Source organism: Nelumbo lutea, chromosome 4 (genome assembly GCF_056320005.1).
Source record: "Nelumbo lutea isolate HS-2025 chromosome 4, American lotus-T2T, whole genome shotgun sequence".
In the NCBI taxonomy this organism is placed as follows: domain Eukaryota; kingdom Viridiplantae; phylum Streptophyta; class Magnoliopsida; order Proteales; family Nelumbonaceae; genus Nelumbo; species Nelumbo lutea.
In genome coordinates, this window is record NC_142687.1 from 56,777,277 (window position 1) to 56,849,365 (window position 72,089).

General features: G+C 39.9%; 1 protein-coding gene across 10 annotated transcripts; it reads right to left on the bottom strand.

Moving 5' to 3' along the window:
• Positions 1 to 952: 952 nt before the first annotated feature.
• On the bottom strand, positions 953 to 54,778 carry LST8-1 (Transducin/WD40 repeat-like superfamily protein). 10 transcript variants are annotated; one of them, XM_088984309.1, is made up of 14 exons: positions 54,427 to 54,701; positions 53,973 to 54,138; positions 53,773 to 53,835; positions 53,474 to 53,597; positions 51,125 to 51,226; positions 50,920 to 51,032; positions 50,572 to 50,641; positions 40,977 to 41,054; positions 15,467 to 15,583; positions 15,285 to 15,379; positions 14,795 to 14,874; positions 14,613 to 14,672; positions 3,393 to 3,524; positions 953 to 1,768 (listed from the first exon to the last, which is right to left on the bottom strand). In XM_088984309.1, exons 4-13 carry the CDS (start codon positions 53,579 to 53,581, stop codon positions 3,397 to 3,399), a joined length of 951 nt encoding a protein of 316 aa, XP_088840435.1. In that variant the 5' UTR covers positions 53,582 to 53,597; positions 53,773 to 53,835; positions 53,973 to 54,138; positions 54,427 to 54,701; the 3' UTR covers positions 953 to 1,768; positions 3,393 to 3,396. The 10 variants fall into 10 exon arrangements, with proteins under 10 accessions (XP_088840435.1, XP_088840430.1, XP_088840434.1 ...); XM_088984304.1 differs by having other exon boundaries at positions 3,420 to 3,524; positions 54,427 to 54,699; XM_088984308.1 differs by having other exon boundaries at positions 53,973 to 54,141; positions 54,427 to 54,693.
• Positions 54,779 to 72,089: the final 17,311 nt, after the last annotated feature.

The window sequence follows — 72,089 nt, forward strand, 5'->3', positions numbered from 1 at the left end:
TGATAAATTCACTTACCTGGGTAAGTGTTTCCAAGAAGTAATTGCATTTACCCAGGTAAGTAATTTACCAAAAAGCAAACGAGGCCTCAATGTAAACTACCCCAATCCCACCCTTTTCTGCCAAACTCAACCCTCCTTCAGTCCTTTCCCAAAGGAATTGCAGGTTCACTCACTTCACCACCCCTGCCTTATCAGCCGAAGGTGAGTTCGGTTCCCTTGTTCTTCCTTGGAACGTTAAGGCTATGTTTGGTTTGAAAGAAAATGTATGGAAAAGAAAAGAAAGATATGAAAACCTCTACAAGATTTGTAAATGTTTCTCTACCTTTCCTTTCCTTTCCCTACTTTTTCCTTCAAGCCAAACACAAACTAAGAGATAGAATAGGTAATATTAATTCCATACCATATCTCCTTTTGGAAAGATTGTAGTGTCTTTTACTGTTAATTTGCTATCATAACATATGATTGGTTTTAGCAAATTATTTAGTTCATTAATAACTAGTGAATATGCAAAAAAAGAAATAAAACATGTGAATATTGCAATATCGACTTATTAAACAGAATTACAATAAACATGTATAAATGATGATGGTAGAGAACAGAGCTTTTTCAAGCCAGAAGTAATAGAAGTCGGTAACTAGATCACGCTAACATTCAAGAAAATTTTGGAAGGTCTGCAAAAAGGCCACTAAATAATTATCATATGAAAATGCTATTAAGTCGATGACGGAGGGATTTTGGAAACATCAAAACTCAAAACAGAAAGTGAAAGGACAATATAAGGATTACTACCTTGTTTAATGACATGAATCATGTACTTGATGAGTATAGTGGTGATTATTATGACGTCAATAGTGATTGAAAATTTGAAGTCAACAAAGACTAGCGACTACGTGTGTATGAATACTAATTGGTCTGCTTATAGCCGCCAACTTTTAATTTGTAATACACCGTGGAGATGAAATGTTAAACTTATCATTAAAATATTATGCTACTATTACACAATAATCATCATTTCATATTTAAAAAGGTAGAAATATTCAAAGAAAAGGCATGCATTCATCATTTGGAGGTTTCCTTACTGCACGAGTGGCCGACAGTTTGGACAGTTTTTCAGAAATTGAAAAAACGGGGTATTAAAAACCGGAATTGTTCTGGTTCCCCGGAACCAGTCCGACTGTCCTGTCCAGTCCGGTCCAAATATTGTTTTAAACCACTTGATTCATGGTGGGGCGATCATGGGCCATGCCCGAACCGAGCCATACCTATATATATTTGCAAGCTGGGACAAGCAGGGTAAGAACAAATAGCCCTAATCCACAGAGAGCAACTGGATGACTTTGACCTCCCATCCTATGTTGATAATACTTATAATGGTAATGGATCAACTCCAATATTGCTAAGGTTACCCTAATCCAACCATATTGATATTATTCTTGTTTTCTTTCGATACTCTTATGGTAAAGAACTCTGGTTTGTGTCAATATTTGCTCTAGACATCGAATGGCTAGCTCAGAAAATGTATTGAGCAAGACCACCTGATCGACGAGCAGCAGGTTTAGATATCTGACTTCCCATCCTATGATGGGATAAATTAGAGATCATAATGGACCGGAGTTCAGTATGGGTAAATATTACTCCGACCCCACCATTTTTTATGTTATCTCAAGTTCTCAACCCGAATCTGCCCTGAAATATAAAAATGAAGCAAAACCATTCTAGCTTGACATTGCAAATATTGTTGTCAGTCCACTCCGATGTAAGGTGAGATCTGGAGGAACAAAACAGTAAGGATTAAGACAATGGAAAAAAAGAGTAAACTTGAAAGAAAAGTAAACAAAAGAAGACCAATAACAGATGATACTTAGTCAAGGGGAGTTGAGTCGGGGTTTAAAGAATTGGTATTTTAATGAGTATCGGAAAGACAATTTAAGATGCATGCCAGGAAATGCATGGATGTCATGGAATGATTAGGATGCACCAGATCCACTAAAGAAACTCATATATCCTACAAATGGCGTCAATAAACCCTAGGTTCAAATGACAATAAATAAGGTATAAGCACGTAAGAAACACATCTATGTAAACTGTGAACTACCATGCAATACTTACTAAAGGTTGGGAAATGGTAGAAGAATTAAAATATTCATGTATACCTCAGAAAATCAATATAAATCTCATTAATACTTATAAATAAATGATAAATTAATTTTTCTTTCTTTTTCAATTTGATATAAATTAATTTTTCATTAAGGTGCTTTAAAATTTAAAACCCATTTGTTCTTAACATGTAATATATTCTAACAATGAAAACTCTAGTTTGTTCACATGACCTGGGTTAATAGAGTACAAATACACTAGATAGAAAGTTGGGAAGTTTAACATAAACAGGGTCACTGGGCTATGTTAGTAGGAATAAACTAAGAGTGATAATTAGAGTTAATCGTAGGGTGAGTCTGGCTGCCATGGCTGCATATATGTATAGTGAAGCTGTCAAGGCCATGCAGAGTGGGGATCCCCTTTTTTTGACAGCATAATATAAGTGCACACAACAAATACTCGGATAGGATGCTTCTTACCAGTTCTACATCAATTTAGTTCTCAATAAGCTGATTCATCTTCTGGAACAGGTTCTGATTTACAGGAGAAAAACAACCTAAAATTTGTCGGGACTTTGGAGAGAGTACTATGTGGTTTTTTCCTACCATGATGCTCTTGGCATTAAAGGTTCACAACTTTGCTTATAATATCTTCATAGGGTTCTCCTCTTAGTCTTATGGTGAAAATACAGGAGCTAAATTTGTATATTGTCCATCCTTGTTTTGTTTCTGGAACATGATATATATGATGGGTCTGGGTTTTGTTTGAGTTGTTTGAGAATGAATTTCGTGGGTTTATGGGTAGGGTACAAAGTCTAGGAACGACTTTATACCTGTTGCTATATTAAAAAACAAAAATTACTAATGTTAATTTGCTCAGATGCCAAGTCCGTAAGGTTATAGGCTGCTACTCTTAGTTTAGTTTTATGGTGAAAATAGAGGAACTGAATCTGTATATTGTGCATCCTTGTTTTGTTTCTGGAAAATGATATACATGGGTCTGGGTTTTGTATTCGTTGTTTGAGAAAGAATTTCCTGGGTTTATGGGTTGGGCACAAAGTCTAGGAATGATTTTATACCTGTTGCTATATTAAAAAAAAAAAAAAAACTTGTTAATGTTAATTTGCTCAGATGCCCAGTCTATAAGGTTATTCTTTGATAAGAAAAACCAAGCCAATGAAACTCATATCATATATGGACGGTTCCAACCTTTAAGCTCTATAAAAACATAGTTAACAACATTCCCCCATCTTTCAAAATATATATATGATTTAAAACAAAAGTTGCAGTTATTACAAGTTCAAGGTTGGGAAGGTTCTGCACCATCATGAAGGGCACAACAAACAGTAGCTTTATGATGCCCTTGATATGTCCTTATGGCTTCTCCATTTGCCATTGCCCAAAGTTTAGCTGTTGAATCAGAAGAAGCTGCAAAAGCAACAAAGTAAAATTAACTAAAAACATGGATGCTGGTGATCACAGTACCATGGATGTCAAGAAAACCAATTACTAATCCCAAGTGGCCCGTTCAGAAAATAAAGATGGTTTGTTCTTATGGTTGGGTTAGGACTTGGACTAATATCCATCTTGAAGCTAGCCCAAATAGTTTATGGGATCAATGCTGTGAGTATTTCCTTTTTCCTTTGTTTTTTGTTTGGGGGGGCAGGGAGGTTGGGGGAGAGGGAGCATTGGGGTAGAAGAAATTGCTCAAATTTGGAATAATTGGCAAGGCAAGTCAAAATTGCAACTAATAGAAGGGTATTTGTACCCATACCTTTTATTTCTGTATTACCCCTAGCTCATTAGATGTTTTTATTTTCATTCCTTGTTTACATATTTCCCCAAATTATTCAGTTCATCTTCAAATCTTATAATAGCCACTCTAATGGGATGTAAGTGAAATCTCATCTTTATTATGGCATGTGTTTTATACATTTGAGCATTACTCTAATTTGATATTGGTATCTTTCTCTGACAATGCAAGAGATTTGAAGCTTGTTAAAGTCTATTTAGTAAGGGTTTTTTTGGTCTTTATTTTTCTTCTTATGTAAATAGGGTCACATCTGTAATTTTACACGAGTTCAATCATGACAGAAGATTGGGTCAACAGGTTATAGAGATATACAATTCTGTCTCCTGTTCGAACCCTACCTTTTTTTTGATGAATAATAATAAGTTTATTGATTCATAAGCAAATTAGAGTGAGTTCATACATCATCCCAACGAGAGGCACGAGCTGCAGCCCCTCCTTGAAACTTACAAGTAAACTAGGAAAGAAAAACAAGAATCACAACTGAGCCCAAAATAATTCTTCCCTATTTACCCCTTGCTTAGCTAATACATCTGACAAGGTATTTGCTGATCTCCCCACCCACTGTACAGTGACCAACATATTCCTTGTCAACTAACTAAATTTCTTCATTTCATTCTTGTATCGCCACATAGCCTCTTCAGAATTTTTCAACCAACCCACCACCACTTTGGAATCCCCCTCGATTATTAGATGTTGTACCCCCAGCTGGTTTGCAAATTGGACCCCTTGTACAACAGCTAAAAGTTCTGCCCTGATGGAATTCCCAATTCCCAAAGGACCTGAGTAGAGCAACAAAATCTCTCCCTTCTCATTTCTCAAAGCACCCCTCACTCCGGATAATCCTGGATTACCCATGCTGCTTCCGTCAAAGTTCAACTTAATTGAACCTTCGGGTGGAGGAGACCAGCTTGTAATTGATTTGGCCTTTAAAGATAAACACCTTGCTACTACTGACCAATTTCTCCAAATGTCATTAAAGGAGAATTGATGAAAGATTTCCAAGGTCTTCAGCCAATGTATTGCCCTGTTTAACACAGTCTTTCAAATCTTGGCTGCTCCTTTCCTTATCTTGAAAAATTCTGAGATTCCTTTCCTCCCAAAGAGTCCAAGTCAAGGCAACACGACACATCTCCACATAATTCTCCCTATTTTTGTAGGCCAATAAAAGGTAGAATGGTTGAAGAGCATGTGAACTTCTGCTGGTAGACTCCAACTACCCCCGAACAACGAAAGTAGCCAAGCCCAAAGGTCTGCAGAAAAGGGACAAGATACTAATAAATGGTAACAATCCTCACCGTGAGCTCTACAGAGGATACACCATTTAGGAGAAATACAGAGAAAAGGTCTTCTCTTTTGTAGGTTGTCTAAAGTGTTTACTTTCCCATGGAAAACTTCCCAACAAAAAGCCATAATTTTTGGGGGAACTAGCTTACACCAAATTTCTTTTGACGGAAAGGGTTGGTGAGTAGGAAGTTGAGAGATGGACTTGATAAAAGAAGCACAAGTGAAGGTTCCATTGGGTCTAGGAGTCCAAACCCTCTTATCTGGCTTGGAGGGATCCAAACAAACTTGATTGAGACACCCAAGCAACAAAGAAAGAGAGTGTTCCCAAAGGTGAGACAAATTTTGAGACCACCTCTTTTTTGTACAAAGAAATAGAAAAAAAAAAAGAAAGGGAACAATCCTTTAACGGTGAGTCTCCTAACCAAATATCCTCCCAAAAAAGGATAGAGTTTCCAGAACAAACTTCATACCTGATAAAATTGAGGAATTGAGGAAGGGTGTTGTGAATAGCCTTCCAAGGTGCTACTAGGTTAGCTTGCCTCGATACACCAGCATCCCATCCATTCTCTGACCTCCCATGAATGCTTCCCACCACCTCATGCCACAATCTCTCTAGTGTTCCCATGAATGCTTCCCTAACAGAGTTTGATTCTTTCTAGTTACCCTCCCAATTCCCAAACCCCCCTCTTCTTTACTTCTGCAGACAATTTCCCAATTAACCAAATGATCCTTTCTCTCTTGTCCCGACTCCCATAAGAAGTCTCTCATCAACTTCTCTAGCTTCCTAGCTTCCCTAACTGGTATCCTAAAGACAGACAAATAATAGGTAGGTAAGTTAGCCAAGGTAGCTCTTATTAGGGTAATTGTTCCTCCTAAAGAGATATAGTTCCTCTTCCATGAGACTAATCTCTTCTCAAACTTTTCTTACACTGGGGTCCAAAATCTACTCTCCCTAGGATTTGCCCCTAAAGGAAGCCCTAAATATGACATAGACCAAGCAGAGGTGGAACACTCAAGACACTCTGCAATAGCCTCGACCTCCCCTACCTCCAAATTTATACCTGCTATGCAACTCTTTTCCAGATTTATTCTCAAATTAGAGACATTTTCAAATCCTTTTATTAGCTCCTTTAAGTTTGCTACCTTTTCACTAAGACCTCCTTCACAAAAAATCATTAGATCGTCTGCAAACTAAAGGTGGGTGATGGGGACTTGGTGTCTCCCTATTCTCCAACCCCTAATGGCATCTTCGCTGTCAGCCTTAGTAATGATCCTACTAATCACATCAGCTACTAAGGTAAAAAGGAAGAGTGAAAGTGGATCCCCTTGCCTAACACCCCTACAAGCTGGAAAAAAATCCTTCACCATACCATTTACTAGAATAGAGTAGTGACAAGTACTGATACACCCAAAGATCCAACTACACCACTTGTCCCCAAATCCACCATTTCGCATAACCTCTAATAGAAACTCCCAGTCCACCAAATCATAGGCCTTTTCAAGATCCAATTTACAAATGAATCCTTTCCTACTAGACCTTTTCATTTCCTCCACACACTCATTCGCAATTAAAATTTGATCTCTTATTTGTCGCCCTTGAATGAAAGCCCCCTGAGTTTTACTAATGATGGTAGGGAGGACTGTTTTGACCCTCAATGAGAGCACTTAAGCCAGAATTTTATAGATGCTTGTCACCAGACTAATAGGCCTATAATCTTTTGGGTGGTTGGCATCATTCTTCTTAGGTATCAAGGCCAAAAAGGTGGCATTAATTCCAAGGCTTATAGTGTGACTGTCTGCAAACTCCTTAAAGACTTTAGCTAGATCCTCTTTCAACACCTCCCAACTATCTTGATAAAAACCCATTGTAAAGCCATCTAGACCCGGAGCCTTGGATCTATCCATTAGAAAGACAGCTTTCTTAATCTCTTCTTCCTCGAAATCCCTTTCCAGCCACCTTGCCATTTCTTCATCAATTCTTGGCCAATCCACCCTTTCCATGACTGTTCTCTCACTCAAAGGCCTTCTATAAATCGATTTGAAGTGGTCCACAAATTTTCTGGCTATGTCATCCTGGTTGGTAATCACCTCCTCTCCTATCTCTAGCTTGGTCACAAAATTCTTTCTTCATCTCCCATTTGCCAAATCATGGAAGAATCTAGTGTTCCCATCGCCTTCCTTAATCCACTTGTGTCTAGATTTTTGTCTCCAACTGATTTCTTCCCTCAATAACACTTCTTCCAACTCCTTTTTTAATTGTCTCCTTAGCACTTTGTCCTCCTCGGTCAGCCCATTGTGAGATTCCTTTACATCCGAATTCTCTATTCGAGAGATTAGGCCCAATTTTTGCTCCTCAATTCTACCAAACTAATCTCTATTCCACTCTCTCAACCTTTTTAATTTCTTATGGAACTTGATCCCCTTCCATCTTACCCCCCTCTCCTCCTCACCCCACCACTCCTTCACTTTTTTCACAAAATCTGGATGGTTAAGCCACATATTTTCGAATCTAAAAGGTTTGGATCCTATAGGAAAAGACTCGGTTCCTATTTGGATAGGACAGTGATCGGAGGTGACCCTAGGTAATGCCCTAGCAACCAAGTTTTCCAAACTATTCTCTCAGGCAAGGTTAAAAAGGAATCTATCCAACTTCGAGCACAAAGGGGTTTCCTAAAGGTTGAACCATGTGTAACTGGCTTGCAACAGAGGTATTTGCTTTAGTTCACAATCTTCAATAAAACCATTAAATTTTCTCATGCTTGTTGAAATTACCTGTTGGGGATTACTGGTTTCATCAGAGAATCTAATGACGTTAAAATCCCCGCCCAGGCACCAAGGACCATCCCATAGCCCCTTGATTGCATATAGTTCCTCCCACATCTCATTCCTCTCTCTATGGGAATTAGGGCCATAAACATTGGTTAAGACCCATACACACCCATTTTCTACATTCTTGCACTTAATAGAAACTGAGAATCTGCCTATCAATTCTTCCACTACTTCCACCACATCCTCCCTCCACAGTGTTAAAATCTCCCCCGAAGCTCTCCAAGAAGGAGACGAGCTCCAACCTAAACCTCTAGACCTCCAAAAACTCCTAACCCATCTCCCATCTAATTCCATCAGTTTGGATTCTTGTAACAACACAATATCAGGTTTTTCCCTTCGGAGTAGGTCTTTGATCGCCCTTCTCTTCCTTGCACTCCCTAACCCTCTTACATTCCAGCTAATAATTTTCATCGATACAAAATAGCAAAGGAACCCAATAAGAGGCCATATTCTCCTCATTTTAGGCCCTTCCTCCTATCCCCTCTACCATTGAATTCTAAATCCCCCTCAATGTCTGAAATTAGCCTTTCCACTTCAGATCTTTTTTTCTCATTTGTTCCTCTTTCCCCCCCTTCCCAATTTCTCCATCCTTTCCAGGCAATGTTTGAGAAAGAATTTTACCCTTCTCACACTTATTTTGGCTACAACATCTTTCTACGAGTCCTTCCTTTTTATTTTGTTCCTCCATCATTGTACAGATCATCTCCCAAATTCTATCCGCCTCCCCCTTACTACTTCCTTCCAACACCCTCTCTCCTCCTTCCACTATCACCCTCTCTCTTGCATCAGAAACTCCTGGATGGGAAGCTGGGATATCTGTTACAGGCATAGCAAACAAGTCAGTACCTAAAACAGAATTGACACCCATACTTGAAAGAACGGGGGTAGGACTAGAATCACTGGAAATGACTTGCTGACAGTCGGCAAATGGTTTTAAAGCCGTTCCCCTTTTTGGACAAGGTTGTGAAGTAGACATGGTGAAAGAATCACTTCCTGATGACCTACCCACTTGGAAAACCTTTCTCTGTGTTTCCGACACTGGAATACCCGCATCCATCCTCACGACCGATTCTTGTCCCTCTCCACCAATATCCTATATATCATTAGACTCAGGGTCAGCTCCCTCGACAAAGGGAGGAGGAGTTTTCACAGCTTTAGAACCAATTTCTTCACCAATCCTAGTCTTTCCGCCACCTGCCTCTTTAGTCTCTTCCTCTAAAAACAACAAATCAGTATACAAACTTTCTGTTTCAAGAAGATCCTTGTTGCTTTTCGGAGACAAACTTCCTAGACTTAGCGTTTTGTCTCTATCAGAATCATCATTGCTGTTTTGTTCACTCAACCAATCTTCAAGTCCTGTTCTGTTCTCATCACTGGGCTTCAAGTATCTCGGGTTGCACCTATCTGGTGAGAGACGGTTCGCCAGGTTGGAAGGGACCCACTGTAGAGAGCCTCGAGACTGCGAGTCTTGAGACTTTTTTGCGCCTGATCTATTCGGTCGAGAGGAAGGGTTCGGGGTTGAAGAAGATAGACGCTTTATCTCGTCTATCAACTCATCCCTCCTCCCAGTCACGTGTTTACTTAACATGTCCCTCGGCCCATCTGTCTTATAATGGGCCTTGGGATCAAGACTATAGTAGCCCAACTCCTTTACTTGAGAAGCCTTCTCCGGCCCACCATAACTGGGATCCAGTCGATTGGGCTCTTCTTTTCGTCCCACGTGACCACTTAAAGAGTCACGCCCCCCTGTTTTAATGGTCGAACCAGCAACCTTCCTTGTCTGAAATTGTTGGTTCAGCCTTCTCCCTTTCAACACTAGAAGCCTTTTGTCTTTTTCCCCTGACACCACCTGCGCAAAGGATCTGCCATTTGTCATAACCTCTTCTTGCTTTCTCCAGGTTTGATTCCAACTGCCCCAAAACTTTTTGGCTTCCCAGAATTTGTAGGCCCTTTTTAGTGAAACATCCCTTCCCATTTGAATACCCAATCTCACAAGGCCACGTAGTGCTTCTTCTTCCTCCTCCCCTCCTACCAAACGAGCCTCCTTCCACAGCCCTGCTTCAATGGAAGAAGCTAACCACACAGAGACAAAGCTCCCCTTTGTTTGTACCTCTACCTTTCGTGGAATTTCTTCTGGCTTCACACCACTTAGCAGGATTGCTACTGAATAGAGATCGCCCCAGAAAGCAACTTTCAAGATTCCTCCACACAACACAGCTATAGACTCTACTATTTCTTGTTTCCATAGATGGAATGGCAAGCCTATTACACGCACCACCACACCATCTTCAACAAAAAAATCCTTGGAGTTGGATGTTGGATTCCATTTGAAGACTGTGAATGATCCGAGCTCAGCCTGAACATTGATAGCTAATATTTCCAAATCATTCTCTAATGGATCTAGGATGGCTTTACAGTTATCGAAGGGGGTTACTATGAAAACACTCTTCAACTTCAACCTGGTTGCCAGTAAGTCAGCTACCCTCCTCCAATCATTAACCTTTTCCTTGGCTTGTATCACAAACTTACTATCCCACTCCTCTCTCTCTAGACCTCCCACCATTCTGCAATGGCCTTCTGTTTTTGCCATGACCACTGGCCCTTGTTGTATCCTGCTGTTACTGAGATAAGCCTTCTCCTCCCTTATGGAGGCTTTTTTCTCATTTGCTACTCTTTGAGCTAAGAACTCTTTGAGCAACCAGTCAACTTCCCCCCAGCCTTGGTTCTGTTTTCCTGCTGATAGACACACCAGTTGCCTTTGTCCCTTACCAAAAAATTCAGCCAAAGCTATGAAGAACCCCTTTCTATTCCTCTTCTTCTTTCTGTTATTTCTCTTCTTTTCCTATTTATTTCTTCTCACTTATCAAAGTTTACAAGACAAACCACATAATATCAGAGCAAGGCTAGTCAACTGGTTCATCCCAGACACTTTGTTCCATTGGTTCCAGCTGAGAACTCTCTCCACATACTAAATGAAGGGAAAATGACTGTAAAGGAATGGTCATCCTTGAGGAATAGAAGCTTTAATGCCTAAGTCGTAATAGTTTGTGTTGTCTTCGTGGTTTTCTAGATGCCCTCTAGTTGACAGTCTAAAAAGGGGTCAATTGTTCTATAGTGGGATGCTATAGTGAATGGTTGGTATTTAATGGTGCTTAGTGGATGCATGTAGTGTAGTTCTTCAATTGTGTGAAAGTTATGGTGACATGTGGTTCAGGTAAGTGGTGAACTAGGTTTTTGACCTTTCTTCCTTGGTTGGAAACTGAAATAGGAGCTTCCAGTTGGTGTAATTTAGCGAAACAAGTTCATCCATATTGTTTTTTAACCTAGTGAACAAAAAATTGCCTTGTGGCTGCTTCTGGGAGTGGTTCCAAATTGGCTGTAGTTGTACAAACCAATCTCATGAATGTCCAGCTAACCACAGTTAAGCTCAATGGCACCAATTATGTGACATGGGCTAAGTCAGTTGAAGTATCCCTATTTGGGAGAAGAAAACTGAAGTATATATCACATATCAAAAGATAAGTCATAAACAAGATCAGATGGGTATGACAAATGGGTACAGGAAAATGCCTAGATTATGACCTCTCTATGAAATAGTACAGAGAATCATATTAGGGTCAATCTTATGTTTCTGGATACTATCAACGAGATTAGGGAGCATGCCAGACAGTTGTACTCAGGTCTAGGTAATGCTACCAAAATTTATCAATTGTATCCAGACTATTTTTCTCTTCAGCAAGATGATATAAATGTGGAGGAAAACTATGCAGACCTGAAATGTCTGAGGAATGAACTAAATGTGTATTAGCCACTCACCACTGATTTGAAGGTACAACAGTCAGAAAGGGAACATTTAGATGTGGCAAGGTTCCTATCTGGGTTAAGAACAGAGTTTGAATGAGTTCATGCCCATATTTTGGGTAGCAGTGATCTGCCATCCCTTTCAGAAGTGTTTCTTTGTATTAGAAGGTCATACTATTGCACATCTCTTCGCATGCCTGCCCAATAGTAGTGACTCCCAAGTCTCTTGAGAGTCCGTAGGATCCTGGAATGCCCCCACAAAGCTGAATCGTGGAACAATTTTAAAAGCTCCTCTTTGTACACTGAAGTAGTTGCTATCATGAAGTGACCTTTGTAGAAGAGGTCTGGGCCCACTAAGGAGAACACAGGTCCCATTCCTTGTCCATTCTGAATCTGCTCCTTGATGGTTTGCAATTGTGGGTCTAAATGGGCCTCCTGACGGATTGATTCAAACGGGGGTAAGTGGGCTGAGAGCACGTGATCTAGGTCAGTTCTTCCACCCTAGAGAGAGCATCAGCTGCCTTATTAGTGGGGCCGGGCTTGTATTCAATGCTATAGTCATACCCCATCAGTTTAGTCATCCATTTATGCTGCTCCCGAGTGTGGACTCTCTGCTCCAACAGCTTTTTTAAGCTTCTTTGGTCGGTTCTGATTACAAAGGGGCGGCCCACCAGGTAGGCCCTTCATTTTTGAACAGCTAATACTATGGCCATTAGCTCCTTAACATAGGTAGACTGATTACGGCCAGTAGTGGAGAGTGCTCTGCTGTAATAGGCAATAGGCTGCCCTTTTTGCATAAGAACAGCCCCAACACCAATACTGGAGGCATCACATTCGAGAACAGAAGGCTGTGAAAAATCTGGAAGGGTTAGGACTGGGGGTGTGGAGATGGTAGTCGAGTTGTTTGAAGGCCTGTTGAGCAGCGCCGGCCCAAGAGAAAGAGTCATTTTTCAAGAGCTAGGTCAAAGGTGCGGCTATCAGCCCATAGCCCTTGATGAAACGCCTGTAATACCTGGTAAGCCCTAGAAATCCCCGTAAAGCCTTCACATTAGTGAGCCTGGGCCAGTTTTTAACAGAAGCTACCTTTTCTGGGTCTGCCATAACCTTCCCTGCTGAGACTATGTGTCCAAGATAGTGAATTTGGGTCTGGCCAAATGAACATTTGGACCGTTTGGCAAATAACTGATTGCTCCCGAGAGTGCTCAAGGTGATTTGCAAATGTTCCATATGAGAATTCCAATACAGACTGTATACGAGGATGTCATCAAAGAAAACCAATATGAAGCACCTCAAATAAGATCTGAATATAGTATTCATAATAGATTGGAAGGTGGATGGTGCATTGGTCAGTCCGAAGGGCATCACCATGAACTCAAAATGCGCATCATGGGTTCTAAAAGCTGTTTTGGGGATGTCCTCGGGGTACATTCTGATTTGATGATACCCCGAACGTAGGTCCAGTTTGGAAAACACCTTAGCAGAACCCAATTCATCCAATAACTCATTGATGATGGGGATTGGAAACCGATCCTTAACAGTAATTTTGTTTAGGGCCTGATAATACTGGGGATGAAAAAGGACTGGTGCTAGTTTGTATATACCCCTTGTCCAACAATTCCTGAACTGCCTGTTAAACTTCGAGCTTCTTATGATAAGGGTATCTATAAGGGCGGACATTGGTGGGCTGTGAGCCAGGCAAGAGGGGTATTCTGTGATCTTGATCTAGATGGGGGTAAACCTGTGGGTTCAGAGAACACATCTTCAAAAGTGGTCAAAAGGGTCTGTAGGGCCGCCTGTTGCACTTCATTTGCGCCGAGGGTATCTGGATAACTTGACCTAACAAGTAATATCTCCTTTAATGTTGGGGTGTTGAGCCAATTTATGAAAAACCCATAATTGTGCATTGGGAAGGTGTTAAGGTATCTAAAAGGTGTTCTAGGTTGTGGTAATAAGAAAGGAGGAGAGTTACCCTGGAAAGGTACACAAATGCTGATTGGGCAGGTTCATCAATGGATAAGAGATCTACCATAGGTTATTGTACCTTCCTATGTGGAAACCCTATCACATGGAGCAATGCTGGAGTAAGGTACAGAGCAATGGCACATACAATCTATGAATTAACCTGGTTGAAACATCTCCTATAGGAGAAAGGCATCTCAGTGAGCAAACCTATTAAGCTATTTTTTGATAACCAAACCGCCACTCACATTGCTTCCAATCTAGTCTTCCATGAGAGAATAAGCATATAGATTTGTGAGGGAGAAAGTAACATGTGGTGACATTATTACACCATATGTGAAGTCTGAAGACCAATTAGCTGATCTATTCATCAAGAGTTTGAGTCAAATTAGGATGGATTATATTTGTAACAAGCAGGAGCTTTATGATATATATGCTCCAACTTGAGGGAGAGTGTAAAAGTATATTTTGTAATGGGATTTTTTGTCTTTATTTTTCTTCTTATGTAAACATGGGCATATATGTCATTTCACATGACATGAGTTTAAATCACAACACAAGCTTGGGTTGACAGGTTAGATAGATATGATTCTCTCTCTCCTGTTTGAACCCTACTTTCCCCCATACTTCTCTTTCATCCTCTTCTCTTCTTTATGTTATTTCTCTTCTTTTCCTATTTATTTCTTCTCATTTATCAGAGTTTACAAAACAAACTACAAAGCTGCATAGTGCAAGGGAAAATATGTAAATTAGGAAACAAAGGATTAATCATAATATATCAAGATACAGGGAATATTAATATAACAATCCAATAAGACTGCATAAGCTACCTGTGATTAAATAGGCACCATCAACAGAAAAGACGCAGTCCCATACCCAGCGCTGATGTCCTGAGGACATAATAGAAGATATTAATTACTAAGAAGAACTCAACAAGGAACATTATATTCTCACTGACTGAAGGCACAAGCAAGAAAATGTGCAATTGGAAGGAAAAAGATCATAGAATTACCTATTAAAGTTTTCTCTAAAGTGAAACCATCAACATTCCATATCTTGACAGTATGGTCTGATGATGCAGTAGCTAGATATCTATAGGAAGCAACCAAAAAAAAAAGATTTATATAAATTCCATTTCAACAAAGTAGAGGAGCGGGAATAAAAGTAAAGTGAATAAGATCATCTTGTACAAAAGCTTCTAGACTTGATAATATTATGTTTGAAGTGGATGGTGAAAATTTTTTTTTGTGAAGTTAAAAAGGTAGTTACATAAATAATGCCTAAATCAGATGCCTAAAAGTTTCTGATTAAACTGATGCATGGTACAACCATAGTTTTGGTAGAACGCATTCAATGACTGTTCCTGATTCTTGAAAAACAGGTGGGCAGTTATGTAGACCCCAGAACTGTACGTGGGTCCTAAGTCACTAGACCCAAGATGCTCCCTTACATAAATATCTTTGATCTAAAAGCAAGAAATGAGAGAAGAATTCATATCAAACCTGTGTGGTTCACAGAACTCTGGTGATAGCAGACACTTAAGAATGTATCCATTGTGTGCTTGTAGTTTATGAAGTGGCTCGAAGTTGGTCATGGTCTGACACATAACAGTGATTGGGCTTCAATTGAGATGGTCAAGACTGGAGTTGCATCAAGATAGTATCAAGAATTGACTTGGAAATACCTGATTCCCACGCAGCAAGCGCCACACATAGCATGTCCCATGGTTGTTTGCAGCAACAACCAAACTCCCATCCCACATTACTGTTAAAGACCTTACAGCGGTATCAACCTCTGGTACCTGAATTTACAACTTATTAATAAATATCCTAAAACAGGAATATCATCCATGCTTGAGAAATAAATAACACCCTTGTCCGACAGTATGCAACAAATATCTATAATTCCTACATTTTCCAAGAATTAGAGAAAGCAATGAAAAAGAACATCAGCTTCCCATAACAAGTTAGCTTACTGAAGCTCTAACAAATTTGTCAGGTTTCTGTAGGGTATATAAATACCAAGAAAAATTACACAGAAACTAGTATAGGAAAACGGGATCCACTTTTGACCCAGTCATTCAGCCTATATAACTGCAGATAGATGGAAAATGACAATACTTAGTATTAAGAGTTTTTCTTTCTTCTCGGGCATGTAGCTTGGGTGCCTTTTAAGGGGCATTCTTGTAATTCTAACCAAAATTATAAAGGAGTGAACTGGGTGGAATGTGAATCAAGAAAAACAACCCTATTCTCCAATTTTCTTTTTCTTCTCCTCTTCTCTTCTTCTTTTCACTTGCTTCTTCATTCCAATATATTTTTCTGTTGATTGGAAGTTTCTACTAGGTATCCAAGCATCAGAGAAGATCCAAGGAGTTTCTGATCTGGTCTGACAGGGAGAGCCTGCTTACATCAGCAGGCTGTACAGATGATGTCAACAGGTCATATTGGACAATAAGGGCTCATGACTGTAACCACACAGGTTGGTTACCCTGATGTTAGATTAATTTTGATACAAGAAGCTGGCTGATAAGGTAATGTTTCAGTATTTTTAACTATCTTTTGGATAAGAATACTGAATATTACATTTTCTGGTTTTCTGATTGGTCTAATTGATGGAGGTCATGTTTGCCCATGCAACCTACTGTGTTTAACCTCTGGGATATTTGTTGAAATGCTGGAAGTGGTTCCATATTTTTCCATGTCCACTTAAATATTCTGGATTTTTTTTTTCTGATTCTGTTTTGCCACCAGCTGCCAGCTGCCAGCCAAGGTTTTCCCTTGCTTGTTTGACTGTTTGTGTTGGAACCAAGGTAATATAAGGTTACCTTATGGGCAGTGTTTGGAGGAACATCTATTTAGGAGTTGGTAAGAAGTGTTTGTTGTGAATCGTGGATGATAGGGCTTTCCATGGAAGTAAAAGGCTATCCTAGTGGTCATGGAGGAGCTGGTGAGAACTTAAAAAAGTCAAATAACAACAGCTAAATTGGACAGGCTAATTTTCTCGAATGGTCATAGCCTGCTATGTAATATATTGGTGGTAGGGGCAAATTAGGATTTCTCATGGGAAGAGAAATGAAGCCACGAATGGATGGCCCTGCTTATGGTTGTTGCAAACAAGAAAATTTAATTATTACATCACAGGTTGTCTATTCTATGCAGCCTCATATTGTCAGAAATTGTGTCCATAACTAAAGAAATATGGGATGGGACTAATGCTACCTATTTTAAGGATAAGAGTTGTTAAGACTAGTAATTTGATACGGAGAGAAGTTTGATGCTATTAATTTCTTGCTTACAGGTGATTTGGGAAGAAGTGGATCTTGACGTTTTTGAATGGAAGGACCCACTAGATGCAGAGCAGTTTAGAAAGGTGGTTGATAAGACAATGGATTTTAAATTTTTGGCAGGTATAAACACAATTTTGATTTTACAAGACAGCATGTATTAAGTTCTGACATTCTGTCACGAGCAGCTGCAAAGGCTCTCATAACAGGACACTTGATCAAGGATGCCTGACTGAGATTACCATGGAGTTCCCTACAGGGAGAAAGGGTCCTTCCCCAATCACTATCTTATTAAGGGTGGATTTGGGTAGGAGGGAGGAGGCTGAGAAAGATCTGGGAGCAGACGAAGCGGTTACCTTAAAAAAATCTCGTGGAGTTAATGGAGTGCGATACTCTCATACAGTTCATACCACCAAAGTTTTCTCTTATCTGAAACTTGGGTTGGTGGGTGCTGGCCCCATGAAAAACTTCAAGAGGGTGTATAAGAGAAGAGGAAGTAAGATTATTACATTTACAACCAAAGCATCTGTTAAGGAGGATTCTTGGGTTGTCTCAAACATGGGTATTCAGGAGGAGACTTCCCTTCATGAAGAAATTAGGGAGAGCGAATCTGCTCTGATTGAAAAGAGTTCCTGATAAAAGTTCTATACAAAAGGTGGAGAAATCTGGAAGTACTACCTTTGACAAAGCTGCCGAAAGAAATGTAGAGATCGGTAAAAGCCTTGGCTTGTTCTTCTCAGGTGGTGAGAAGTGTTCCAGGAAAACCTTTGAAGACTTTGAAGATAGGTGCAACTGGTGGTAGGGAGAAGTGGGATGAAGATACAAATGGGCGGGAGGAAGTGTTTGAAGGGGAAGACTAGGGTTCTTTTTTGCTTGGTTTTTTTGCTTTCGATTCTGGAGGACATTGTGTTTTGGAATGGTAGAATACTGATATGTTTCATTCTATTGCCAATAGGCATATTTATACAGTAAGCTACTGCAATAAATAGAAAGAAAGAAAAATAGAAAGAAAAGAAAATAGAAAGAAGAAAAAATAGAAAGAAGAGAAGATAGAAAGTACAAAAATAGAAAGAAAGAAATAGAAAGAAAAAACTTTCTAAATCAATCCTTCCACAATCCTAAGAATATATACAATTCTATTTTCAGATCTGAACCAGTAACCCCACGTTTTCCAACACTCCCCCTCAAGCTGGTGAATAGAGATCCTCCATTCCCAGCTTGGCTATAATTCTCCAAAAGTCTGTACTATTGAGCCCTTTAGTAAGTACATTGGCCAATTGTCCTTTTGTAGACACATAGGGTGTGCGAATCAACTTGCTGTCCAGTTTCTCTTTTATAAAGTGTCGGTCAATTTCGATGTGCTTCGTCCTGTCATGTTGAACAGGATTGTGAGCAATATTGATGGCTGACTTGTTGTCACAATATAGTTTCATAGGCTCTTCTCGTGGAATCTTCAGGTCTTCTAAAATTATCTTCAACCAGAGTAATTCACACACTCCTTGTGCCATAGCCCTGAATTCTACCTCTGCACTTGACCGAGCCACTACATTTTGCTTCTTACTCCTCCAAGTAACTAAGTTTCCTCCTAAGAAGGTACAGTAACCAGAAGTAGACCGTCTATCTACTGAAGATCCTGCATAATCGGCATCTGTATATGCTTCAAGAGTCAGTCCTCCATTTCTTCTGAATAAAATTCCTTTTCCTAGATTGGCTTTCAAATAGTGCAGAATTCGATGAGCAACCTGCAGATGAACTTCTTTAGGATTATGCATAAACTGACTTATTACACTTACAGCATATACAATATCTGGTCGTGTATGTGCAAGATAAATGAGCTTTCCAACTAGTCTTTGGAACATCTCCTTGTCTACACTTGCATTCTCGTTGGCTTCTCCAAGTTTATGATTGGGATCTATAGGCGTGGAAGCTGGTTTACATGCCATATTTCCTATTTCTCTCAAAAGATCAACAACATACTTTTGTTGAGAGATAAAGATGCCTTGTTTAGAATGTGCAACTTCAATTCCGAGAAAATACTTTAGTCTCCCCAAGTCTTTTATCTCAAATTCTCTAGCAAGGCAGTTTTTCAATGCTTCCTTCTCCTTTTTATCATTCCTAGTAACGATTATATCATCCACATAGACTAATAGTGCAGTAACTCCCCCTGAGGTTGTGTGTTTGATAAACAATGTGTGGTCACCTTGACTTTGCTTGTAACCTATACTCAGCATTACCTTCGTAAACCTTCCAAACCATGCTCTCGGAGATTGTTTGAGACCGTATAGTGCTTTCTTCAACCGACAAACTTTGTTCCCTTTAATGCCTTCTCCAAAACCCGGTGGAATGTCCATGTATATCTCCTCTTCTAGATCACCATGGAGAAACGCATTTTTTACATCAAACTGTTGCAAATCCCAATTATAGTTAGCAACCAACGACAGTAACACCCTTACTGTATTCATTTTAGCTACTGGGGCAAAAGTATCCTGATAATCTACCCCATAATACCTTGGCTACTAGGCGTGCTTTGTACCTTTCTAATGACCCATCAGATTTGTACTTAATTGTGAACACCCATTTACAACCTACCGTCTTCTTGTTTCTTGGTAGATCCACAACTTCCCATGTGTTGTTTTTTTCTAATGCCTCCATTTCCACTCTCATGGCTTTTCTCCACTCCTTATTAGAAAGTGCCTCGGCTAGAGTATTAGGAATTAGAATGGTGTTAAGGCTGGCTAGAAAACTTTTATGGGATTTAGAGAATCTTTGGAATGATACATATTTGGCTAAAGGGTACAATGGGCATTTGGTACATTCCTTGGTTCCTTTTCTCAGTGCAATAGGTAGGTCATACTCATACTCAGACTATGAAGGTGTAGGTTCAGGTTCTAAGCATCCCTCAGTTCTAGGATTAGGAGTTGAATCTTGGACTTGCATAGGTTGAGGATTTGGATTTTTCCTCCTAGAGTAAACCTGCATATATCTCACATCATCATGCACATCATTCGTGAGGTTAACAGTGTTCGAATTTGGTTCAATGGTCAGGTTGTTTGACTCTTGTTGAGACTCAGGAATGTGGAGCTCAGAGGAATGTGACTCAGAGGGATGTGATTCTTGACGATTGAATGCCTGTGAGGAGGGTAATACATCTAGGGAGAGTAGATCCGAGGCCTTATCTTCCATTAATGAGGGCTCCCCCTGAAGATAAGGTTGAGTGAAAAAAGATTTTCCTTCCTCAAATGTGACATCGATGGAGGTGTAGAATTTTCTGGTGGCTGGATGATAACATTTATAACCTTTCAGAGTTGGGGAATATCCCAAGAAGACACACCTGATTGCTCGTGGGTCTAATTTTCCCTTATTATGGACATGAACAAAGGCAGTGCAGCCAAAAATTCTTGGTGTGAGATTATTTGAGGCTCAAATATCAGGGTAAAATTGAGAAAGGACTTGTATTGGGCTTCGGTTGTCAAGAACTTTAGATGGTAGTCTATTTATGGTGTACGCAACAGTAAGGACAGCTTCCCCCCAATATTGTTTTGGCACCTGATTTTGAAAGAGAAAGGCTCAGGTGGTTTGCAAAAGATGGGCATTTTTTCTCTTAGCTACCCCATTCTGTTGGGGAGTGTTAACACAAGAGGATTCATGCACAATGCCTTCTTTCTGAAAAAATGGGGACAAATTCTGATTAAAATAATCTGTAGCATTATCAGATCGAAACCTTTTAATTCTCACACCAAACTGAGTTTGAACCATGTTATGAAAGTTGGGAAGAATCGTACCCACATCAGATTTAGACTTAAGAAGAAAAATCCATGTGACCCTAGTGCAATCATCAATAAAGGTGACAAACCATCTAGAACCAGTAATGTTAGGAATTTGAGAAGGGCCCCATATATCCGAATGAATCAAATAAAAAGGAGTTGAAGATCTTTTATTGCTGATAGGTAAAGAAACTCTTTTGTGCTTAGCAAGTTCACAAACATCACAATGAAAGGTTTCAACATCAATTCCTTTAAACAAGGAAGGAAGCATTGTTTTAAAAATAGGAAATGAATGATGACCAAAATGGAAATGATGATGCCAAATTAAATCTTTATTGGAGGTAGATAAGAATGACTCGTGTGTGACATGCATAACAGTGTGAGATGATTTGCTGGTTGCTTCAAAGTAGTAGAGTTCATCTCTTTCCTTAGCAAGTCCAATCTTCTTCCCCGAAACCTGGTCCTAAAATACACAATAAGGGAAGAACACAACATTGCAGTTCACATCCTGGGTGAGTTTATGTATAGAGATAAGGCTAGTGGATAACTTAGGAACATGAAGCACATTTTTAAGTAATAGGGATGGAGTAATTTGAATATTCCCAATGCCTGCCACTGTGGTGAAAGAACCATCAGCAACAGAAATTTTTCTATTACTAGGACAAGGTGTATAGGTGAGAAAATGTAGTGAAGAGGGTGTCATGTGGTCAGTAGCTCCAGAATCAAGAATCCATGGAAAAACACTAGCCGAGGCATGTAATCCTAGAGATAAAGACTCACCTGAGAGAACAAGAGAGGTAGAACCACTTCCTGGTTTCAAGGATTTCAGGAAGCACCTTAGCCTTTCAATTTCTTCATCATTAAATGGTCCCTGACTTGAGTGTTAATGCTACGGGGTTGTGGAGACATTATGGGCCTGTTGAACTCCTTTTGAAACTCCTCGATTTCCCCATTCCTTGCTAGATGTGGGAGGTTTCCCATGAAGTTTCCAGCACCGATCTTTCGTGTGTCTGGGCTTCTTGCAATAGGTGCACCAGAGGTTATCGTTAGAGTCACGGGTGGTTGTGTCACGAGCCAAGTTGTGATTGTTCTCACCCTTTGAACCACTGTAACTTCCTCCCCTTGCCACCATGGCTGAGCCTTCGGGATCTTTAGGCTCAAGCATGATTCCACGGCGGCTTTCCTCAGCTCTGACAAGGGCTATGACTTCATTCAATGGAGGCATTTCTTCTTTGCCAAGAATTTGTATTCGGACCTGATCAAATTCAGCATTCAGTCCGACCAAAAAATCATACACCCTATCTCTTTCAATAAAATTCTTCAAGATCACAGCATCATCTGCGCACTTTGTCTCAAGAACCCGATAATGATCAAGCTCATGCCATAAATTTTGCAGCAGATTTGCATACTCTGTAACACTCCTGCTCCCTTGTTTGGCCGCCACAGTCTTCACTTTGACCTCATAGACATGAGCAGTGTCATGGGCTTTGGAATAGGTTTATCGGACAGCATCCCAAATAGCCTTTGCAGAGGGAAGAAACATACAAGTATCACTGATCTCAGGTGTCATTGAACTCCACAACCATGACATAATCATGGAGTCCTCTTCGTCCCAAGCATCAAAATTTGGCTCACCCAACCTTGGTCCTGTTCCGAGGTGACTAATTTTTCCTTTTCCCTTCAAATAGGTACGCACTAGTTGTGACCACTTCAAGTAATTCTGGCCATTCAATCTATATGTTGCCTGAATATTCTGCAAATCACCAGTGTGAGGATGAGAATTTGTTGCTCCATCTGTTTGGAGGGGAGCACTTGTTGCAGTCATGTTGGACATTGTTAATGGAGGAAAAATAAGGCCAGTAGGAAAGGAGAATAAAAGAACACTTCTGGTTACAGATCAACACTGAAGGCCAGAAGAGAAAAACACAAAAAACTGGCAATGAAGGCCGAAAAAATCTCAAGGTTGACAAACCTAGAGCTCTGATACCATGTTTTGGAATGGTAGATAACTGATATGTTTCATTCTATTGCCAATGGGCATATTTATACAGTAAGCTATTGCAATAAATAGAAAGAAAAGAAAATAAAAAGAAGAAAAAATAGAAAGTACAAAAATAGAAAGAAAAAACTTTCTAAATCAATCCTTCCACAATCCTAGGAATATATACAATTCTATTTTCAGATCTGAACCAGTAACCCCACGTTTTCCAACACATTGTGAGCTGGCTGAGGATTTAGTCCTAGAGATGCTTTTGTTCTTTTCTTAGACTGTTGTAGTTTGTGTTGGTCATGTATTAGGATGTGCCTCGGTTAAGGTGCCTTCTCTAATTGGCAAATTGACATGGTGCTTGGTGTGGATATCAAGTGATCACCCATAAATATATAATCGTCTAACATGAATACATGATCAGGTTCACAACCTTAAACCATAGTTGTCAAGGCATTGCCTAGGCATCCTTGGTTGGGTAACTTGACTTGTACTAAAAAGGCACCTGCCTAGGCAACAAAAATCATAAGGTGGGTGCCTTTTATAGGAATATTATTATGGCGGCATCTTATTACATATGCCTTTCTAATGTTTTACTATTGAAATGATTCAAGGGTTTTGAGAAGAGTAAAAGAAAGAAAGAAAAGATGGATAAAAGAGGTTAACTGCAACTTCTTTTTGGGCATGTTGCATGTATTTAAAGGGTAAATTGCAGACAACCACCCTGTACTTAGGGGGTAATGACACTTAGCCCCCTGAACTTGTTTTGCAACAAAACCCCCTTGAATGTCTGAATTCCAGCACCTCGCCCCTGTCATTAGCATTCTGTTAGTTGACTTCACGGAATACTATTATTTTATGAGACCATTTTGCCCTTTTAACTTCATTTTTTTTTCCTAAAATCACCTTTTTTTTTCTAAATTCCTAACTCTCACTTGTTTTTCTCAACTTCTTTCCACAAAGTTCATCTTGATAACACCTTGAGAACAATTTGTGCTTTAGAATATTATTTTCATCATTTTAATGTTTGTTGCTGGAATCTTGAAGTTTGGAATGGTGCAAACATCCTATGTGGGAGTGTCCAGGACCAGTTGTCAATTCTCTTTTTTTAAATGGAATTTATTTTTACTTTTCAAAAAAATATATATCTTTATTCAATAAGTGGGCATGTCTCTTACTGGGCTTGGCTCAACGTGGAGTGCCAAGAGCTCCCTCCCCCTTAAGATTGGTCATGTTCTTCTGAGAGAACTCAGGAAACTGATTTTGCGTAAACTCCAACTCTTCGCAAGTTGCTTCGACTGGTGATTGGCCTCTCCAATGAACCAACATCTCCTTCCTGCTATTCTTGGTTTGCTGTTCCAGTGCTGCTTGTGGTAGTAACTGGGGTTCCTCTTGAATCTCCAGATAGGTGGGTAGTGTATGTTGGCTAAACAGGAGTGTTTGGGCCCAGAAATAACTTAAGAAGAGAAACATAGAATACAGGGTGGACCTCTGCAGTGTCAGGCAACTCCAGTTTATACGCAACTTGGCCTTCCATTGCAACAACCTGAAAGGCCCAAAATACTTGGCTACAAACTTCTGGTTCCTCCGTGCTGCAACTGAGGTCTGTCTATAGTGCTGAACCTTTAAATAGACCATCTTACCAACTTGGAATTCCAATTCCACGTGGTTAGCATCATAATTTTTTTTTTTTTCATTCTATGCTGGGCTTCCGTTAACTGGTGCCTCAACTCTTGTATAATCTGGTCACAAGCAAGGAGTGATTGTTCCCACTGCTTCTGTCTTAGCAGTTCCAAGAATATAAGGAATTAAAGTGGGTGGCTCTTATCTGTACACCGCCCCAAATGGTGTCTTTTAGATAGAGGTGTGTCAGATGGTGGTGGTGTAGAATTAGCCCACAAAACAACAAAGGTACATTTCTAACATCTTGGTGGCCTTTGTTTGTCCATTTGTATGTTTATGGTTGACAGAACTAAAGTTGCAGTTAGTTCCATGTAACTTGAAGAGGTCCCTGCAGAACATGCTAGGTGGGACCCTGATTGCAGACAATGGAGTTTGGCATACCATGCAATTTGAATATATGATCAAAAGAATACTTGGGCCACTGTATGGGCTGTATATTGATGGGCCAGAGCTATGAAATGGGTGTATTTACTCAATCAGTTTGGTACAGTTTTCAAAACTCCTCATTGAAGAACAAACCTCATGACACTCACTAGTATTTCCCACCTTCTGGGAAGGCCCTCGAGTCTCAACTAATGAGCTGCTCAACCCACAAGCACCTCCAACTGAGGAAAAAACCCCCAACTTCCCCAAAGGAGGCTTGGAACCGTGAAATCGTGAACAACACTTCCAATTTCAATCAAAACTTCTGGGTTAGAAGGAATCCCTGCCTTTGCTGCAAGAACAACCCCTTTGACTTCTCTGCCAACATCGTTTCAAGAACAGTTGGCCAAACTTTGATCTTTCACCACCATATACTTGTGTGGGGCCTTATCTTTAGACTCACCTCCATTTGGATTTCTTTTGATCAACAACTCACAAGCTTTCTATTGCATCTCATAATCACCCAATCCTCCCACTCTATCTTCTCACTATATCCACAATTTCCACTGTATAATCCTCCTGCTCTATTTTCTTCTCAAGACTCAAAAAATCATTGACCATCCCCACTCCTCCAGCCATGGAAGTGTTAAAACAAGAATCACAGTTCAAAATAAGATCCAGCCCACACCCCCCACCATTTAAAGGTCAAGTTGGACCAAAACAACTAAGGGTCGATTTGGTTCCCTAGAATAGGTGCCTGGGTTTGGAATCAGAATGGCCAACCGTTTGTTTGACAGGAATGGGATTTAGATTCACATTCTTGGCAGAATGGGATTCCCATTCCAGAGTTTGTCAAGAAGTAAAGAACTCATGAAAAAAAATCCCCCAAACCCTAGTACTAATAAAATAATAAAATTTTATTAAATTAACAATAAGACAATAATAACATAAAAATACTATATTAATAATAATACACTAAAATATTAATAAACTATTAACAAAGTATTAGTAAAATGGTAATCAAATAATAGCACTATAAAAAATATAAATAAAATTAATAATAAAAGACAAAAATACTATTTGTTAAATAATAATCATAATAATTAAGTACAAATAAAAGATTAATATAGTATATAATTAAAGTAATAAAATAATAATAATAATAATATATTCATAAAATATTCATAAACTAATGATAAGTACTAAGATATTAATAATTAGATACTAATAAAATAATAATTATATATTCATAAAATATTAATAAGGTAATAATAAGATGAACCAAAACAACAACAATTGGAATCCAATTCTGATTCCCAACAGAACAAAACAGGCGTTAGAAATAGGTGATTCCAATTCAGAATCCTGGGGATTCCAATTTTGGTTTCGATTCCAATGCTGTCCACGTTAAGTTTTTTATGACCTTGGACCAGATCAGCAGCCAACTCATGCCTTTTTCTCTTCTCCTTATTAGCTTCCACCCACCCCACGTGTGATGTGACCCTATGGAAGTTCCACTTCCAGTTTTATGTCGAGGGTCTGGGTCTGTAGGGTCATATTGATAACTCTTCACCCAAACCCAATAAACTTGATAGTAAGGAGGTTAAACAATGGAAAATTGATGATGTCAAAATTGTTTCCTAGATTCTTGGATTGATGGAGACTGACATAGCTATTCCAATTAGGGGCCTAAAAACAACAACGGAGATGTTCAAGTACATGGAGAAAGTTTATTATGCAAGTTTTGTGTATATGTAGACAGAGTATGAACTGATTCATATGGGTGAATCCTTGACAGTATGTTGTGTCAAGGCGACGAAAGGTCATTTTGATAGAAGAATGATTATGCACTTCTTGACTAGAAATAGCACTCCATGCCTAGATGTGATTTTGGGAGAACTGTTAAGGGGGGAAACAAGACTTGCAACTCAATCAGCTATCAACAGGAAGCAGGATATGAAGGCAGTAGCAGTTTTTCTGGCAAATAGGTCCCAGCCTAAAAAGGATTTATCCAAGGTGCAATGCTATATGTGTAAGGAGTATGGTCATGTAGCTTGTCATTGCAAAAGGAAAAGTACATGTACCTACTGCAAGCAAAAGGGACACAATATCTGAGTATCCTGCACGTCCACCTAAAGGAAGTACTTCCAGTTATACAAAGGGACAACACAAGGCTTTTCAGACTAGTGTTGAGAATATAACTGGTCTTGGTACAATTCCCTCTTCTTCAGTTAGGCTTACAACGAAGGGTGAATCTTCCGGTATTCTTACTGAGGAGAAGGTGTGACAATTAGTCTCTACTGCTACCTCCTCTACATTTTCAGCCATTGAACTATCTGGTAAGTCTTATTTTTATTGTTCTTTGTCCAATCATTTTTGGATTATTGATTCAGGTGCCTCTAATCACATGACAAGGGCATATTCTGGTTAGCATCTTAAACCCCAATTCCTTGATAAATACATCATTATAGCCAATGGTGAAAAGCTAAAAATCATTGGTTGTAGTGATTTGTCTTTACATAACTTCTGCTTCCTCTCAGCTTCACCTTCCTAAGAAACTTCTTGTTCCTAAATTTACTACTAATTTAATTTCGGTTGAACTTGTTGAGGATAGTAACATTATATCTTTTTCTCGTGATGGATGTCTTGTTCAGGACCAACACACTGAAAAAATGAAGGGGAAGGGGCATAGACTTGGACAGTTGTTCGCCTTAGAGTTCGAGAAGACACTTGCATCATCTAACTCATCTTGCCTACTCTCTATTATACCTAGCTCAGAACTTATTTGTAGAAATAATGAGCGGCATTTATGGCATAGACATCTTGGCCACCCTTTTGCTAATATACTTCAATTTTTATTTTGTTTTGGATGTTTGTCTTATAAAGCTACTTCTTTTGCTCATGTTTTTTTTTTTTTTTTTGATCAATAACAATGAACTTTTATTAATAAAGATTGAGATAACCAGAGTTACATAGGAGGGAGCTAAAGAATCTTAGCTCCCAACTACCCAAGGTACATTCTGACCATGAAGCAATTACAATTACAAAGCAGCCCAGAACATAGTATTTCTGTTTACCCCTTGTTTAGCTAGACCATCTGCCATTGCATTTGCAATTCTCTTGCTCATGATAACAAATCATGCATTGCTGGCGGTTTAAGTTATATTTTGTTGTTTCTTACTTCTACTACACATTATGATGTTCCTTTCAAGTTGATTCATAGTGATGTCTAGTCGTCTCTTGTAACTTCACACTTGGGTGATAAATATATTGTGATTTTTGTTGATGATTGTACCCAGTATACTTGGATATACTTCCTTAGACAGAAATTAGAAGTTTTCTCTATTTTTTAACTTTTTCTAGCTAGGGTGAAAAACCAATTTGACACAATTGTGGGTATATTCTGTTCAAATTCAGGGGGGAATACATTGATGGAGATTTCCGATTCTTTTTGAGGACATAGGGTATACATCCACAAAAGTCTTGCTTTGCACTCCACAACAGAGCAGAATGCAAGAACATGCATATATTGAGTGTTATGAGGACCTTGTTGCAGGTCCATTCTCCCACTTCCTTTTGGGTGGAGGCAGCCAGTACAACTGTTCATCTTATTAATTTGATTCCTTCCACAGTTCTTGATAATACTTCTCCATTCTAAAGTTTGTTTCATTGACCACCAAACTTCTCTTCTCTTCATGTTTTTAGGTGTGTATGTATTGTCCAGCTTCCTCCCCATGAACATGAATGGACTAAGCTCAATCCTTAGTCTGCCATGTGTGCCTTTGTGGAATATAGCTCCTACCACAAAGAATTCTTTGCTATGATCCTAAAACTCGTTGAATTAGGATATCTAGAATTGTTGTATTTCTTGAAAATATTTTGTCATATTGCAAATGTCCTGCTCCTTTCTTGGTTTTGTGCCCTTTGATACTGCAGGTTCTTTGGACTCCTCATCAGGTCTTGCTCCATCTCTCATTCAATATGTTAGAAGGCGGATATCTGCTCAAGAACCTACGGCCCCAACTCCAACACTACCGGTTCAAGGTTCCTCCTCCTTTAACACTATAAGTTCTCTTCCTACCTCTTCTTCTGATGCCTTACCCTCTTCTCTTTCTACTTGTGTTTCTAAGCCTCCTACCACTATGGTTTCTCTCCACTCCATAGCTCATTTTCTGCTATTTTGTCATCTATAGAGATTCCTAACACTTACCAGCAAGCTATGGCTGTTCCACATTGGACAGAAGCTATGGACACTGAAATTCAGGCCCTCCTAGAACATGATACTTGGTATTTGGTTCCTACTACTCATGGTGCTTCTATCATTGGCAATAGATGGGTCTACTTTGTAAAATTGAATTATGATGGCAGCCTTGATAGGTACAAGGCTCATTGGGTGGCACAAAGATATAAGCAAGAGTATGCCATTGATTATGAGGAGAAATTTGCTCCTGTTGCCACGATGACAACAGGTCACATTGTGCTTGCCATCCGCTGACAAACAATGGGACATCCCAGGATCACGATCCTACCATGGTCTATCATCTGAACTCTGAAGAGATCTCTCTACATGGACTCAAACAAGCTCCCAAAGATTTGTTTGAGAGATCTCGTTCTGCAATTACAAATGTCAGCTTTATTTAGAGTCCTTCAGATTATTCACTCTTTATTCCCACTCAGTCATACTCATTTGCTTTTGTACGTGGATGGCATCGTTATTACCAGAGATGATCTTGAGCATAGTTTTCAAGGCGCCAAGGTGAGGCTAGGAGACAGGGGGGCGCCTAGCCACCTAGTCGCCTAGGCAATGGATTTTTTTAAGTAAAAACATGTATCCTAAGGTAGTTCCCTAGGTTCCATAATCATATTTCCTTAATAAATATCCATAATTTTCATAAGAAAAGTATAAACTTCATGTTAAAGTATAGAAAATCAACATATTCCAACATATTCATGAGAAGAAAAAGAAGAAAGAAAAGAAAATTCGAAAAATATAGGGGCTGAACCCCTATTTCTGTTATAGAAAAAGAAGAAATTAGTATATAGAAACACAAAATTAGTAAAGAAAAAGAAGAAAATGTGTTGATTGGACAACATTTTATGTTCTTTCATACATATTGGTTCAGGTTTTGAAGTCTTTCAGAGTTCAATACAGCATTTAGCAATGTTTGTGTTGATTAAACCCTAACAAAGAAGAAAATAACAAAAAGAAATTAGTATATAAAAACAAAAAATGAATATTTTAGTTTAAAAATGTCTATTTTATAATTATAACCTCAAAAAATTAAGAATATAAAAATTTGTTATAACACGCTATAGAAAACTGCTTGGCGATTAGGTGAGGTGAGACTCCAAGGGTGCCTTGTCGCCTAGCCGTCGCCTTGACAACTATGGCCTTGAGGGTATTACCCATTTGAAGGGTCTTCTCAATAAGACCTTCAAGATGAAGGATCTTGGTCTTCTTACCTATTTCTTGGGCTTGGAGGTAATTCGTTCTTCTCAGGGCTATTTTGTTAACCAACAGAAGTATGCTATGGATTTAGTCACATTGGCTCATCTTACAGATGATAATGAAGGGATAGGAAATCCATCACATGGACGCCCAAAGACTGCAGAATAAGGAGGCGAATTTCAAAAAAATTTCTCTCCCTTCAACTGGAAATCAAATTCCCTATTTAGAAAATCACATTTTCAATGATCATTCTTGAACCATAAACTGAACCAGATCTGAACCAAAAGGAGTAGGGAGAGATAATACCTGATACAGAGAAGTAGTATCTCCCAATGGAGGTGTTCACGCCCAAGGAAGGATCCAAAATCTGCTCCCACTGAAAATGGCGCAGTGCAGGGTGGAGCAGAATCAACAGTGTTCTTCCAAAAGAACTTGATCTTTCTCAAGAATCACCTGAATGGCTTGTGAATACAACTCCCACCAATCTTTTCTCCAAAAGATTGGAATCAAGATCCAATCTTGATTTCTCCCAAGAATTGGAGATTCGAACTGTTGTAGGCGGCGACTGCAGGAAGGAGGCAGCAAGAGAGTATTTGCAGGGTGCAGAATTCTCTCTTATGTGATTTCAGCTCTGAAGACAAAACTATCCATTGCTTGCTTGTTTTTTTTTTATGTCTAAAGGCTGCCGCCCCCTCTTCCTTTTATAGACTTAAAGGGATCAGCTCCTAATCCCATTAGGAATTGCTAACCCAAATCATATCTGGATTAAAAGTCCCTTTAAGATAAGGGATATAATCCTTATCTTATCTGCAGATTAGATCAGCCATCTCCTAATCTAATTAGGAAGTTTCCAGATCTAAATCTTATTTAGATCTTGGACTCTCTAAGTGGATAGGGTGTGGGCCCAATCCTATCAGCTGATCCATCTCAGAATTCGCCCCTTAAGTGACTAATCAAATTAGCCCAGTTCGAAATGGGCTTAAGGCCCAATTACGATTATGTATTCATTTAGCCTTCCAAACTGCTGCCCAGTTGGGCTTCCTTGTATGGCGTGGGACCCAAACATTGATCTACACATCAGTCACATGGGTTCAGCCCAGCCTTTGTTACAAGGCCTAGCTGAATACACTGTTATGGACAGTGCACCCCCTGAAACCCATCAGATGGGCTCTATGGGCCCAACACTTACCCTAAGTGGTCCCTGGGCCAAGCCACCTTATAACATCCAGGGACTGTGGGTAGATGCATGATTAGCCCATCAGGTATTATCCTCAATGGTCTTACACTTAACCTTTCAGCCCATAATGATCATACACTGCCCGACAAGAGAGGACCTCTCCCTCGGCTGCAAAGAACAGTGTTACACTCTCTGCTTATATGGATCCCGGGAATTAAAATCTATTTGCAAACATTTCGAAACCATAATATATATACTTTTATATCTCTTATAAAATATATTTTGCAAAACAAATCTCAACGATTGAAATCGGCTGCCGGCAGTCTTGGTTTCCATCAGTGAAAGTGCATCCCCGATCATTACCTTTGTCCGACAAAGGGGCTGATCCTGTTACTATGATCACCCACTCAGATGAATTTTCAGACTGTCCCAACATACCCAGGTTTTGACCCCCGCTAAGGATCTCACTGATTGGTACATCAAAGACAGCCCAATCCAACACCTAGTGCAGTATCATAATTGAGTATAGGGGTCGGGTGTAACTTTCCAGTTTTGCCCATCAATCTCCAAGGTCCAGGGCAATACTGGAAATTTGGTCCAGTTCAAAGATTCAATTAATCCTACACTGTATGTGCCTAGGGTCTCACCCCGATAGCTGAGACAAGCCACCCCAACCAACTTGGTGGTACCACAGTGTCAGCCTTGTCAGGATAGGTCTCCCCAGACCGATCCACTGGCTGTGAACATTCTAAACTAACACGAGTCTCATTAAGTGTCCAGTTTAAGGGTATTACACAGAAACATACCAAGGGAACATGAATCAAATATGCACTTTTATTCATTTACAATAAACTCATAAAGTACATCATTTTGATTGAAGCTAAGGGCATACAAAACTGTCTAACAGATAAGCAGGCTGACACACCTCTTGAGATCAATCTGAAGCTCTATAAAGATGATGGTGAACCTCTTACAAATGCTACATTATATTGGCAGCTTGTGGGTAGTCTTATTTATCTTACCATGATTCGTCCTAATATCTATTATGTTGTCCAAGTGGTTAGCCAGTTTGTCTCATCTCCTTGACAACCACATGTCTATTATCCTTCATTTTATTAGATACCTTCATAGTACTTTGTCTCATGGCCTATTTTTCTCGTCATCATCTTCTCCAAACTTTGCTTATGCTGATACTAACTAGGCTGGGTGCCTAGACACACAAAGGTCTCTGACAAGATGGTGGGTTTTCTTGGGTGATTTACTTATTTTCTAGAAGTGCAAGAAGCAACCAACAGCATCTAAATCCTCCACAGAAGCAGAGTATCGCACTATGTCATCTATTTTTAGTGAGGTTGTATGGTTAAAAGCTCTTCTTCAAGACGTACATATTTCAACCTCTCATCCGGTTCCTATCCATGCGGATAATGTTAGTGCAATCAAGATTGCCTCAAATCCTGTGTTACATGAGCGTACAAAGAACATTAAGGTTGATTGTCATTTTATTCAAGATTAGTTTCTTGCATACCAAATTTCCCCTCATATCTCTTCTAGACTTCAACTTGCAGACATCTTCACTAAAGCTATGACTTGTCCTCAACACAAATTTATAGCTGACACATTGATGCTTCTTTCTTGGCATGAATTTGAGGGGGATGTAGAGAGAAGGGCAGATCCCTTGTTTTTCTTATTTAGGAGTATCTTTTTATTGTGTATCCTATGTACCATATCACTTATATTTCTATTGTTAGTTCTTTTATTCTTTCTTGAACTAGAGAAGGGCATAGTGATCCTTTCTCACATTTTGTATTTCATTAATATATAGAACATCTTGTTTGGTCATGCAAGACACAAGACACACCCCACAAAACTGTTCTCTTCTGTTGTACGAACCTTAGTTATCACTTTTCTCCTCTAGTGCCTTTTCCTGTGCCTCGTTCTTCAAGACTTTAATTCAACCCTTTGATAGTTTGGGGCATCCTTTTCCTGTGAAGAAGGTTTGGAGCAAACCTATCCCTCCAAGAATTGGAGGTTTCTGTAGGGAACACTTCCTGGAAAGAATAAATACTTGTGATCTACTCCAAAGGAAAAGACTTAATTGGTGCTTACCCCAGACTGGTGTGTTTTTTACAAGGCTAATGGAGAAACTTGCTTTCACTTATTAATCTCCTACCCCTTTGTTACAATGTTTGGGTGTAGGTGGACTCCCCTGCCTAATGTGCAAAGCTTGTTTGCCTCTACTTTCTTTAGGTGGCCAAAGAAAAGGAGAAGAGTGTTGTGGAAGATTGGAAGTGCTTAAGGGCTGCCTTGAGGTGGGAAGAAAGGAATTTATGAATTTTTTTCAGATAAGTAAAGAAATAGAGAGGCATAAATAGAGATCATCATGGTTAGAATGGTTCATTGGGGGAAGTCTTTGGAAATTTTTGCTGATTTTTCAACAGGTGACCTTATGAAAAACTGGAAAGAAGTGGCTGGTTCAGACTGTCACAAGATCATTGCAAGCCCCCTTCGGTCTCCACCAATGAATGACTACATCAAGCTAAACTTTGATGGGAGTAGTGCAGGTAACCTAAGTCCTTCTGGTATTGGAGGTGTTTTTTGAAATGGTGAAGGAAGAATTGTTCACTTATTCTCAGGTCCAACCGGTGTAGACAACTCTTTAAGGGCTGAGGTTCTGGCTGTTATGGAGGGAGTGCAAAAGGCAAAGAATATGAACTTAATTAAGCTGATTATATAAGCTGATTCAAAGTTGGTATGGAATGGTTGCAAAAGGAAGAAAATGGCCTTTGGACTTTCAATAATGAGAGGAAGAAATTCAAGTGGGTGATACAAAATATGGATGAGACTTAGTTGGGTTAAAAGAACTGTTAATGCTTTGTTGATGTTCTAGCAAAGCAAGAGGTGGGAAGAAGTCAATTTATTGGGCTCAATTGTAAGTTTTATTCCTCTTTAATCTTTAATGTAATTTACTGGCATTGATAAAAAAAAAAAAAAAAAAAAAAAAGATTGAGCAGACCCCTACAAAATCTGTAACTTTCTATTAAAGCCTCAACTGGTAGAAGTGAGTGGCCAAACGCTTGTAAGTACAAAGTATGTTGGAGTACCCACTTGTAGAAGTCCCATGAAAGAGCTGTATAAGATCTGTTTGATGTAATGAGTTTGGCGCAATTGCTATCCGACCATGATAGTATGGGTTTGGATCCTGCAACTTATACCCTAGTACTGCTGAAGGATCTCGCTGTAACTGAGCTCTAATACGAGCCAAAGTGGGATCTAACTGGGGCGCTTACTTGAATTGATCACCCAATGGAAAAATGGGGCCTGGGCTTGTATTCTATCTAGTAATCAAAGCCCAAGAGCTTATAGATCCATTTCTGCTAATTTGAGTTGAGCACTCGCTGGTCTAACAAGTGTTTAAGGCTCTTTTGGACAGTCCTAATGGTGCACTGCCAGTCCAAAAGATGGAGCATCCACTTGCTGACTGCCATTACTAAGGCCATTAGATCCTTCTGATAGATTGATTTGGACTGGGCGGCTGGGCCTGAGGAGATAGTGACTTTCTGAAGTAGGCTATAGGATGCCCTTGTTGCATTAGGACTGTTCCCACCCCCACCCTTGAGACATCACACTTAATCTCAAAGGGGGGAGAAAAAACTAGAAGAGTTGACAGTGAGGTTACTGCTTGCTTGAGACCACCAAAGGCCCATTTGGCTTCAGGCGTCCATGTGAACCCATCCTTTTTAAACAGCTAAGTTAAGAGGGCTTCTAGGGATCCATATCATCTAACAAACATCCTATAGTACCCTATTAAACCCAAAATACATCTCAACCTGTTATGTAGTGGGCTTGGGCAAGATAACATGCAACTGATTTCATCTGGGTCAACCATTACTTCTCCTATCAAAGTATGGCCCAAGCAGTGGAGCTGATCCTGGCCAAGTATACATGTTGGGCTTGTCATACAGCTTGTGGGCCCGTAAAACACCCAAGGTCACCTTTAAATGCTCTAAATGGGATGTCCAATCAGTGTTGTAGACAAGAATGTCATCAAAGAAAACCAAAATGAATTGCCTGAGAAATGGCCTGAATATATTATTCATCAAAGATTGCACTAGAGAGCCCAAAAGGCATTACCAAGAATTCCTAATAGCCCCATGTGTTCAAAAAGCCATCTTGTGGACGTCTTCAGGATGCACTTGGATCTCATGGTAACTAGAGCCGCATGTCTAGTTTAGAGAACACTGTTGCAGCCCATAGCTCATCCAAGTTTTCGTCTATGACTGGAATGGGGAACAGGTCTTCAATGGTAATGTGGTTGAGGGCTCAGTAGTCCACATAGAACAGCAAAGTCCCATCCTTCTTCACAAGTAGGACTGGTGAAGAATATGGACTACTGCTGGGTTGGATCATCTTTTTTTCCATTAATTCCTGTACATTTTTTTCAATTTCGGCTTTTTGGAAATGAGGGTACTGGTAAGGCCTCACATTAGTTGGTGATGCTCAAGGTTGTATAGGAAATAGGAATATGATGATCTTGTGCCCGGGTTGGGGCAGTAGCTTAAGCTCCTCAAAGACATCTTTGAACTGCTGAAGGAGTTGGTCCAGGCCTAGGTTGTTTTTTGGTTGCTGCAAATTGGATTGGGCTGGTCATGATGAGGCCCAGATGCAGGAAAGCTGGTTATTGAGCCCATTGACAATACTTGAGGTCAGCCCCCTGGTTCCCAGGCTGGACAACACCAGGTTAATTCCTTGCAACATATGGTTGACCCCATTCAATTAAAATTCCATGGTGAGTTTACTCCAGCCACACATCACAGGTCTGACTGTAGCAACCACTGAACCCCCAAAACTATGTCAGCACCACTTAACTCCAGAGATATAGGTCTCCTATCAACCATTCCCCTTGGACCTTCAATTTCACCTCCTTACATAGGCCATCACAAGTCAGCTTGTAGCCATTAGCTTCTTGGACCTTCAATTTGTTTTGCCAGGCCTATTTCATCAAGTTGAGTGGACATACCTTCCTTGGTTAGGCCCATTTCCTAAAGAACTCATCCCTAGGCCTTGTAATGGTGGCCCGGCATGAACTTCTTACAACTGTAACACAGGCCATTCTCACATTGGGCCTGCATCTCACCCAGGACATCCATTTGAAGGGCATGCTACTTGGGTCTGTCAGCCCACTATTCTTCAACACCATAGGTTCAGCTCAAATCAGCGAGATCTTCAAAATATGTCTGATATTCCAGTTCACCCGCTTGAGCCAGTCTAACTTCTTGAATTCGAACTAAAGTTGCTGCTGTAGACACCATAATCAAACACCAAGCTCTCACCTCCGGCCAGATGTCCTCTCTAAGATCCCCAATACAGCTGCCAACCAAATCCTTCTCTGTCTAGTCAGTTACTCTGGCCAATAACAATTCAAACTCTACCACATACTTGTGAACAATGGTTGTCAGCCTCAACTTTGACAAGCTTCATCGTGGGGAAGCATACATGGAGCTCTTCCATGAAGTCGGCCCAAATGATGTGGGGGTGTTAGTTCCTATATCATTGGAACCACAATATCACCTCTCCTTCAAGATAGATGGAGGCGGTGATGAATCCCTAGCACACCGGTGTCTCATGTAATTCAAAACACCTCTCTGCTTTGAAGATCCAAATCATCAAATTCTCACTGGAAAAGTTTGGAAAGTGAAATTGCATTTTTGCTTCTACCACTAGAGCCTTCACTGTCCTGATCTCTACCCTCAGCAGTGTTAGCCCTGGTATGCCGAGACATAATCACCAATCTCCTCAGATCTCCTTTGGATTTGTGTAAGCTGACCTCAATCCTATCTACCTGTCCTCCATTTGAAACAGATTTGGTGTTGGGCATGGATCAACACTGATATCAATTATTGTATTTCTACTCAACACAAGAGTTGGCTTCAAGGGAGACTCAATCTCCTAGTGGAATGAGAGAAGAGAGGGGAAGCTGGGGGTAAATACTCTACGTATTCCATCGTTCACCCACTACTTCTAGGCTTTACATGTGAAGTCATGTGTAGTTAGTTATTCTCGAATCTGTTCTCCATCAATTGCCTGGTATTCCTGTGGTAAACATACTGAATGAGTGATTTTGATGGATTAGCATTGTGAGATGGACCTGGGTAAACCATAGGCTGGTTTGGGCTTGAGTCTAGAGCATACATAGCAGGTGGATTGGGTTGGGTCCTATCAAGAACATTGAGGATTGATGACACTTTTACTTATAGAAAAATCAGTTACTTCCTTGCAATTTCTAAGGATGTCATCCAATGAGATATTTGAGAAGATTTCAAGGACTCAAACCAATGAGCAACTCTAATCATAATACTATCAATTATAGTTTCTTTGCTTCTTTTTCCTTCAAGAAGATTCGTGAATTTCTTTCTTCCCAAATTACCCAGCTTATTGCAGCCCTTGTACATCTCCATATCATCCTTCCCCTTTCTTTGGCTATAGGTTAAACGTAAGTCCAGAAATTTTGCCTTCAATCAGGGTAGTTGTATCTCATCTCTCCACAACATTAGCTACCGGAGACCACTTGGAAACAAGGAAAGAGGTTTTGTCCATCAAGATCACCTTTTCGCTATGCTAATATCCAGAAGCGTCACTGGCAGGGCTTTGTATCCTGACAAGGATTTAGTGGATATTCCTAGTGCACTTGAAGTGACTCTTTAATTTGTTCTTACGACATTTTCCAATCTCAAATCCGCTGCTTGGATATCACAACCAATATGTTCTCCACTCTATACCATTCCCCATTATCACCATTGAAGGAATCAGCTTGTTCATTGAGATGGACAACAAAAAGTTCGCTTCTATCTTCCTTTCTTTTGCCTCGACTTCTAGCTCCTGTTGAAGCGCTAGTGGTTTCTCTAGCTCCCCAACCTTGCGATTCACCTTCACTACCAATCGTTGGATTGCAGAGGCTTGATCATCCTTCTGACTTCCTTCAGATCAGTGTTTTAAAAAAGCACTGGAGACATCCGGGCAAGGTGCTGAGATAACGCCTGGAAGTGCAGCCAAGAAGCATACAAACCCCTTGAGGCATACGCCTCCAGCATAGATGCATACACCTCTATTGTGCTTTATACAAGAGTCTTATGTCGCTTATGCTTTTGTATTTAAGCCACTTTTTATAATAAAATGCAATAGAAAAAAAGTGGGGTAACCATTTTATCATGTTCTCTTTTATATATTAACATAGTCCAAAGGATGAAAACCCTCCAAATTTGTTTTATCTTAATATGATAAAAATTCCAGATTTTCTCAAAAGAAACCTAATCACAGCACACTACAATGAACCCAACCACATAAGACTGTAACAAAAACATATAAAACATCTACACAACACCTATGCCTCATGCTCAGGAGGCTTACACATCTTGCACTTCAAATAAACTACACATCACACCACCAAGTAGTGCAACGCCTCATGTCACGCATCCACATTTTAAAATACTGCTTCAGATATGAATACCCTCTGTTTCCTCTTCTCACCAAACCATTCCAACACAGCTATAAATCTCCCTTTTCAGTTTCTTCTCCTTTCTACCTTGTAACTTCTTTTCTAGCACTGACTTCTATTTGAAGATTGCCCCATCCAAGAAATCTTTGAAATTTGAACCACACGACCTTATCAATGTCCAACAATACCGTCGCCTGCCCCACTTTAAACTCTTCCAATTGAAATGTTTCAGCCGCGATTACACAAGCTCCTCTCAATTTCGTTGACACCGATGACCAGTTCTCCATCTTCTTTACTACTACACCTTCTAAAATGCACAATAAGTCTCTCCTTGGAAAAACTTTTAGGGGCTATTTGATAAAAGTTAATTATCCTTATTTCATGTTCTAGGGTTTCAAGACAAGGAATATAATTGGTGGAGGGCAAGATGTGACACATGCTTTAATACTTCGAATATTTATTCCAAAACCTTATTGGAGTGATGCATTTCTTACTTCATGTTATCTCATAAACCACATGTCCTTTTCATGCTTAATGGAAACTCACCTTTTCCTATTTTATTCCCTTCCCCATTACCTTTCCCTCTTCCACTTAGTGTTTTTAAATGTATCTGCTCTTTGCAAAAGCTAGGTCATAGTCTTAATAAGCTCAATTTTCATTCTAATAAATGCATCTTCCAAAGCTGGGTCCTAATCTTGAAAAGTGTTATAGTCTAGAGTTACAGAAGTCCTTTACATATCCTAATCACCTTTTCTGAGTCCACTACATTCTTCTCTACTGCTGATTTGATCCAAAAACATACCCTTGGCTCATTACTTACTCTAATGGAGTCCACAATTGTTTCCATGATACATGTTCCTACACCGACCAAGAAAACATTAATTGAATGTAGATTCATCACATAAAAACTCACCAATTGCTGATTAATAACCTAAAATAGAATGAAGTTGCAACCAAAATCACAAAACCAAGCCTGTTATATACAAAGACAAAAAATTCAGGTGCATGGCACTGCCTCCGAACCCCACGCATGGGTTTACTTAGAATTGACTCTAGGAGCCTTAAAGAGATATTAGGAATGGAAGACATCTAACATCACACTAAAAACTTGAAGTAATGCAACTAAGAAGATTAAATGGTCGATGGTGAGAAAGCAACTTGGGAATACAGTAATGTGCTAAAGAAGATCAAATGGCTAACTAAGAATATGGAAATAAAAGTTCAATGGGTGCAAAGATCAGAAAATGGGTTGGCTGATAACTTTAGCAAAACAGGGGGTTAACAGGGATTCTTTGTATTGGGCTCAACTATAACCACTGAATGTATACTTGAGGGAGGTAGTACTCGCTACCTATTCAACAAAATGCTTGTAATGCTGCACATTATTATTTGATTCTTAATAAAATTTTCTTCACGGTTATCTATCAAAAAAACAAAAAATAATGCAATTCAACTAAAAGATATTTAAAATGTTGAGAGTTCCAGATGCTTGAATTGTTGAGTACTTGAATAACCATGGTATGATCCACATTTGTTTTCTTTCACTTTGAATTTATTCTATATGTCATGCTTAGGTATTTTGATTTGAGCTAATAAGCTTTCTAAAATATTTGATTTCCTTCAAAATTCAGGTTTCCATTTTTTTTTTTTACTTGTAAATCATTGCAATAGCAAGTCTTGTATGATTGCAACCAAATAAACAAGAAAAGGAGAGACACATCAAATAGAGAAGAAAAGAAGAACAAAGCTAGATAATAGATTTCTCTAACATCAATGCCAGTTTCTCTAAAAGAGATCAAGGCTCACAAACAGTTCCCAAATATGCAAGCAGCAAAAGAGAACCACATATATGCCTTGGAATTCAAGGCCCTATTCCCAAAAAATTAACAACAGCAAACCACACACATACACAGGTTAACATTCCTTCCTAGGAACAAAGTGACTATGAGTATAAAACTGAAACTACACAGTCCAGAATAAACTAAATACGTACCAACTCACAGCTGCATGAATTTGCTGTCAAATCCCAAACACGTATATTTCCATTTTGGTCCCCAGATATTAGCTCAGTCTATACAAAATGCACAACTAGGTTAGATATAGCTAATTTTATTTTTTTATGATAAAATAAAATTTTATTAAAAGAAAAAAGAGATACATCAAACAAGGAGAGTGATAAGATATCACCACACAACAGCCACAAGAAAGGCCACTTAACATCAAGTCCAAATTACATACTTGAAAGCCAGACCTCCCAGGACTCTTGCACTACATAAAGGATTTTCTTCTTTTCCAACCAGGATAAGGACAGTCTTGAAACATAACCTTGAAGGCAAAATAAACAAACCCACACACTAATCCCAAGACTTCTGCTGCAACTCTTAAATTCCCCCCCCCCCTCAACAGCGGCCACTTTGCCCCACCCCCCATCATTCTTTGGCCAAAATTCCTTCCTCTCCCCCTTCACCTTCCTCCCAAGCCTTCCCCCCTTCCCCAAGAACTCTCGATTTGTTAGACTCTTCCCTTCTTTTTTTTTTTTTTTTGAATTGTTCATTTTCTCTTCTCACCACCACCCCCAAAAAAAAAAAGAATAATCCGAGAGACTTCCCAATTTCCACCTGTCTATCCACTAGCCGATCAATACCCACTCTCCCCTCCTGAGTTTTACCTTCCTTAGAAGACTTTTAAACTACACCCCCCCCCTCTCTCCTTTCCTCTTCTTCATCGAACTGAGATTTTGCGACTACCATATTTCTGAACACTCCTGATCTATCACCCTTCCCCCCTCCCTCCACTGCCAAATCTAACTTCAAAGAGGTTATCTCTATCTTTCAACAAGGTTTGACTCTAGCCTTGATTTCCGATCCCTTTTGTAAATTCTCTTGAATCTGCAGCAAGGGTCGTCCCCAACTAGCCCTTCCTTGAGCCTATGAAAGACTGATCACATGAACCAGCTGCATGTTTCCCAACCCTTTTGATTTTCTCAACTCCCATGTTTTAAGTGTGTTATTAACAAGATTTTCTGAGACTCCTTCAACCCTTCTACCTAAATCCACTACCAATTTTCCTACTAAAACCGGTTTTCTCAAAACTTCCTCCTCACAAACCTGATCCAATTCCACTTCACTCGTTTCTCCCCGAAAACCAGGTCCAACTCCCTACTATTAGTCCCTCTTGAACTTACCTTACTCTTCGATGCACCCTCTAGAGCACTTACTCCATCCCCTTCAACTTCGACTGGTTCAGTGGAACTATCGTCGAGACCCTAGAACTCTCCTCTACCACAGCCCTACCTTGCGCAACATCATTATTTGATTCCAGCAAAAGCACTTGAAATTCATCCGGGGTTGTATCTAGGTCCATTTCAACCTTCGAACTTCTTAGACAACTTGATGAGCTCAGCTCTTCAGTGCGAACAAACCTTGTGGTCACCCACTCCTAAACCTCATTCTTCTTCTTTCCTAAATTATTGGGAGGTTTTGAGACCTGATTTTCTAAATCCTACTACCTTTTCCGCCTTCAACCAATTAGATGCACTAACCTTCCCCAGCCTCCTATACAACCCAACCCCTGCTAATCTTCTTGAGCAACAGACAAATTTTGGATTGCATTTTTTCGGCGATCCACTATGTTTTTCTTCTCTTGGAATCCACAACAGATCTGACTATGAAAGTTTTTTTCCTTTCCCGCACTCATCTGTCAAGCTTCAACTAAGGATGATGACGATGATGGACTAGAAATACCATCCTCCATCATCCCCCCAACTTGACTCAAGTGAATACAAAATCATGTGCCCTCTCTTTTAAGGGCCTTAATGTCAGCCCACCTTCCAACACCTGTTTTCTACGTATCTCTTTTGGAAAACTCGACCCAACTCCCAATTTAAATCCAACCTCCTTCAATTGACTAGCCTTTAGGCCCACCCAATTCAACTCTCCCTTCTGGTTAACTCCAATAATTCCTTGACTTAATCGCTGACCTGAATTTAAATTCTCTTTTTTCTGTGCATGTATGTCTTCTTTAAAACTATTAATTAACACCTAGGCATATGAAGAGTCCCCTATCACTACGACTTTTTTGTCTTTAGTAGAAAACTCTTCACACTGTCGTTTCGCTTTCTCCACAATCCACCTCTGCTGTTCCAATTTGGTGAAACTTCCATTCCCTAATGCCCCAATGAACCACGAATTGCCACATAAGAACTCCCACTCCACCTGTTCATCTTCCTCCCTCCTACCTTCCTTCCATAGAAAGGCTTCAATGGAGGTTGTCATCCACATAGAGTAGGATGAGCAATCTATCACAAACTCCACCTTTCTGGGTATTTCTTCCGGTTTCACACTGTTTTAATATGTTAAATGTATTGCTGCAAGGGCTTTTTAGTTTTTTCATTTTTTGTAAGCTGTCACCCTAAGTATATATACTTAGGTGCCACCAGCTATAAAACTTTAGAAAGAACTTTTCTCTTCTTCATTCTCTATTCTTCTCTCTTCCTCTCTCTTCTCCGACTTTATTTTCTTTATTTCTTTGCTGGACTACATGGTATCAAAGCATTGATTTGGATTTAAGCTTCTTCAGATCAAGTTTTTTCAACTGGAACTTACCTTTTTTTATTGGAAGAGGAGGCAAAACTCCACTGGACTGAACTAGACACTTGTACTATCCTTTTTTTTCTTTTCTCTCTTGTTCGTTGTACCAAGAAGAGATTTTGTATTGTTTGTGGTGACAGTCGAATGTAGTGAATAGCACTCTTTGGGGTGTGCCCTTCTTTTGTGGTCAAATTAACCCTTGTGAGTCTTATGAGTCAGTCTATCAGTTAGTCTATTAAGAGTTAAGTTTGGTTATGGCATAATCGTCTTGGTCATTTGTCCTTTGAGTCCTTGACAGTTATGTTTCCTGAACTATTTAAGAGTATATCTATTTCTGGTTTGCAATGTCAAACATGTCAATTAAGCAAACATTTTTTTTTTTTGATGAACAATAATAAGTTTATTGATTCAGAAGCAAATTAGAGTGAGTTCATACATCATTCCAACGAGAGGCGCGAGCTGCAGCCCCTCCTTGAAACTTACAAGTAAACTAGGAAAGAAAAACAAGAATCACAACTGAGCCCAAAATAATTCTTCCCTATTTACCCCTTGCTTAGCTAACACATCTGACAAGGTATTTGATGATCTCCCCACCCATTGTACAGTGACCAACATATTCCTTGTCAACCAACTAAATTTCTTCATTTCATTCTTGTATCGCCACATAGCCTCTTCAGAATTTTTCAACCAACCCACCACCACTTTGGAATCCCCCTCGATTATTAGGTGTTGTACCCCCAACTGGTTTGCAAATTGGACCCCTTGTACAGCAGCTAAAAGTTTTGCCCTGATGGAATTCCCAATTCCCAAAGGACCTGAGTAGAGCAACAAAATCTCTCCCTTCTCATTTCTCAAAGCACCCCCCACTCCGGATAATCTTGGATTACCCATGCTGCTTCCATCAAAGTTCAACTTAATTGAGCCTTCGGGTGGAGGAGACCAGCTTGTAATTGATTTGGCCCTTAAAGATGAACATTGTAGAACATTGTAGAACACGTTTTCCTTCAAGTAATAAAAGTTCCAGTTTGCCTTTCCATGTTGTGTATTCTGATATTTGGGGCTTAGCCAGCATACCCACTAAGGGTGGATACAAGTATCTTATCATTTTCATTGATGACTATTCCAGATATACTTGGATATATCCTATCCATTCAAAGGAAGAGGTACCCAAAATTGTGAAAGAATTTCATTGCATGGTTTTTACTCAATTTCATGTTAAGATACAAACTTTCCAATCAGGTGATGCAAAAGAATACTTTCATCATGATCAAGCTGAATTTTTTGCATCTCATGGATCTCTCCATCAAAGCTCTTGTGCCAAGACACCACAACAAAATGGTGTTGTAAGAAGGAAGAACCGACATCTTCTTGAAGTTGCCCGTTGTATGATGTTACACATGAATATTCCCAAGTGGTTCTAGTTTATGCTGTGATGATTACGGCTTATGTCATCAATCACATGCCATCTCGTCTGTTACAATACAAGGCCCCACATCAACTCTTATTTCCAAAATCCCCTCTGTTTTCTATTCCTTTGCATGTGTTTGGCTACAAATGGTTTGTTCATGATTTGTCTCCAAATCAGGGTAAGTTGGACCCCAAGTCTATCTTGTGTATTTTTTTGGGTTACCCATCCTCCTAGAAGGGCTATAAATGTTTTAATCCTGCCTAATGCAAGTATTTTGTATCGATGGATGTATCCTTTTTAAAGTCTGATCCTTACTTCCCTACCTCTCCTCAAGGGGAGAATAGTGTGAAAGAGGAGAGGTAGGTTTTGCAAGTCCTACTTTTATTCCTAACTCTACTCAATTTTGTGTTTTCCTAAGGCAGCATAATGGACAACTGAGTTCAAAGGGTGTGGAGCAGCCTGAAACTATGTATCCAGTATCATCTCACTCTTTGGAAGTGAATCCTTCTCAAACAGGTACTCTTGTTCCTCTTGATACTACTGAGCCTATTGTTATTGATGATTCTATCGGTGACCTTGATATTCCAATTGCTCATAGAAAGGGTGTTAGGTCATGCACTACTAAGCACCTTATTGTGCATTTCTTGTCTTATGATAGCATCTCACCCTCATTTCATGTTTTTCTGACTGCCATTGATTGTGTCTCCATTCCCAAAAGTGTTGTAGAAGCTTTGTTTATACCTGAACGGACAAATGCAATGAAGGAAGAAATTTGTGCTCTACACAAAAACAAACACTTGGGAGTTGGTGGATCTTCCTGAAGGCAAAGAGCTAGTGGAGTGTAAGTAGGTATTCACATGAAACACAAGGCAGATGGAATACTTGAGAGATATAAGGCCAAGTTAGTTGCAAAAGGTAACACACAAGTGGTGACATTAGATGGGTGATGAATTTAAAATGGACTACGAAAACTTTTGAGCAAATGTCCAATCCAAAGATTAATCTTGACAATAGCTGCATTGTGGGTGTAAATATGGAGGAGAGGGAGATTGAAGAGAGCAGTTTTGTTGGGTTGTTCGGTCTCACATTTTCCAATGAATTAATTGGGATTACCTTTGGGGGGGGGGGGGGGGTCTGAGAGGAAGCAACTTTTGGAGCCCTGTAACTAAAAGACTTACGAAGAGGATGGCTTCTTGGAAGAAGCGTCATTTGTCTTTGGGGGACAGAATGACTTCAATCAAATCCACATTAGCAAAAACCTACCAATTTATTTTCTCTGTGTTTCAGATTCCAGTGGGGGTAAGTAGAAAGATTGAGAAGCTCATGAGGGATTTCTTGGAAATATTCAGGAAAGAAACACAGCTCTATTAGGGAAGTGGCTATGGAGATTGCCTATAGAAAGGGATAAGTTGTAGGCAAAAGTAAATGTTAGTATTCATGGGCTTGTGGCAAATGAGTGGGACTCTAGAATTCTGGCCGGAGCTGCCCTCCATTCATGCCAGCCTTTCTTCTTGCCATTCATCAGGTATAATCTGTACTCTGGAAACCTAGTCAAATTCTGGGAGCATGTCTAGTTGGGTAACTCATCTTTGATGGAACAGTTCCCTTCCCTTTTTGCCCTCTCTACCCAGAAGGGGGAGCCTATTTCATCATTCTTGGTTCCCTCTAACTCGATTTGGGTTGGGATTTGAGTTTTAGAAGAGGGCTTCGAGGGTCTGAAATTTGTTGTGTATCTAATTTGCTTCAATCTCTTGAAAAAGTAGTGTTGATTTGTGATAGCCGAATCTGGACCCCCTCTCCCTCTGGTTCCATTACCTATGCTTCCTTCTTTTCGAATTTGATTCAGTCAAGTGATAGTTTGGGAGTGCCTTTTTCTTGTTAAAGAGGTTTGGACCACTCCTATTCTGCCTAGGATTAGTGGTTTTTACTAGGAAGTTTATCTGGAAAGAATTAACACAAGTGACATGTTGCAAAGAAAAGACATGGCTGGTGTCTTTCTCCCTATTGGTGCCCTCTCTGCAAGGCTGATGGTGAGTCCTACTATCACTTATTAATATCTTGCCCTTTCGCTTGTTCGATTTGGGAATGGTTTTTCTATTTGTTTGGGTGCAGATGGAACTCCTTGCCTTCTGTCCAAAGCCTTTTCTTCTCTACCTTTGTTAGATGGCCAAAGAAGAGGGGTAGAAATCTTTGGAGATGTACAAGGGCAACAATCTGCTGGACTCTCTGGGAAGAAGGAATCAAAGAATATTTGTGGAAAAACAAGAGTAGGGAGGCGACAATAGAAGCCATATCCATCAAAGTGGTTTATTGGGTGAAGACATTGAAGCTGTTTGAGGGCATCCCAGTAGGTGAGTTAATGAGGAAATAGAAGGAAATTGCTTATACTGTTCCTACTAAGGTGCAGTATGGTCAACTCTAGTCCCCAACCTCAAGTGGGTTCATAAAATTGAATTTTGATGGCAGTAGTGAAGGCAACCCAAGACCATCTGGTATTGGAGGTGTAAGTATGGTGGTGGAGCTAGGTAGAATGGTCTCCTTGAAGGACGAAGAACTACCAGGATTAGGGTTGCAAAGGGAGATAATGAGTACGCTTTGGCTGCTCGGGAGTGTTAACGAAGTGGGTTAGCAATGAAAGTAACGAGTGTCATGGTTGTACTTTATTCCTCCTTTTTATAAGGAGGATCCTGAGACCCTAAGGAGAAGGATCTAAAAGGGACTTGATTCCCATTAGGAAAGGGAATCTTGTCTTTATGTCGGTTATCAAGGGAGCACTACTAAGGTTTTGCCACGTATCTAACAAGATCTTCTGAGGAAAAAGTTTCCTTCTTCTGAGGATTCTCTTTTAGCATGTGTATGCTACTTCCCATCATAGATTCCTTGAGGTCACGTGTCATGGGCAAGGCCCAAGTTTGACTGCTACGTCTGGCTGTTCGCTTTATCGTCTTCGAGACGCTTCGTCATAGCTGTTGCGAGTATTAGGCAACATTATGTTCTCATCACATGTTCAAGGTAGCTCTTGAAGCTCATCGCAAGCTCGGGACAGATCTTTGAGCTCATCGCAAGTTTTGGGTGGTCCTCCATGTTGTTACGAGTGTATGTGTGGTTTTGTTTCGATTCCTTAATCATGAATGTGGCAATGGGGAACCACATGTACTTACAAGAAGAGTGTTCAGAAATGAGGAAGGAAAAATTATTGCTCTATTTTCTAGTCCAATAGGGGTGGGTAAATGATCTAAGAGCTGAAATCCTAGCTGTCATGGAAGGAATTCAGAAAGCAAAGGACCTGAGTTTAAGCATACCCTCGATTGAGGGCGACTTGAAGTTGGTGATTAGTTGGTTGCAAAAGCAAGGGGATGAGCGATGGTGGGAATATATCCATGACAAGAGAAGAATTAGGAGGCTGCTAAAAGGAATGGAGATTACTTTTCAATGGGTGAAAAGAAATTCTAATTCCTTTGCTGATTTTTTGGAAAAACAAGGGGTGGGAAGAAATCATTTATTTTGGGCTTGTTTGTAATTTTTTATTTTTTGGGGAGAGATAGAGTTTATCTCTCCTTTTTCTGCTGTGTACCTTCCAGTAGTGCTTAATGAATGAAATTCTTCTGTTATTGATTAAAAAAAGGTTACACAGGTGTATGGGGTTGACTATGCAGAAACCTTTGCCCTAATTGCTAAAACGAACACTATCTGGATCATGTTATCCTTGGCTGCTAACTTTGACTGGGGCTCCATTAGTTCGGCATTAAAAATGCTTTCCTGAACGGACATCTAGAAGAAGTATATATGATTCAGCCCCTTGGATTCATACATGGGTGTGAAGGGATGTCTGCAAATTAAAAAAATCCCTATATGAGTGGATCAAGGAAGGTGATGGAAACATTAAATATTTCCTCTTCATTAGCCTCCCCTGACTCTCCTTCTCTACTTTCAAGTTCTGTACTTCTTCCTCTTGTAAATTCTAACCCCATCTCCCATCTTACGTCCTTCCTCCCCTCTTCCCCCTCCCTTAGTCTCTACTCTCTAGATCATTTTCCCCTCCTTTCTCCTCTATTAGAAATTTATTCATTTGCCATTCTCCCTTCCCCACTGGCTCTTCTACATCTCTCATTTCTTTTTCCTCTATCACCCCTGTCACCCCATCCTTTTGACTGCTTTCCCCATCCCCCTCTTCTTCAGCTCTATTTTCAACCCTTCTCGGTAAGACCTCACTCGTCTCTCTACTAATCTCTTTTTCTTCTGCCGCCATTTTTTCCCCTTATCATCTCCCTCAGAACTTTCCAAAACTTCTCCCTCACCATCAGTGATGCCCAATACGTCTTCATCATCCTCCTCTATTTTTTGCATCTAATCGACTTTATAATTCACCTGAGTCTCCCCCTTCTCTTCAGCACTCCTTTTTTCTCCCCTGTCCTCCTATTGTATTGTCGTTGGATCCTTCTTTTTGGGGAAGAAAACTGTCCTCCTCCAAACAAAACCTTCAGCATCACAAGTGCCTCTTCTGTGACCACCTTCTCTGTCGAGACCTCTACAACCTCTGGGACCCCTGATCTATAAACAGAGCTCCTAGTTTCTTCTGTTATTTCTTTTCTCAAACTCAAACTTCTCGGCTCAAGAATTCTATGTTCTTCTAACTGCTCAATCCCATAAGGCTCTTGGACTGACAACACAACTGGCCACCTATGTTGAATGGAATAGTTACCAGAAGATAGAGAAAAGGAAAATATACAAACAATCATTTAACCCAAATAGGGGGAATCACCAACTCCAATCTCTCTTCCTCCCTCTTTCCCTCCACCAACTCCAATCTCTACCTCCACCACCAGGAATCACCAGAACTACATTTGCCCTTGTTCATCTAAGGAGGGTACATAGAACAGCCCATCACAAGCTCCAGCCACTCGCTTTCTTCCCCCAACCAATTCACTCCATCACCATTCTTCGGACCTTTGGAAATTTGATCGTTACCTTTGCTTTGTCCATGGTCTTACAGGGAGTATCCAAATATTTGATTTCTTCTTATATCGTTTTCTCCAGTCAGTTTTTCTTCCTTCTTTTCTTCATTGATTTAGCTCAAGTAACTCTTCTCTTTCAGTAATAAACTCCTTTTTAGTAATTAGCAGTGTTGCATGGACATAGACATGTGAGTCCGAATTTGCCCCTGTGCTCGAAAACATGGACATGCAGACACGTCTATGGAAAAGTACATACTATTAAAATAATTTATAATTTTGAATTCTAATGTTATATGCATGTAAAAAATGTTGCCTATACCAAGTAACATTTGAGATGGCACTCATCTTGTATATTAGTTGTTCATTTATGTCAAATAAGCTAGGAGATAAAAAGGAAATGTTACAAGGAAGTGTCCTCAAGAATCCATGAAATATCAAACTCTGACTCACATTTGACAAGGACACAACATCTACTTGGTGCAACACAGGTCATTACCCTCATTGTCACGCTTCTCAACCTGAGATTCTAGTCTTGTTACTTATCAATTAAAAAAAAAAAATGCAGGAGGGGGGTTCATTACTCAGTATAGGATATATCTGCAGTTGTAAATTTGTAATGAAAATGTAATAATTCACCTGATTTGGATGTAGGACAACAGTGTTAACAGCTGCACGACTTTCATATTCCCTTTGACAACCAGGAGCCCTGAAATTGATTTAAAATGAGAAAAGAACTAAAGGAAAATACAAAAAAAAAAAAGAGCCAAAAGAAAGTCTAAAGGAAGAACCATGCGATTGGATTAAAAGGTTAAAAAAAATTAATCATTTTCCAGGAAAGAAAAGCATACATGGATATAATATATAGTCATAATCAACAAATAACATAGAAAACTCAAAATACCGGGAAAAACAACTCAGAAGAAAAGACTTTTCCATTAAAAATATGTATGTATATGCCCGTGTATAACAAGCCACCCACTTTACCTCAAATCCCAAATCTTTACAGTCCCATCTTCAGAACCAGAATACATCCATTTTCCATCACATTGGAACCCCACTGCCATAACATTATTAGTATGTGAGTCATAGCTCATCACCTGCCAAAAGAACAGAAATAATTTTGTTATTCAGACCCAGGGATTAAAAAATTACAACCCATAAAGAGGAGATGACAATAGAAAAAACCAACCGGTTGAGGGCTGTTTGAATTGACTTCAAATAATCGAATGTGAGGGTTTCCAGCAGCAGCCAGATATTGCTTATTTGGGGTTATTTCGAGACGATTAACTTGCTGCACCATATTAGTGAATTTAACATCACAAATCAATGGGAATAACAAGAAAAAAAAAAGGAGAAATTTACCTAAATGTTGTATTGTCTGGGAAAAAAGGAATGTGTTACATCTTTACTATAATCATCCCCCTAGTTTCCTACCTTACTAGTCATACATTTCATTTAGACTGTATTTAGATCAGAAAAGAAATGGAAAAGCTGGATGGAGGACCCCCACAATTTGCTATTTTCCATGTTCTGCTGTTCAGCTTCAAACTGGCACAGAAAGAATCCAGAGAGCAGCAAAGTATTTGCTCCCTTTTTTCCTTTTTTTTCTTTTAGATTGCAGAGATTTCATTAAAAAATAAAGAGGTACATGAGAAGATGTACATGAGAAGATTGGTGTGTTCTTTGCAAAGTGGTGGGGGAGACTAGTTTCCACTTACTGGTGTCTTGCCAATTTGCAAAGTCTATTTGGGATTGGGCATTTTCTCTTTTTGGGTGTAAATGGGACCCTCCATCAGACATGCAATATCTTTTCTCCCCTTCTTTTTTCAGGTGGCGTATGAAAAGGGGAAGGACTATGTGGAGGGGACTGAGGGCTGCGGTATGTTGGTCATTATGGGAAGAAAGAAATTCCAGGATCTTCTCAAAAGTGGAGAGAGGGGCTGAAGAACTGAGGGCTATAATCCATATTAGCGCTGTCCGATGGCTGAAATCTTTAGAGCTATTTACAGATTACACAGTGGATGACATGTTAAGGAAGTGGGGTGAGATTGCAAACTGTACACAGGCCAGATTAATAATGAGTGTGCCCTGGACCCCACCACCTGCTGGATTCATAAAATTAAACTTTGATGGGAGTAGTAGGGGGAATCCCAGACAGTCAAGAATTGGGGGTGTATTTAGGGATGAGAATGGGGTCATTTCTGCCTTGTTCTCAGGCCCAATTGGAGTGGGTGACTCCCTTAGAGCTGAGATCTATGCAGTTATGGAAGGAATCCAAAAAACTAAGGAGATGAATATAAGAAAGCTGATAATTGAAGGGGACTCGGAGGTGGCGATAGGGTGGCTGAATAAAGATGGCAGTGGCTTATGGAATTACAACAATGAGAGGAGAAAATTTAAGTGACTGGTGCGGGAGATGGAAGTGAAGATGATTTGGGATAAAAAATCAGCTAATTCTTTAGCTGATGGATTAGCTAAACAAGGGGCATAAAGGGATTCAATGTTTTGGGCTAAATTGTAATTTTATTGTTTCTTCCTTCCCTTTTCTTTTTTATTGAAGGCTTAAGTTGTATTTGGAAGATAAGAATGTTTGTCTTCCTCTTTGTAATTATTTAATGATGATTTAACGAATTTGTTATTGATAAAAAAAAAAGATGTACATCAGGGGAAAAGGAGAAACACAGGGTTACAAAGGAAGATATCTATCACTATACAAACAATCCCTGTGAACTCCAGATTTTGCTAAACCATCAGCAATCGAATTCAGCTCCCTAGGAACCCAAATAAGGCTAGCATTCATGTTGTCCAGAATGTCTATTGCTTCAGTTAGATAATGAGCCAGCCCCCAATGTCCTCCCATTCGTCTCTCTTCCATTGTTTATGTGATTTTGGAACCTTTAAGAGCTAGTTATTTTGGAACCATTTCATTGAAGTTTCTATCTGCATTTCCACTTCCGCTCTCCAATACAAACACAACCTTGGTCATGTCCTACATATAATCCTTACCGGTTACATGCAAAATTTTCCATTGTCCTTAATATTCCTATCCTGCTAATGTACCCTAGATGCCACACAAACTTGGATTCAAGCTGATAGAAGAAGAAAATAAAAAGAAAAGAAAGATAATAGAGGGTCTAGGGTAACAAAATGGATGGTTAGGAGTTGTTGTATCATTTTTTTTTTTATTATTATTGTTACTACTCTATTGATTCTAATGAAATAACTGGATTTTGAGTTAAACAAGGCGTCATTCAGTTGGAATTGAGATCACCGCTCAAAACTCCAACTAATCAACTTCTTATCCATTATAAAAAATTATACTATAAAGTACAGAATGATACACAGGACCTTCAACTCAACTTGTCAAGTGTTAACAATCCTACAAAGAGATTCTAGCAGCATTCAAAGCCAGCCACCACAGCACAAAGACTTGCTCTAAAATCAGTATTCTCTAGTAGCGGTATAAAAAATAAAAAAAAGAAATAATAATAATAATAATAATAATAATAATAAACAGTTAAGTCATTACACAACTCACAGAATCTGGGTATTGGAGAGTCCGATAGCACCGTCCACTCTTTGCCTCCCAAAACCGAATTGTGTGATCATACCCAGCTGTTGCAAGGATCACTGAAGGTTGGCTCATCTTGATTGAATTCCACCTAACCCATCAATTCAAGGAAGCGAATAATAACAAACCCATCTAATAAAATTACAAAAAAAAATAATAATAATGGCAGAAACAATTGTTCCTGAATGGATCAATTATTACCCCTTAATTGAAACAAAACGAAATAGTAGAAACAAATTTTCCTGATAAAACGGATCAACGATTACCTCCTAATTGAACAGACTGTTATTCCATGGCAATCATTCACTTACTATCTTCCGACCCTGCAACTGAAGGTCGTCTATGTCAGGCGAAAAACAGACAATTGCAGATTCATCGTTGACACCAAGAAAAAGTAGCCAACATAAACTAAGGCTAAGAAATGTTTTCATCTCTACGATCATAAAGCTGAAACATGCGAACTCACAACGAGACACTTTTCCTGAGGAAGGTGGAACCACTCCTTTCAGGCCAATTAGAAGAGGCCATGTGATAAGAAGAGTCCATCTAAGCCTCCCCTTCCTAAAAATATTTTCAGTTCCGTAATCATGTTCTTCTTCTCCCCTCGGACGGCAGATCAAGCGGCGTCAAATCTTCTTCTCCACAGACGTTAAACAAACAAACCAAACGACATCAATTCAAAAGGTTTCTTGATTTTGTAAATTTGATGACTAAAATCTTCTTTGTCAAATAACAAAGAATCATTAAAATCAACAGAAAACGGGGAAAAAAAGGAACAATGAAAAAACCTGGACACAGTAGAACCTACAGGTAGAATGAGAAGTGAGTTATGGCCTATGGAACTGTGACTTGGCGACCATCAAGGTGAAATAGAAAAGAAAGAGAAAAGTAAAAATATCCGAGAAGGAACTAAATCTTACCACAGTGTTTTGAAGTTTGGATTCTAACCTCGAACCCCTTGTTGCAGGCGTTCCAGGTAAACACCTGCCATGACAGAGAACATCTGGAAGATTAGGCAAATCGTAAAAAGCCACAGGTTGTTGCCTGTAATTCTCTCCTTCTCCGGTGAACGTCGCCTGAGAAGATGGAACCCCAAAACCCTTTGGTGGGAAACCCAAACCCTCCAGAAACGCTGGATTTTGTCTTGTTTCTCACTGTTACGTGGAATCTTAATCTGACGTGTATTCGATTTCTCACTGTCAGTCCGGTCTGAATGAAAAGGTAGAAAGGGAAAGATGGTAAACCAAACAGTCATACGGGGTGTTTGGCATCGGAGCATTTTACAAGCATTCCATTTCTGCTGATGTATCATGTATGTTACATTAGCAAATAAACGGAATTGGTAAGAAAATTACATTTGACAATCTGTTTCTTAAAAAAACGTTTATGTACTGTTTAACTTTGGAATTAATAAAATGAAGGTTTCTTTAAACATCAATTTGACATTTCCAGAATCTGTTATCTTGAATCGCTTAATATGATACGGTACATTGAAATCTGAAAAAACGGATTACTTTTTTAAAATGTTAAAAATTGTTATTATAAATATATTATAATATTAAGTTAATCATTTTAAATGCCTGATCAACCTGCATCCCAATTTTGTGTTTTTCAAAAAAAATGTGAATTGGGGGCCCACTTATGAAATGCACCGAAGCCAAACACCCACTTAGTTTTTAACTTGTTGACACGTGTGTTTTTTCTCTTAACGAACTTTAATTTGTTAAGAAAAAACTATTTCTATTTCTATAATAATTAAGAAAAAAATGAGTACTACCCAAACTAAATTAGGTGTTGATGCTGCTAGATCCTAGTAGTGTAAGAACCGAGGTCATAGTCAGATAGTCCTTGCCAATTGGGCGGTGTCGAGGTGGAAGGACAAAGCTACGCAATGAAATTTGCGAACAAGAAAATGTCAGAGGCCCAAAGAATTATCCCCGGGTAAATACTCCGATGCTCAAGTCATTAGAAGGCAGTAGAGGGGTTGGATTCTTACCTTGAGTGGGGAATACCTTTTATAGCCGAAGGTCCATGTCCTGGTTGGATTAGGCTTTCGGGGTTGTCGAGATGAGGTTAATCGTCGAGGTCTTCGGGATGAGACCTAATCCCCAACGGGGTTGTCCCCATTCGCTCTCCTATCTTGGTCGTGCTTATTTGCATGATGTGGAGTCAACGTGGCTAGGGGAATAAGGTGGGAACCACAGAGGTAGCATGGCGTTGTCGTGACCGTGGAGGTGGTGGCGCGGCGCTAACGTGGTTGAGGTGATTTGGCGGCCATGTGGCACCCAGAGCTAGCTCGACCATGACCCGAACACCACTCCCCCCAGTTCCAAAGTTGATGAGTAAAGTGCTCGGTCGAAGTGTAGCACAGAAGAGAGCTTTAGTCCTCCATTGAGAAACTCGAAGTTGAAGTTTGGTTGTGCATCTAGTTTGGTTCACGTAGAGTTTGTCAAAATTCAGAATCCGTGCACCCTGCCCTCTAATGCTTGTCTACAAGATGTTGCCAAAGAGCTCTCCAATCATCGGTTGAGGAATTTTGAATTCATCATTCGGAATCTGAGCACCACTCCCCCAGTTCCCAAGTCAATGAGATGAATACTTGGTCGTGGTGTAGCACGAACTCCTCGGTCACTGGTTGAGGCCTGTGAAGTTGGCACTTGTTGAATGCGTCATGGGGGTCTTCGAGCTTAATTAGACCAGTTTTCTAGGGTGAACCGACTAGGCTAAGGTTTGCTTTGCATGAGGGAATAGTCGGGGTGTTTGAGTGGTATCGGGTGCTACCGGTGCAATTGATGCCGAACTCTTTTAGGTTCCTTATCGGCCTTATGTCATACTGCTTCATCCATGACCTTGAGCTTACCTTGGGAATGGTGAGCTTTTTTCTTCAGTTGAAGCATTATTAGTAGGGTTATTACTGTTTCTTGGTTAGGCAGCGCATTAAAGTGTTGGTCGAGGCCCGTCCTCGATGAAGAACTAGAAGGGGGAATTCTTCTTTGTGTGCTGTCCCGAGGGCTTGCCCCTTCCCGCCGTGCTCCAAGAGCTGATGACTAAGGTGTCGTAGCCTAAGTGGCACAGGCTAACCGAGGAAGAGAGAGTGGCCATAAACATGATCAAGGAGATCAATGTGATATTGTACACCTCCTTCTCGATGTTGATCTGTGTCGGGCTAATGCACGGGGAGGCTGATCTGTCTTGTCACTTCCACGCACTTGTTAATTCTCTTCTTTTTTTTTTCTTATGCTTATCTTGACTTAATTTTCGCCCCTTGTGCAGGTGTCGATATGACGAGCGAGGAGGAGATTGTCTGTAGAATGATGAAAAAGCAACAGAGGCACAACCGATGTGATGCTAGGGCCCAATCCCGTCCTGAAGTGAACCCACCGAGGTCCACCGAGAGGGTGTCTCGGTAGCAGAAGAGGGCCAGGCAACGCGGTGATGACGAGGAGGTCGTAGTCGTGGATCCAGAGAAGGGTTATCAATTCGCTATTCTTCCTTCTCCGCAGATGGATGTACCAGGGAGAAACGGTTTGGCCCTCCACGTGCCACAGTGGACCATCTGCTCTGAGGACAAGCTTGAGACAGAGGGGGTACCCGAGCAGCTGCTTTGCGGGATCATGACGATGTCAATTCGGTGGGAGGCTGTGCAAATGACAAGTGGTACCTTGGAGTGCTCGCTCATCCGCCATGTCATTGTGGTAAGTCCATGCTCATTCTTTGTTTCTTGTTTGGCTGGGGTTTTTTGTGCTGACGTATTTTCTTTTGTAGAGTGCTTGCTCGGTGGTTGTAGTGGTCGACCGCCTCTAGAAACTGCGACAACTCTATGACGAGGAGCATACCGAGCTTGTGGGCCTGAGAGCCTAATTGGCTGAGTTCGAGGCAGCGGGTGAGCGGACTGTCACGATGGAGGCAGAGATTGTCGAGTTGAACCACAGAACTAATGAGTAGTCTAACACCATTTGTAACCTCAAGAAGCGCATCACTAACCTGAAGGCAAAGCGAGAGCAGCTGAAGAAGGAGGTTGAAGACAGGAAGGCTTAGGCCCTTGATCAATTCAAAATCTTAGAGGAGTATCAACACGCGATGGGCGACTTTTCTGAGGCTCCTTCAAGGCTAGGTTCAATCATTTCAGGAGGAGGGCGCAGCGCCATTACCCAGACAACTCCGTGGTTGCATAGACCTGGGAACCCTATGACACTACTTGTCCGCCTGCCGAGGATGACATTGTCGCGACTGCGCATGAAGAGAATGTTGGGGGCGAAGAGAACGAAGAGGGCGCGGATCCTCCTGCCAAAGATTGAATTGTTGCCCGTCGTTGTCACTACTGCCTATCTAAGTTTCTTGTCTTGTTTAGTTGATGCCCCTTTCCTTCTCTTTTTTTTTTTTTTTTTTTTTGTTGAAATAAACAACTTGGTATGCTGAGCTTTAGAACTTGTACAAATTTTCTATAAATTAATGAAGAGATGTTTTCAGGCTCTAAGATTGTGTACTTCCCTTCACTTTTCCTTTGTCTCAGGCCTTGGTCTTCTTGCAACCAAAGTTATGTGTGGCCGAGATCTTTAGTCCTTGATTTCTGGCCAAGGTGTTATCCGAGCTCTCTTCTCTTTGAGGGATGCTTAGTTGTTGGTCTCGGGAGCTTTCAGCTCTTCATGGCTAGCAGTCTTCCAGATAGCTCTATCTGACACTTCGTCAGTGACATACGGAGTGTGGTGACCGCCCTCTGGCCTTGGAAGGCAGGAGCGATCTTCTTCATTTTAGGCTCTGGCCATCAATTAGCCGAGTCAACTGGTTGGCTATACGTTGCCAAGCTAGCTACTAGCTATGCGTTATGGGCTCAGGCTGTTACCGATTAGTCGAGTCGGTGCACGGAAATTCCAATTAACTTGGTTAGATGTTGTGTGTTGTGCGGTGTGTGTTGTGCATTGGACTGTTCACTTGGTAGAGTAAACAACATCTTTATTAATGTAGAACTATTGATAGTATATTCGGAGGTTGTTGGTGTTTCAACTCCTTTCTATAGGTCGTCGAGGTCTTTTAGACTGTAGGTGTCGGGTCCAACCACTCTGGTGACTCAATATGGTCCCTCCCAGTTTGGTTTGAGCTTCCCTTCTCCCGGTGCGTGTATTATGACCTACCAAAGAGCTAGGTCACCTGTCTTGAACTCTCTCCATCATTGGAATCATAGTACTTTGCCTTTCTTTGTTGTTGCACGGCCATCCTGCGATGTGCTCGGTCTCGTGCTTCTTCTACCAAGTCGAGCTCTGCACGGAGGCCTTTATTGTTCTGCTCCTCATCATAAAATTCAATCCGAAGAGTTAGTGATCCTATCTCCATAGGGATCATGGCCTCGGCCCCGTAGGTTAGGCTGAAAGGTGTCTCTATGGTGGCTGTCTGTGGTGTGGTTCTGTATGCCTAGACAATGCTCGGTAACTCCTCGGCCCACTTTCCCTTAGCCTAGTCAAGCCTAGTCTTTAGGTCGTGCAATAGGATTCGATTAGTCACTTTGGTTTGCCCATTGCTCTGAGGTCGGTGGATGGCTATAGTTCGATGGTCGATTTTAAGGTCAGTGCAGAGCGCTTCGAACTTTTGGTCAGTGAACTACTTACCTTTACCATTGTTGGTGATGAGAATCCGGGGGATACCGAAGCAGTAGACAACACTTTGCCAGAAAAAGATCAGGGCATTATGAGCGATGATGCGTGCTAGGGCCTCGGCTTCCACCCACTTACTTAAATGGTCTACGATAACCAGAAGGAACCTTTTTTGCTCGACCATGGTAGGGAAAGGCCCAAGGATGTCCATTCCCCACTGCGCGAAGGGCCTTGAGCTGGTGATTGACTTTAGGGAAACCATTGGCTAGTGATGAAGGTTAGAGTGTCTTTGATGTCGGTCGCATTTTCTGACGAGTTGGACGACATCCTGCTTCATGGTTGGCGAGTAGTATCCTTGATGGAATGCCTTGTGATCCAGGGTTATGGCACTGGGGTGATCCCCACAGATTCCTTCGTGTATCTCTTTAAAGATGTAGTTGGATTCGAAAGGGGAGAAGCATTTCAAGTAGGGGAGAGTGTGAGACTGGCGATAGAGCTTTCCTTGGATGAGGCAATACTAGGTGGCTCTATTTGCGAGCTTCTTTGCTTATATGTGGTCTTCGAGCAACTTGTCTTGTAGGTACTATGCTATGGGATCCATCCAAGACGAGCCTTGCTGCATGGGAAGGACAAGGATCACCATCAAAGCAATGCTAGGTTGGGCCAAGACATCGATCCAGTGTTAGACAGTGTATGCCCTTAGCTCCAATTAGATTGACGTACATTATTGACATTTATTGTAAATGAATAAAGTACATAGTTGATTCATGTTATTAAGGTGCATTTTTGTGTAATACCCTTAAACTGGATATTAATGAGACTCGCATTAGTTTAGAATCTTTACAATCATTGGATAGACCTAGGGAGGTTTATCATGCCAAGGCTAACACTAATGTGTTGCCATGTTGGTTGGGGTGGCTTGTCTTAGTTGCCAGTGTGAGACCTGAAACACATGTAGTGTGGAGTTGTTTGAAACTCTAAATCAAACCATTTTCCAGTTATGCCCTGGACCTTGGAGATATATGGGAAAAACTGAAAAGTTGCACCTAACCCCTAGACTCGATTATGGTATTGCACTGGGTGTTGGATTGGGCTATTGATATGCCAATCAGTGAGATCCTTAGTGGGGGTCAAAACCTGGGTATATTGGGGTAGTCTGAGAATTCACTTGAGTGGGTGATCATGGTGATAGAATCAGCCCCTTGTTAGAGAAAGTGAATGATCGGGGAATGCACTCTCTCTGATGGAAACCTAAACTGGCAGTAGTTGATTCCAAATTTGTTGAAATTTGTTTTTGCAAAATATATTATATAGAGATATACATATATATTATGATCATTCTCATTTTTGTTTTAGCATTATCTCAAAGAGAGACAATATATATATATACAATATATATATATATATAAACCTCAAAAGAGTACAGATCTGATTGCATTATTTGTTGTTTCTTGAATTCAGCAATCAGACCTACACTCACATAAAAAAGATTTTGGTTGCATTACTTTCTTTTGTTTTAGTTTTCTTCCATCAAGTTTTTTTTGGTATTTGTGCTTTCATCTTAAAAGAAAAAGAAAAAAAATAGTATGTGTACTTTTAAATATGAGCTTCTGATCTGAATTTTAGATCTGAAATGGTGTGAGTACAGGTCTGATTTCAGATCTGTAGCTCACCTCCATTCAAAGATACATCAAGGCTGATGAGAAGAAAGCTAGAACAACCAATGTACAGACCTGAGATCAATGATTTTGCATGATTTTGGACCTGATCTACTCGTCTCAAATATGTATGCACCAATATACTTTGCTGAACTCTCATATCAGCCTTGATAACTGAGGTTCTAGCTGTTGAACCAAACATCAGTAGCTGCTGAGATGCAAAATCTTAGATCTGAAGGTGAAAGGCATTCTAGCATATATTCTCATAAACTTCAGACCCCAAGGTATAGAAATCATGTACAATATCTCTATCCTATTGGATGGTGGTCTGAACTTGAATTGCAAGTTTGAATTCAGGTGAGTTCAGATACTTAAACCCAAACCCACTCAAATCAAATTTGAATTTGGGTGATAACAGTACCAAAATTGCAATCTAATGCATCAGACCCACCTCATTGATGAAAGTGTAGAAATAAATGATGAAATCAGACCTGAGTGCACTTGATTTTTAATGTGGACTGATATGAGATCTGATGTAGTATATGATCTGAAATATTTGTGGATTGATGTTTTTGTTATCTTATTTGCATCCAATCTGATTGACTGTTTTTGTGTTATATCTAAGGTTCGAAGATCTAAGAAGGGCATCATATCAGTGGACTAATGTTTGTTTTGTAAGCTACTGGCATCAGATCTGATTGCGGCTGCTAACAATGCCAAAAATTGCATACCTAATTTTAGGTTTCTGCAATTATTTGATATATATGAGTTATACAAGTTTGAATTTCAATTATAGAGCTTAAAGCTCTTGAACCAAGCCTAATTCAGATATGATTATAGTCCAATTCCGATTTGATCTCAGCCCAAATTCAATTCAGATATGATCCTAGCCCTAATTGATGTATATTTTAGTATATTTCAGATCCCAATGGATGTGTATTTGTATACAAAAATAGCTTAGATCTGATTATTATCTTATTTGTGGACTATCAATACTAAAAGGTTATAGACTTGAATTCATCCAAATCATATCTGAATTCGGATACTAACAAAAATTGCAAACCTGATTTTAGGTCTTTGCAATTTATGGATGTAGATAAGATGTGCAATTTTGAACTTTGAATAAGCTCTTGATTCTAGTCTTTTCTCAAATGTGGTTGCAATAGATTTCAGATCTACTTATTGATGTTAGGATTGGAATTTTGTATTCTAAATTCCTGCACATTTCAGTAGCTATCGCTCTCCGTTTTGAAATCATGGTTCCTCATCATCCGTAATTCATTTCAACCACCTTGCATTTCTTTTCAGATCTGATCTATAATTCATTTCAGTTAGCCTGAGGCTAGGGTATGGAGCCAATGCTAGTGTTCTAATAAACAAATCTGAATACTAATCATCTCTTTACTCTTCAACCAGCTTTGAATTCAGATTGGTATAGTGAGAAAGAGTTTGTAAAATTGTAGTAGCTTTCAGATTTGATCTCAGACCTATGTAGAACTGATGTCTGAACTGCAGGTATAGATTTCAAATATGAGTCGAAATGATTTTAGACCTGTATACTGATGGCGTGGCTGTTGGGATTTCATATATGATTTTATATACTGTATACTGAGATTTTTTTTTCTTTGTAAATCGCGGTAACTAATTGTTTTCAGATCTGTTATTGAGAGAGAAATTGTAAATTGTTGTCATACTCTCAGTAGCTACTGAATTCAAACCTATACATTGATATCTAATAGCCTTTCATTAATTCAAATCTGTATACTTTGGCTTATGCTTTTCTAACTTCAGGCCTGAGTTGATAGATTGCTGATGTGCTAAAACTTCTAGATTGGTTAAATTGTATTCTTAGTTGCCTTGTATATTTCAGTTAGAGTAGAATCATTGATTGGTTAAATTATTCATATTCTTTTATGGATACTAGTCTTTTTATTGCTTTGGTTTTTTGCAGTTTATGACAAGTAGACCTGAATTGGAGGAAATTCTTTATGATCGGAGATTGAAAAGACTCTCCGTATCCGATTAAGAGATGCTCGACAAGTCAGACCGAAAATAGAAGAGATGGCTGAATCTAGAACCATGATGGATTATGCCAAGCCCACCCTAACTAGAGTTGCTTCGAGCATTGTGAGGCTGGCCATTGCTGCTAATAAGTTTGAAATCAAGCCGACCATAATTCAATTGATTCAAAACATGGTTCAATTCTGTGGTATGGCTCACGAAGGCCCAAATTCCCATATAGCCAATTTCTTAGAAATTTGCGACACCTTCAAGCATAATGGGGTAAGTGATGATTCTATAAGACTGAGGTTATTCCCATTTTTATTAAAGGATAAGGCCAAGGCTTGGCTAAATTCATTACCAGCCGAGTCTATAGCCACTTGGGAAGAAATGGCTAGCCGTTTCCTTTCTAAATATTCCCCCCCCTCAAAAACAACAAAAATGAGGAATGATATTGCCACTTTCTTCCAACAAGTGGGAGAATCTCTCTATGAGTCATGGGAACGATATGAGGAAGGTTCCTCATCATGGCTTTCCGATATGGCTGCAAGTACAGACCTTTTACAATGGTCTAACTGATTAAAAAAAGACCATCCTAGATGCAGCATCCAGGGGCTCCATCAATAATAAGACCCCTGAAGTAGCCCATGCACTCATAGAAGAAATGGTAGCCAATAATTACCATTGGCATTCAGAAAGAACACAAGCAAGGAAGCAGCATGGCCTTCATAATGTTGATTCATACACGACTCTATCTACTCAAATTGGTGCCCTCAATAAGAAATTAGATGAGATGCAAATGGCTGCCATGCATGTGCAGCCTGTGACATGTGATTTGTGTGGGGAGGCCACATCAGTACTGAATGCCAAGTTGGCAATCAGTTTAGGCAATCTATTGAACATGTTGACTTTGTCGGAAACCCTCCAAGGCAACAAAGATATCAGTACCCTCATGCCTTTCAATCGGGATGGAAAGGACACCCGAACCAATCATGGCAGAATTATCATGCACCAAAGCCCTTCCACCAAATTTTTCATCAGCCAGAACAAAAATTTAACTTAGAGAAGCTGATGACAAAATTCATAGCCAGTGCTGAAACCAGGTTTCAAAACCAAGAGGCTTCAATAAAGAACTTGGAAAAACAGGTTGGGCAGTTTGCAATTGATCTCAGCAAGGATACCGGGCACATTACCAAGCAATACAGAGGTGAATCCATGAGAACAAGTGCCACCTATCACTCTAAGAAGTGGTAATGAGTTCCAGAAGTAGAAAAGAAAGCAAGGGTTGAACCTAAGGCAGATGCAACCCTTGAAGCCAGGAACCAGAAGAAGGAGCAATCTGAACCGCAACAAGAAATGCACCAACAGCCACAAGTCCCCTTTCCTAATCGGCTGAAGCAACACAAGCTTGAAAAGGAATTTGGTAAGTTCCTTGAGATATTTAAAAGTTTACATATTAATATTCATTTTGCTGATGCTTTAGCCCAGATGCCCCACTATGCAAAATTTTTTAAGGAACTATTGGCAAACAAAAGGAAATTGGGAGATGTGGCTACGATTGCTCTAAATGAAGAATGCTCAGTAATTCTTCTTAACAAACTGCCTCAAAAGCTTAAAGATCCAGGGAGTTTCACTATCCCTTGCACTATAGAAAGTTTAAAAATTGAAAAAGCTTTATGTGATTTGAGAGCTAGCATAAATTTAATGCCATACTTGGTTTTCAAAAAATTGGGATTGGGAAAGCCCCAACCCACCAGAGTTGCATTGCAATTGCCAGATCGGTCCATTAAACATTCTAGGGTGATAATTGGGGATGTGTTGGTTAAAGTAGACAAATTTATTTTTCCCATTGATTTTATTGTATTGGACATACAAGAAGATGTGAATGTCCCTCTCATCCTAGGGAGACCTTTCCTGGCTACTAGAAAGGCAATGATTGATGTCCAACAAGGACAACTCAGCCTTAGGTTACAAGATGATGAGATAATTTTTAAAATGTCTGATGCCATGAAACATGCACCCCGTAGTGATGACTCTTATTACATGATTGATGTTATTGATGATACAATTAATGCTTGCTTCCAAGTGAGCAGATCGGCTGACCCTCTTGAACCCTGCCTACAACAAGGAGAAGTTGAAATGGTAGAAAATGAGGAAATAAACCTCATGATGGCATATTTGAATGATAAGGCTCAGTTCAAAGGGAAGGGATTTCTCAAATTAGAAAACATAGGCAAAACTCCTGTACCAATAGGTGAGACGTCATCTCAAGAAACCCCCACCCTTGAACTGAAGCAATTACCACTCCACTTGGAGTATGCTTTCCCTGATGAACCATCAGCTCTCCCTGTAATAATTTCCGCATCCTTGAACCCATTACAAAAGGAAAAATTGCTAAGAGTGTTGCGGGAACACAAAAATGCACTAGTTTGGAGGATAGAGGACACCGAAGGCATTAACCCATCAATTTGCACACACAGAATTTTGATGGAAAAGGATAGCAAGCCCTTGGTTCTGCCCCATAGTTGCCTAAACCCAAACATGAAAGAGGTGGTGAAGGCTGAAGTCATTAAGCTCATAGATGTCGGGATCATTTATCCTATCTCTAACAGTTTTTGCGTGACTCCCGTACAAGTCATGCCCAAGAAAGGGGGTATGACCGTTGTCCCAAATGAAAAAAATGAACTCATCCCGATTAGAATTGTAACCAGGTGGCGAGTATGCATTGACTATAGGAAATTAAATGAAGCCACCCGTAAAGACCACTTTCCTCTCCCATTCATGGACCAAATGTTAGAGAGGTTAGCCTGGCATGAGTATTATTGTTTCTTGGATGGATATTCAAGGTACAATCAGATCCCAATTGCACCAGAGGACCAAGAAAAGACCACCTTCACTTTCTCTTTTGGCACCTTTGCATACCAAAGGATGCCATTCGGATTGTGCAATGCCCCCAGCAACCTTTTAGCGGTGTATGATGTCCATATTTTCTGATATGGTTGAAAATTTTATTGAGGTTTTTATGGATGATTTCTCAGTTTTTGGCTCTTCATTTCATGCATGCTTGAATAATTTGGAACATGTGCTTAGAAGATGCAAAGAGACTCATCTAGTACTGAACTAGGAAAAATGTCATTTTATGGTGCTTGGACATAGGATTTCACAGAAAGGTATAGAAGTTGACAAAGCTAAGGTGGAGGCATTTGAGAAATTGCCACTCCCATCATCTATCCGTTCTATAAGAAGCTTCTTTGGGCATGTTGGGTTCTATAGAAGATTTATTAAGGACTTTTCAAAGATAGCGAAGCCATTGTCTACTTTGCTTAAGAAAGAAGTGGCTTTTGAATTTTTAGCTGAATGCCTATGGGCATTCAACACTTTGAAAGAAAAGTTGATCAATGCACCCATCATGATTACACTAAATTGAACACTTCCATTTGAACTGATGTGTGATGCGAGTGACTTGCCGATTTAATATGCTAGCAGAACCTTGAATGGAGCACAATTAAATTACACCACAACAAAAAAGGAGCTAGTAGTGGTAATCTTTGCACTTGATAAATTTCATTCATATCTGATTTTGTCCGAAGTTATTGTGTACACAAACCACTCGGCATTGAGGCACTTGCTTACCAAGAAAAATTCAAAACCAAGATTGATCAAGTGGATCCTACTGTTGCAAGAATTTGACATTGAAATACGAGACATGAAGGATGTTGCAAACCTGGCTACTGATCATCTCTCCCGGTTGGACAAGGTAAGCTAAAAAGATGAGAAAATCAGCAACATTCGAGAAGAATTTCCAGATGAACAGATGTACTCCGTTTAGGAATATTCTGGTATGCTGATTTTGCAAATTATCTTGCTGCACAAGTCATCCCTCCTAACATTTCATATCAACAAAAGAATAAATTCTTTTCTAATGTAAAATACTATTTGTGGTAGGAACCCTTTTTGTACAAATTATGTGCAGATGAAATCATAAGGAGATGTGTTCCCAAGGAGGAGATGGAATCGATGCTCCAATTTGGCCATGATAGAGAAGCAAGAGGATATTTTGGAGCTAGCCGCACCGTGGCCAAAGTCTTGCAATCAGGTTTTTATTGGTCAACATTATTCAAAGATGCCCATAAGTATGTGTCCACATGCGAAAAATGCCAAAGAACGGGTAACATTTCCCGACAGAATGAAATGCCCCATTCTAATATCTTGATCTCTGAAATTTTTGATGTCTGGGGTATAGATTTCATGGGACCCTTCCCAAATTCTTTTGGGAATAAGTATATCCTCGTTGTTGTTGATTATGTGTCTAAATGGGTGGAAGCCATGGCTTTAACCACAAATGACTCTAGGAGGGTAGTACATTTCCTGATAAAGCTTTTCTCCCGATTTGGCACTCCTCGAGCTATAATTAGTGATAGGGGAACTCATTTCTGCAACACCCACTTTGAACGATTAAGGTAAAAATATGGAATTACACATAAATTGTCTACCCCTTATCACCCTCAAACTATTGGCCTAGTGGAGTTGGCTAACAGGGAGCTCAAAAGAATTCAGAGAAGACCGTAGCATCTGCAAGGAAAGATTGAGCCATCAAATAAGATGATGCATTATGGGCCTATAGAACTGCATATAAAACACCCCTTGGAATGTCCGCATATAGCTAGTCTTTGGTAAAGCATGTCATTTACCAGTCGAGTTAGAACATAAAGCTTATTGGGCACTAAAATTCTTAAATTTTGACATACAAGCCACGAGTGCTAAGAGGCGGGTGCAATTGAATGAGATGAATGAATTCAGACTTGCCGCTTATGAGAATGCCAGGGTTTATAAAGATAGAATTAAAAGGTGGCATGATAAGAACTTGCTGAGATGAGATTTTCATGTAAGTCAGCAAGTGTTATTGTACAATTCCCGTCTCCGCCTGTTCCCAGGCAAGCTGAGATCCAAGTGGTTTGGACCTTTCACAATTACACAGGTTTTTCCCCATGGGGCCGTGGAGGTCACCCACCCGGTTCAAGGCACATTTAAGATAAATGGTCAGTGCCTGAAACCATATTTGGTGGACGGCACAGTGCCCCCTCCATCCACTCTCTATCTAGATAATCAGTAACCTCCCATCATGATACTACTTAGTCATAATCTGTCTGACTTTCATATTGTTATAGCATTTCCTTGTTTTTGATTATTTTTAGGATGTTAATTAGAATAATAAAAGCTTCCAATCTCTCTTTCTAGTTTGGATTGATTTCTAGCAAAAGATGCTCCCTACTAAAAGAACTATTGCACAATTAAATCTTCAGGAAGTCCTTTACACCTCTCTCTCTCTTTACTTGATATTTCTCTTGTTGGATTTATTTTGTTACTCCCTAACACTATGAACATTGGGGACAATGTTCGTCTTAAGTGTGGGGGAATTAGCCTGAGGCTAGGGTGAGGGGGCTGGAACCATACACCGCATTCACCCAACACATACAAACAATGACATGACCAATTAAATTGAAACACCCCAAGTTCATTGCTATTTATTAGGTGATTTTTAAGGGAGTACAAAGAGTTAAGGGAGAACAAACAATTTATGTATCAGTTTTTATCTTTGTGAATGATCCAACTTAATGCATGCATGAGGTTAAGGAGGTTGAATATGTCCTTCATCATGACTAGCCCTTACCACCTTCATGTGTATGAAAGCACTTGATTTCATCATTAATGGCCAATAGAGATAGTTCACATCTAAACTGCTGATGAATGCGATTCAACAAATACAAAAAGGGCAAAGCCCAATTGAATCTGCTATTTTGAGCTGAATAGTAAAACTAGCAGCTTGGAATATGAGTCTTGTTATCTGCCTCAAGCCTGTGACTAGTGTGAGATGGAGCATAAAATGCACTCGCACCAAAAGAAAAAGAGAAGTGTGAGATGGAGCATAAAATGCACTCACACCAAAAGAAGAAGAAAAGGGTGAGATGGATCATAAAATGCACTCACCCCTAAAAAAAAATGTGGTGACGACTGAGGTTCAAAGGGGCAAAATTAAGTTGAACTCTCAATGAGGTGTGGCTATAGATTTGAACCCTAGTTCAAAGTGATTGTTAATTTTGATAATTAAGAAGTTGATCTATATATTGAGTGGGAGTGAAAACAGGAACTTGAAGAATCTCATATTCTCCCTTTCCTTGACTCTTATGCATGTGTTAAATGGTAATTTATAAGAACAGGAGCTGAATGCTTACAAAAGTTTCCTGACCACTCAATGCATTTCCTTTTCTAAAAATTCACTCGGTAATTGGTGATAATAAAGGGGAGGGATGTTTAGTTTATGGCTGATGTCTTTGCTTGAGGACAAGAAAAAGCTTAAGTGTGAGGGTATTTGATGAGTACATGGTTTATTTATAATTTATGCAATTTTTGTATGAAATTTATGCCAAATTGATTGAATTTCACCCTATCTTAGCTTGATTTCGAGAAAGAATTCAGGGGAAACCAACTCAAGAAAAAGAAGGCATAAAACAAGGAAAGAGAGCCAAAATTCAATCAATTTGGCCCAACCCAGCCAAGAGAGCAATTGAGGAGCAAGCGACCCATGTGGCCCATGCTACACTCTTTGGGCAAACCCAAAGAGAGAGCCTAGCAAGCAAGTTAAATTTGGCCCAACAAAGAGGAGCCCATTTCTGCCCAAAAGCAGCCTAGAGTACAACAAAAATATACTCAAAACTCAGCTAAGTTGCAACCCAAAGTACAACCTAAAGGGAGCAAGGGGCAATAACTTCTAGAGGTTTCAAGAAGAAGAAGAGAGAACAATCAATTCTAGAAGATTCAAGAGAGGGGTGAGGTGGCAGCATCCTAGGCTCCTTGAAAGCTTATTTAAGGAGGCCTCTTGAAGGGGGAGAGTGTTCAATTGCTGTAGTTCAAGGCTCTCCATTCTTTTGGGTTTGAAATCCTTGAAGAAAAGATGAGAGGAGAAGGAGTTAGGCGCAAGAAGGAGAAGGGCTGAAGAGATCTAAGATATCAAGAGAGAACAAGATGAGTTCGAATTGGGGGAAAGCTTGATTGAGAGATTCTTTGTTCTATTTCTACTTAATTGAAGCATTCAAATAGACTAGATCTAATCTTGTTGTTTATTGAATAAAGCATGAATTGTAGATTAGATTGGCCGAATTGATCTCTTAAAAATCTAGATCTGAGATTTGTAAGGACTGAATTGCTTGAGAAAGAATTCAGACCTTCATATTTCAGCTTGGCTGATTTGATTTAACTCTTGGAATTTATAGAGTGTTTGAGAGAGACTCTAGAAATTCAGATCTACTATTCAAGAACTGAATTGCATACAAGGTTAGAGATAACTTACACAATTGAGTTGGTGATCAATTCAAATATGAATTGATGCCCTTGAAGTGTTTGATTAAATGCATGAATGATTAAATTCTTGATAGAGATATAAGAATCATCATTCTTGCAGAGGATGAACATGCACTTGAAAGAGGATGTTCATTGCCTTGGGTTTCACCAAACCAATGATGAATCATGTCCTATTCGAATGAGTTAAGAAGGTTGATTGCTGAATCTTGAATTTGGAATTTTAACTTACTTTTTCATCTTGAATGTAAGGTATTTGATCCAATGCTTCTTAAGTAGATTGTAGCTTAGGATTTTGGATTTAAATAAAGTTGTAATGTTTTGTTAATCAGATAAGAGTTAACCAATTTAGTATTAGTAGTTTCTTCCTAAATCATTGTGGGAACGATACTCTATTCATCTCTTTATTATTTGAGATTGGATTTGCTTCTAAATTAGCAAGAGGATAAGATATGTCTTATTGACTTAGGAGTTCATGTCCAAATAAAGATTTGGATCAAAGAATCATATCTTGATATGATTAGGAAACTAATCCAAGAAGGATTATAAATAGAGGTAGAAATCCTTCTATTAAACACTTTTTGTGAAATCTTAGATCTTCTCTTTGCTCTTACCGCCCTACCTTGTTCGATCTCCAGTTCTTGGAGTGATAAAGACTAGATCTTAATATTGTTTCTTGCTAGAAGAAACAATTTTGAAGTTGTGCTCACATCCCTATGTGATTCTTGTTGAAGAATCTCTTTGCTGATCCTTCCTCACCCTAAGTTGTGTCATCTTCAGTGGATGAAGGATTTGGTGAAATCTTTGGGCATGAACACCTGCATTGGGAACTACTGTTGATTCATTATCTGGTATATCCCTCCCTTAATATTGGTTTTAGATTTGGTTTAGTTTATTTCAAGAACTAACCTTTGAACATGCAGTTTTTCTAAATTAGGGAATAGGATTCCCGGAAGGGAGAAAGAAATTTTTGAAATTTCGCCCATCCACCCTGCATGGTTTTGGCATCCATATGATCAATCTCCCTTCCCTTCACCTGGATTGTTGCGTCGAGGTCGGTTTGCAATGAATTTGATAGCTTGGAGAGTGCATTTGCTCGTACGTTCTTACCTCGAGGGATCCGTTTGATAGTGAAGTGATCTAGTCGTTAAATGAGCTCCTGTACCTTTTGCAAGTAACTTGCCATTGTCGGGGTCTGCATTTCAAACTGGCCATGGAATTGGTTAACCACCAACTGGGAATCGCTAAAGGCTTGTACATGTCGTGCACCGAGCTTTTGGGTAAGTCAGAGTCTAACAATCAAGGCCTCGTACTTGGCTTCATTGTTGAAGGATTTCAAGTCAAACCTCAGGGCATGCTCGAGCACTGTCTTTTGGCCCAAAGAGAATGAGGCCGGCCCTACTGCCTTGCTTATTTGGTGAACCTTCCACGTGGAGAGTCCATATCTGCGGTGCTGGGGCTAGGTCCTATACTGTGAATGTGCACTCTGCTAGGAAATCGGAAAGGTTGGGCCTTAATGGCAGGCCATGGAGCGTACTCTATGTTGAACTCAATCAATTCCACACTCCACTTGATTAAGTGGCCAGATGCTTTTAGTTACTGTAATACTTGTTTGAGGGGTTGGTCAGTAAGCATGCGGACGCTATGGGCTTGGAAGTATGGCCTGAGTTTCCTTGCTGCGGTGATTAGGGCTAGGGCTACGTTTTCAAGATTTGTGTACCAAGTTTCCACATTGTTGAGAACTTTGCTTGTATAGTAGATCGACTTTGCGTTCGGTCCTCTTCTTTAACTAGTATTGAGCTAACCACCTCGTCACCAACCAAGAGCTGGAGCAGCAGCTCATCCTTAGGGCTTGGCTTTGTGAGGAGAGGTGGTGAACTTAGGTACCTCTTTAGCTCCTGGAAGGACTACTCACACTCTTTAGTCCACTGGAAGTCTTTGACCTTTTTCAGGGCCTTGAGGAAGGGTAGGCATCGGTCT

Excerpts from the sequence above, each read along its gene's own strand:
- LST8-1 (XM_088984301.1), bottom strand. The coding sequence starts at position 53,581 with ATGAGCCAACCTTCAGTGATCCTTGCAACAGCTGGGTATGATCACACA. Across the intron at positions 50,642-50,919 it reads GTAAAGATTTGGGATTTGAG|GGCTCCTGGTTGTCAAAGGG; the intron begins GTAAAGTGGGTG and ends AATCAATTTCAG. Across the intron at positions 3,525-14,612 it reads TGGTGCCTATTTAATCACAG|CTTCTTCTGATTCAACAGCT; the intron begins GTAGCTTATGCA and ends TTGCTTTTGCAG.